Source organism: Hordeum vulgare, chromosome 2H (genome assembly GCF_904849725.1).
Source record: "Hordeum vulgare subsp. vulgare chromosome 2H, MorexV3_pseudomolecules_assembly, whole genome shotgun sequence".
Lineage (NCBI taxonomy): Eukaryota > Viridiplantae > Streptophyta > Magnoliopsida > Poales > Poaceae > Hordeum > Hordeum vulgare.
This window is the reverse complement of record NC_058519.1, coordinates 660,642,978-660,715,066: the sequence shown is the minus strand read 5'-3', so window position 1 is coordinate 660,715,066 and position 72,089 is coordinate 660,642,978. Positions and strand designations below refer to the sequence as shown.

The 72,089-nt window shown below is 47.1% G+C and overlaps 1 pseudogene; it reads left to right on the top strand.

Annotated features, from left to right (window-relative positions):
• The first annotated feature begins 30,453 nt into the window (after positions 1 to 30,453).
• Positions 30,454 to 59,396, top strand: LOC123428965 (annotated as a pseudogene).
• The last annotated feature ends 12,693 nt before the right edge of the window (positions 59,397 to 72,089 follow it).

Here is a 72,089-nt window from a genome sequence, read left to right as displayed (position 1 = left end):
CTGATGGACCTCGGCATCCCTGCCAGGCTTCAGGCGGTGTGCCTGGTGTTGGAGGCGCATGCGGGGGCGAGGGCTTTGGCCAGCTCTGCCCGACGGCTGCCTCGCATGGCATGGGTCGTGGGTGGCACATTTCAGTCGTTGTGACTCCTGCTCGATGGGGTTGCGGCCTCGACGTGGTGGTGGCTCCGGCGCTGGTCGGATGGCTCGGTCCGGTGTATTTGGGTGGCTATGGGCGGCCTGGGGTAGGGGTGTCGCGGTAGCTAAGGCTCAGTGGCGGCGGCTGCTGATCAGCGGCGGGGTGCGGATGGTGATTGTTCATCCCTTCTCCTAGGTTCGGGCCAGCGACGCGGATTGCTCGCGGTGTGGAGATGGCCGGGACTAGGGGCTCGTGCTTGGTCGGATCAATGCAAATGATATGTGATTATCTAGTTGTCAGATCAAATGTTTATACATTCAAAACTTATGTGATATTTTGGAAGCTTAATTAAATATATTTTTCGTGGTTTTGATTATTTTCAAGAATCTAGCATATTCGGCATACTGTCGTGTAGTAAACTTGGTGACAAATAGAAAAAGAGCTTAAAAACAAAACAAAAAATTCCAAGATTTGTCATAGTGGTTGTGAGTTATGTACGTTGTTAATTTGCTGAATTTGTACTGAATGAGAAATTGATATGTTCACATCTTACTAAAAGTGTAAAACATGCTCTTCATTCCAGTAGTGGCATCATTCAAGGCAATTTTTTAATAGGATACAACTTCAGAATTTAATTACAGGTACTATGAACCCATCGATGGTAACGATCGTCGGCCAAAAATGTTGCACATGTGTGTTGACAATTCCTAGACGAAGGGATCAAATCACATATATATATATATATATATCCATTATCCAACTAAAATGCGACACCGGTAATATATATACTCTGCTAATGTCAAGGCGTATGTATTTTACAGAGCTGGTAGTTGAAGCACTGTTTACATACTCCTACTCTATGCTGCACATTTTGACTGTTCTTTTGAGAAGTGAAGTACTTCACATAGACAAAGGACAAATTCACTGTTCCGATCCACGTGACGTAAAGAATTCACAGAACGAACTTGCTTCGAAAAGATTTTACGTTTTGACCCTTTTAAAAACGTCACAAATCGTGACGTTGCTGCTGCACATAGAAACACTAGTCTAGCTCGCGTTGCCGCCCACATAGAAAGCCATTAGCTTTGGCGTTGTTATCCACGGGGCAAACGCCATGTACTTTCATCATGGATTTACCTACAGATTGCATACCTCCACGCTCCAGCTCCCTACGCCAACGACCTACCTCTACTACGACGCATCCAGTGCGCACACACACGCACACCTGCATGCACACCCGCACGTCACGGCGCCCAGCACAGCCAGTGCACGCACATACACTGGTTTCCACTGCCACACCCGCCGGAGCAAAGCTAGCTAGCTCCCCCATGGGGCTGATGCATACCTATCGGCCAGTGTATAGCTAGCTCGTGTGGCTGATGGATACGCATCTGCCGGAGCAAAGCTGGTTAGCCAGAGATAACACATGATATGAATCGATCTATGGAATAATTGCATAACATGTGCAAATCTAGCTGGAGCTCTCCTAGACCTGTACATGCTGATCGATCCTCCTCCATGGTCTGCATCTCTGCTAGGAGGACGGTGGCTGCAGTGGTGGCCGGTTTAGAGGAGCTATAGGAGAAACACAGATTGATTGCCATGTAGGAGAAACACATTGGTGGCCGGTTTTTGGTACCAGGCAGAAACGCCAAGCTGCATGGCGTTGCAGCCTGCACAGAAACGTCAAAGTCCCTGGCGTTTTTCATGTGGTCTGCAATGTCGTACTAGACTGGCGTCTGTATTTGAAGCAGAAACGTCATCATGGACTGACGTTTCTAATTGTCGCAGCAACGTCACGGGTTCTGACGTTTTTAAAAGGGTCAGATCGTAAAATATTTTCAGGCGGAGTTTATTCTGTATATTCTATTCATCACATGGGTCAGAACAGTGATTTTGTCCATAGACAAACAGCTAGCCGTATGAACCGTACATTATCCATGAACAAAAACGCATGACTATATCACACATTAGCTATACTGCCAGACAAGGTAAATTCTCTTTTCTTTCGTGAAAAAACAAGGTAAATACGGTAGTAAGTGACTTTGGACTAACAAAAATCTGTGACAGTTTTAAATACAAGCTATTTAAACATTACAAAATTCCCCAGAAGTTCAGAGAACAAGTCTAGACTAGGGAGACTGGAACAACTGTTTTACTGGGTGGTGGTAACTAGCTAGAAGGGTGACTATTTGTAGCTTGCAAAATAAACAGTCCATCTGCTTAGTGCAGTTACTTGTACATGACAATATACAAGCCAGTCTATTAACTTCGTGGTCAACGGCCGAGCAGGCGCGTTACTCTGTGGTATTTTAGTAGTACCCTTTCTTCTTCTTTTCTTTTTGCATGGTCTTTTAGTACTAGTGTTGAGTGGCTGAACAAGAGGCACCACCATTCCATCCTTTGGGTTTGCAACACGCTGCTTGCAATCTGGACCTAGAAACCATTCAGCAGCCGCTCCCCCAAGCAAGCCTCCTAACTGCATTTGAATCGCTCCAAGTAAGCTAATTAAGCATTTCATTCGTTGCCAGTCAATTGAACTTAACTACGAGACCTACATGTGCCCAGTTGTCAACGTGGTGCCTTAACAGAATGCCAATCAACTGCCAAACAGAACTTACATACTATGAGATCTGCACATGATACTAATGCAGCAAACAAACGGCAAGAATAAAGACAAACATCAAAACAAAATTAACGAGTGAAACATGTAACTTAACACGTACCAGATTTACGAAGACATCAAATGCCATAAGCACCAGAGTTTCCTTTGCGTCTCTCAAATGCGCTCGATGCCTCCACGTATAAACAATTTGTGCACCAGTCTGCAGATAAGGCATGAAGATAAAGGTCGATGAAACAGTGAGATCTAATTAGGGAAAAATTATCAGCGAGACGAAACGACTGTATGCAGCAACCAATGGAATTTACCAATCCACAGATAGCATCAGATGCACCAATAGAAGGTGAAGGGCTAAAATAGTAACTCATTAGCGAACCTGTCACATTTGCAAGAAGGAAGGGTAAATCATGAATATTATTATTAAATAGTACCAATCAAGTAACAATTATCAAAAACTGGTGAAGGGCAAATTAACACCTGATACCGCCGAAGTTCAATAAATAGCGAGAAACCTTCTAGGGCCAGCAAATTGTTCCACTTTTGGCCCAACATCACTCAATGACAGACTATTCAACTGTGTCATCACAATAGCAGAAAATTAGCGGCTGCCACCCCATAGGGTATAATTAATTGTAATATCAACCCAAGAAGCAGGGTCACGTACAACAATGTGAACAATGCCCCCATGAAGTAGAGAGGACGTAGCCAGACGCCAGATTTGCCCTATTCTTATCAGCTTGTTGATCTACCACATGGTGAAATCATTGTCTTGCTACTTCAGTGGACACAGAATATATACAAAGAAAGTACTACTGTAATTTAATTTTTCAACCGAGAGAACATACCTTAGCTCCCAATAAAGTAAGCAATCTGTTCGTCGCCATATCTGCGCCGTAAACACTTACAGAGCAAGTAAAAAAGGAAGTCATCATCAATGAACTCATGCACAAATAAAACAAGGTATATAAAATTATAAATAGATGGAAATCATGCAGTGTGCTTATTAGTTAGCATTGTGAGACTTTACTCACAGGAGATTGACAACGATGAAAGAGTTAAGGAGTAAATCTATGATTGATCAGAGTGTACAGCGGTTTACATATATGGAGATCCTCGTTAACCAACTCATGTACTCACGCACGCACTAACGAAGATCCTATATTTCAGGAGGTTGACTCGGGAGGTTACAACACACACGTTACATACACAGACTACATGTACAACTCAACACCCCCCTCAGATGGAACGGCGCCTTGCAAGACGTTCAAGCTGGAGCGGAAGTCGAAAAATACTTGGGACGATAGTCCTTTTGTGAAGATATCCGCAAACTGAGAGCTGCTGGGTACATGAAGGACACTTGCTTCACCGAGGGCCACACGGTCTTGAACAAAATGTAAATCAATCTCCACATGCTTGGTTCGTTGATGCTGCACCGGGTTGGATGACAAATACATGGCGCTGATATTGTCACAATAAACAATAGTGGCACGGGAGGGAGGCCGATGCAACTCATGTAGTAATTGTCGTAGCCAGCATGACTCAGCAACACAATTGGCAACAACCCGGTATTCTGCCTCGGTGCTGGAGCGAGAGACAGTGTGCTGCTGTTTGGACGACCAAGAAATGAGGTTGGATCCAAGAAACACACAAAATCCAGAAGTAGACTTGCGAGTGTCCGGACAGCCCGCCCAATCAACATCGGAATAAGCAACAAGATCATGGGTGGTGGACTTGAAGAAACGAAGACCATAATGAGAAGTGCCCTTGAGATAGCGTAAAATACGTTTGAGCAACTCATAGTGGCCCTCACGAGGGTCATGCATAAACAGACACACTTGTTGCACGGCATATGCAATGTCTGGGCGGGTGAGTGTGAGGTATTGTAGCGCACCAGCAAGGCTGCGATACAAAGGAGGGTCATGCATGGGTGGCCCGGAACTGGAGGACAGTTTGGCATGTGTGTCTACGGGGGTGGATATGGGGTTGCAATTCAACATGTGAGCACGGTCAAGAATCTCAAGGGTGTATTGTTGCTGGGACAAGAAGAGTTGATCATGAGAGCGTGTCACATTAATGCCCAAAAAATGATGGATGTCACCAAGATCACTCATGGAAAACCCGGCTTTGAGAGAAGAAATAATGGAATCAAGGAGGGTGGACGTGTTGGCGGTGAGGATGATGTCATCAACATAAAGCAAAAGGTAAGTCGTGGAAGAGCCATGGTGAAGAATGAACAAAGAAGAATCACATTTGGATGCAACAAAACCCAGTGTCATGATGAATGACTTGAATCGAAGAAACCATGTGCGAGACACCTGTTTGAGACCATAAAGAGACTTGTTTAAGCGACAAACAAAATCCGGACGAGCAGAATCAACAAAACTGGATGGTTGAGCACAAAACACAGTCTCATCAAGGGTCCCATGAAGAAAGGCGTTCTTGACATCCAACTGATGGATCGGCCAAGAGTGTGAAGTTGCAAGACTGAGCACCACGCGAATGGTCGCCGGTTTGACAACCGGACTGAATGTCTCACCATAATCAACACCCTCACGTTGTGTGAAGCCACGAACCACCCAGCGAGCCTTGTAACGAGCCAACGAGCCATCAGTGTTAAATTTATGGCGAAAGATCCACTTGCCCGTGACCACGTGCACACCTGCAGGACGAGGAACCAAAGACCAAGTGTCATTCTGCAACAATGCATTAAATTCGTCAAGCATAGCGTTGTACCAGTGTGGATCCTTTATAGCCACTTTATATGAGGATGGAATGGGCGAAATGGAAGTGGAAAGTGTGAAGGCAGAATCCTTTTTACGCATAAAATAACCAGATTTGCTACGTGTACGCATTTGGTGTGCATTATCGGGTGGATCTACCGGGATGGAGTGGGGTGGCAGGGGAGGCTGACTTGGCGCGCATGTAGTGGTGGAGGGAGCATGCATGGGTGAGCTGGACGTGCTTGGCGTGCAGGGAGCATGCATGGGCGTGCTGGACGTGCTTGGTGTGCAGGGAGCATGCATGGGCGGGCTTGCATGGGTGGGTCTGGGATTGGAGTTATGTACATGTGGGTGGTTGTTGGATGCATGCGTATTGGGAGTTGTGGGAGGCCTTGAAGGTGCGTGCTGGGCGCTAGGCGTGGTGATGGGCGACTGGTTTGTGGAGGTCGACTGGTTGGACCTGTCATTCTGCAACAATGCGTTAAATTCGTCAAGCATAGCGTTGTACCAGTGTGGATCCTTTATAGCCACTTTATATGAGGATGGAATGGGCGAAATGGAAGTGGAAAGTGTGAAGGCAGAATCCTTTTTACGCATAAAATAACCAGATTTGCTACGTGTACGCATTTGGTGTGCATTATCGGGTGGATCTACCGGGATGGAGTGGGGTGGCAGGGGAGGCTGACTTGGCGCGCATGTAGTGGTGGAGGGAGCATGCATGGCCGTGCTGGACGTGCTTGGCGTGCAGGGAGCATGCATGGGCGTGCTGGACGTGCTTGGTGTGCAGGGAGCATGCATGGGCGGGCTTGCATGGGTGGGTCTGGGATTGGAGTTATGTACATGTGGGTGGTTGTTGGATGCATGCGTATTGGGAGTTGTGGGAGACCTTGAAGGTGTGTGCTGGGCGCTAGGCGTGGTGATGGGCGACTGGTTTGTGGAGGTCGACTGGTTGGACCTGTCATTCTGCAACAATGCGTTAAATTCGTCAAGCATAGCGTTGTACCAGTGTGGATCCTTTATAGCCACTTTATATGAGGATGGAATGGGCGAAATGGAAGTGGAAAGTGTGAAGGCAGAATCCTTTTTACGCATAAAAGAACCAGATTTGCTACGTGTACGCCTTTGGTGTGCATTATCGGGTGGATCTACCGGGATGGAGTGGGGTGGCAGGGGAGGCTGACCTTGCGCGCATGTAGTGGTGGAGGGAGCATGCATGGGCGTGCTGGAACATGCTTGGCGTGCAGGGAGCATGCATGGGCGTGCTGGAACATGCTTGGCGTGCAGGGAGCATGCATGGGCGTGTTGGACGTGCTTGGTGTGCAGGGAGCATGCATGGGCGTGCTTGCATGGGTGGGTCTGGGATTGGAGTTATGTACATGTGGGTGGTTGTTGGATGCATGCGTATTGGGAGTTGTGGGAGGCCTTGAAGGTGTGTGCTGGGCGCTAGGCGTGGTGATGGGCGACCGGTTTGTGGAGGTCGACTGGTTGGACCGGTACGAGGTGTGCGGCCGTGGATTGTTGATGTAGATAGGGGTGAACGGTGCGGCACGAGGTGGATCCAGTGCAGCTGGGTGTTCTGGAGGCTCGGTTGTTGCAGCAGCGTAAGGAAAAGATTTTTCGTCGAAGTTGACATGGCGTGAGATGATCACTTTGCGTGTGGCAAGGTCAAGGCACCGGTAGCCCTTATGCTTGAGCGGATAACCGAGGAAAATGCAGCGAGCGGAACGAGGCGCAAGTTTATTTGGCATGGTAGCATATGTATTTGGAAAACAAAGACAACCAAACACACGGAGGTGATCGTAGGAGGGATGAACGCCGAAAAGTAAGTAGTGGGGAGTGAGAAAGTTAATCGGACTAGAGGGGCGTTGGTTTAAGAGATGTGTGGCAATGTGGAGGGCCTCAACCCAAAATTGGGGTGGCAAGTTGGCATGGAGGAGTAAGGTGCGCACAATGTCATTTGTGGAGCGAATGAGACGTTCTGCCTTGCCATTTTGTGGAGAGGTATGAGGGCAAGAGAGACGAAATACAATGCCATTGGCGGAGAAAAATTCACGGAGAGAGTGATTTATGAACTCGCCACCATTGTCACTTTGCATGCACTTAATGATCGTGTTGAATTGGGTGTGAACATACGTGAAAAACCGTTCGAGAACCGTGGAGGTGTCGGATTTTAGGCGAAGAGGGAAGGACCACGAGTAGTGAGAGTAATCATCCAACACAATCAAATAATATTCGTAACCGGAAAAACTTGCATGAGGGGAAGTCCACAAATCACAATGAATGAGCTGAAAAGGTGAGGTGGTAAAAGTATTGGAAGAGGAAAATGGGTGTCGTGTGTGACGACCTAATTGGCAGGCATTACATGAAGAGACGTGTCGTTTATTACAATAGCGAATAAAATCCTTAGAAAGGTGAGAGAGAGTGCCGGGCCCAGGGTGGCCGAGCCGTTGGTGTCATAAGTCCGTATCCACGGTGATGGAGAAGGCTGCTGGGGTAGATGAAGGAGTGCCGGTGAACGGATAAAGATCGCCCCTGCTAGTGGAGATCATGAGGATTTTCCGAGTGACTAGGTCCTTCACAACAAAACCAAATGGTGAGAATTCAACAGTGACCCAATTATCAGTAGTGAATTTACGTACGGAAATTAGGCTAGTAATGATAGAGGGAGAGACAAGCACGTCATTAAGTGAAAAATTATGGGGTGATAGAGATGTGGATGTTGGGGAACGTCGCATGGGAAACAAAATTTTTCCTACGCGCACGAAGACCTATCATGGTGATGTCCATCTACGAGAGGGGATGAGTGATCTACGTACCCTTGTAGATCGTATAGCAGAAGCGTTAGAGAACGCGGTTGATGTAGTGGAACGTCCTCACGTCCCTCGATCCGCCCCGCGAACAATCCTGCGATCAGTCCCACGATCTAGTACCGAATGGACGGCACCTCCGCGTTCAGCACACGTACAGCTCGACGATGATCTCGGCCTTCTTGATCCAGCAAGAGAGACGGAGAGGTAGAAGAGTTCTCCGGCAGCGTGACGGCGCTCCGGAGGTTGGTGATGATCTTGTCTCAGCAGGGCTCCGCCCGAGCTCCGCAGAAACACGATCTAGAGGAAAAACTATGGAGGTATGTGGTCGGGCAGCCGTGAGAAAGTCGTCTCAAATCTGCCCTAAAAGCCCCATATATATAGGAGGAGGGAGGGGGACCTTGCCTTGTGGTCCAAGGGATCCCCAAGGGGTCGGCCGAGCCAGGGGGGAGGACTCTCCCCCCCCCCCCAAACCGAGTCCTACTTGGTTTGGTGGGAGGGAGTCCTTCCCCCTTCCCACTTCTTCCTTTTTTTTTCTTTCCTTTGATTTTTTCTCTCTTGGCGCATAGGGGATTGGTGGGCTGTCCCACCAGCCCACTAAGGGCTGGTGTGACCCCCCCCCCCAAATGCCTATGGGCTTCCCCGGAGTGGGTTGCCCCCCTCCGGTGAACTCCCGGAACCCATTCGTCATTCCCGGTACATTCCCGGTAACTCCGAAAACCTTCCGGTAATCAAATGAGGTCATCCTATATATCAATCTTCGTTTCCGGACTATTCCGGAAACCCTCGTGACGTCCGTGATCTCATCCGGGACTCCGAACAACATTCGGTAACCAACCATATAACTCAAATACGCATAAAACAACGTCGAACCTTAAGTGTGCAGACCCTGCGGGTTCGAGAACTATGTAGACATGACCCGAGAGACTCCTAGGTCAATATCCAACAGCGGGACCTGGATGCCCATATTGGATCCTACATATTCTACGAAGATCTTATCGTTTGAACCTCAGTGCCAAGGATTCGTATAATCCCGTATGTCATTCCCTTTGTCCTTCGGTATGTTACTTGCCCGAGATTCGATCGTCAGTATCCGTATACCTATTTCAACCTCGTTTACCGGCAAGTCTCTTTACTCGTTCCGTAATACAAGATCCCGCAACTTACACTAAGTTACATTGCTTGCAAGGCTTGTGTGTGATGTTGTATTACCGAGTGGGCCCCGAGATACCTCTCTGTCACACGGAGTGACAAATCCCAGTCTTGATCCATACTAACTCAACTAACACCTTCGGAGATACCTGTAGAGCATCTTTATAGTCACCCAGTTACGTTGCGACGTTTGATACACACAAAGCATTCCTCCGGTGTCAGTGAGTTATATGATCTCATGGTCATAGGAATAAATACTTGACACGCAGAAAACAGTAGCAACAAAATGACACGATCAACATGCTACGTCTATTAGTTTGGGTCTAGTCCATCACGTGATTCTCCCAATGACGTGATCCAGTTATCAAGCAACAACACCTTGTTCATAATCAGAAGACACTGACTATCATCGATCAACTGGCTAGCCAACTAGAGGCATGCTAGGGACGGTGTTTTGTCTATGTATCCACACATGTAAATGAGTCTTCATTCAATACAATTATAGCATGGATAATAAACTATTATCTTGATACATGAATTATAATAATAACTATACATTTATTATTGCCTCTAGGGCATAATTCCAACAGTCTCCCACTTGCACTAGAGTCAATAATCTAGCCCTCACATCACCATGTGAATTACATTGTAATAAATCTAACACCCATACAGTTCTGGTGTCGATCATGTTTTGGCCGTGGAAGAGGCTTAGTCAGCGGGTCTGCTACATTCAGATCCGTGTGCACTTTGCATATATTTACGTCCTCCTCCTCGACGTAGTCGCGGATGAGGTTGAAGCGTCGTTTGATGTGTCTGGCCTTCTTGTGAAACCTTGGTTCCTTTGCTAAGGCAATGGCACTAGTGTTGTCACAGAACAAGGTTATTGGATCCAGTGCACTTGGCACCACTCCAAGATCCGTCATGAACTGCTTCATCCAGACACCCTCCTTAGCCGCCTCCGAGGCAGCCATGTACTCCGCTTCACATGTAGAATCTGCTACGACGCTTTGCTTGGAACTGCACCAGCTTACTGCACCCCCATTAAGAATAAATACGTATCCGGTTTGCGACTTAGAGTCGTCCGGATCTGTGTCAAAGCTTGCATCGACGTAACCTTTTACGGCGAGCTCTTCGTCACCTCCATACACGAGAAACATCTCCTTAGTCCTTTTCAGGTAATTCAGGATATTCTTGACCGCCGTCCAGTGATCCACTCCTGGATTACTCTGGAACCTACCTGCCATACTTATGGCCAGGCTAACATCCGGTCTAGTGCACAACATTGCATACATGATAGAGCCTATGGCTGAAGCATAGGGGACAGAGCGCATATGCTCTCTATCTTCATCAGTTGCTGGGCACTGAGTCTTACTCAATCTCGTACCTTGTAACACTGGCAAGAACCCTTTCTTGGACTGTTCCATTTTGAACCTCTTCAAAACTTTATCAAGGTATGTGCTTTGTGAAAGTCCTATCAGGCGTTTTGATCTATCCCTATAGATCTTAATGCCTAGAATGTAAGCAGCTTCTCCTAGGTCCTTCATAGAGAAACTTTTATTCAAGTAACCTTTTATGCTCTCCAAAAGCTCTACGTTGTTTCCAATCAGTAATATGTCATCCACATATAATATTAGAAACGCCACAGAGCTCCCACTCACTTTCTTGTAAATACAAGATTCTCCAACCACTTGTATAAACCCAAATGCTTTGATCACCTCATCAAAGCGTTTGTTCCAACTCCGAGATGCTTGCACCAGTCCATAAATGGATCGCTGGAGCTTGCACACCTTGTCAGCATTTTTAGGATCGACAAAACCTTCGGGTTGCATCATATACAACTCTTCCTTAAGGAAACCGTTAAGGAACGCCGTTTTGACATCCATCTGCCAGATTTCATAATCGAAAAATGCAGCTATTGCTAACATGATTCTGACGGACTTAAGCATCGCTACGGGAGAGAATGTCTCATCGTAGTCAACTCCTTGAACTTGTGAAAAACCCTTTGCCACAAGTCGATCTTTATAAACGGTCACATTGCCGTCAGCGTCCGTCTTCTTCTTAAAGATCTATTTGTTCTGAATAGCCTTGCGGCCCTCAGGCAGCATCTCCAAAGTCCACACTTTGTTCTCATACATGGATCCTATCTCGGATTTCATGGCTTCTAGCCATTTGTTGGAATCTGGGCCCACCATTGCTTCTTCATAATTTGCAGGTTCATTGTTGTCTAACAACATGATTGATAAGACGGGATTACCGTACCACTCTGGAGCAGCGCGTGATCTCGTCGACCTGCGTGGTTCAACAGAAACTTGAACTGGAGTTTCATGATCATCATCATTAACTTCCTCCTCAACCGGCGTCGCAATGACAGAGGTTTCCCCTTGCCCTGCGCCACCATCCAGAGGGATGAGAGGTTCGACAACCTCGTCAAGTTCTATCTTCCTCCCACTCAATTCTCTCGAGAGAAACTCCTTCTCAAGAAAAGTTCCGTTCTTAGCAACAAACACTTTGCCCTCGGATTTGAGATAGAAGGTGTACCCAACTGTCTCTTTTGGGTAACCTATGAAGACACACTTTTCCGCTTTGGGTTCCAACTTTTCAGGCTGAAGCTTTTTGACATAAGCATCACATCCCCAAACTTTAAGAAACGACAACTTTGGCCTTTTGCCATACCACAGTTCGTATGGTGTCGTCTCAACGGATTTCGATGGTGCCCTATTTAAAGTGAATGCAGCTGTTTCTAATGCATAACCCCAAAACGATAACGGCAAATCAGTAAGAGACATCATAGATCGCACCATCTCTAACAAAGTACGATTACGACGTTCGGACACACCATTACGCTGTGGTGTTCCAGGCGGTGTTAACTGCGAAACAATTCCACATTGTCTTAAGTGAGTACCAAACTCGAAACTCAGATACTCACCCCCACGATCAGACCGTAGGAACTTGATCTTCTTGTTACGATGATTTTCCACTTCACTCTGAAATTGCTTGAACTTTTCAAATGTTTCAGACTTGTGCTTCATCAAGTAGACATAACCATATCTACTTAAATCGTCAGTGAAGGTGAGAAAATAACGATATCCGCCGCGTGCCTCCATGCTCATTGGACCACACACATCCGTATGTATGATTTCCAACAAGTCACTTGCACGCTCCATTGTTCCGAAGAACGGAGTCTTAGTCATCTTGCCCATGAGGCATGGTTCGCACGTGTCAAGTGAATCAAAGTCAAGTGACTCCAAAAGTCCATCAGCATGGAGTTTCTTCATGCGCTTTACACCAATATGACCCAAGCGGCAGTGCCACAAAAATTTGGCGCTATCATTGTTTACTCTAACTCTTTTGGTCTCAATGATATGTATATGCGTATCGCTATCAAGATTCAATATGAACAATCCTCTCACATTCGGTGCATGACCATAAAAGATGTTACTCATAGAAATAGAACAACCATTATTCTCAGACTTAAAAGAGTAACCGTCTCGCAATAAACAAGATCCAGATAAAATGTTCATGCTCAACGCAGGCACTAAATAACAATGATTTAAGTTCATCACTAATCCCGATGGTAGTTGAAGTGACACTGTGCCGACGGCGATTGCATCAACCTTGGAACCGTTTCCTACGCGCATCGTCACTTCGTCTTTCGCCAGCCTTCGTCTATTCCGCAGTTCCTGCTTCGAGTTGCAAATGTGAGCAACAGAACCGGTATCGAATACCCAGGCACTACTACGAGAGCCGGTTAAGTACACATCAATAACATGTATATCAAATATACCTGATTTTTCTTTGCCCGCCTTCTTATCTGCCAGATACTTGGGGCAATTGCGCTTCCAGTCACCCATACCCTTGCAATAGAAGCACTCTGTTTCAGGCTTAGGTCCAGCCTTGGGTTTCTTCGGCGGATTGGCAACAGGCTTGCCGCTCTTCTTCGAATTGCCCTTCTTGCCTTTGCCGTTTCTCTTGAAACTAGTGGTCTTGCTCACCATCAACACTTGATGCTCTTTACGGAGTTCAGACTCTGCGACTTTCAGCATCGCAAACAACTCGCCGGGAGACTTGTTCATCCCTTGCATGTTGTAGTTCAACACAAAGCCTTTATAGCTTGGCGGCAGTGATTGAAGGATTCTGTCACTGATAGCTTCTTGCGGGAGTTCAATCCCCAGTTCAGCTAGACGGTTTGAGTACCCAGACATTTTGAGCACATGTTCACTGACAGACGAGTTTTCCTCCATCTTGCAAGCATAGAATTTATCGGAGGTCTCATACCTCTCGATCCGGGCGTTCTTCTGAAAGATAAACTTCAACTCCTGGAACATCTCAAATGCTCCATGACGCTCAAAGCGACGTTGAAGTCCCGGTTCTAAGCCATACAAGACTGCACATTGAACTATTGAGTAGTCCTCCTTACGTGCTAACCAAGCGTTCTTAACATCCCGATCAGCCGTAGCGGGTGGTTCATCTCCTAGCGCAGCATTAAGGATATAATCCTTCTTTCCAGCTTATAAGATTAGCTTAAGATTACGAGCCCAGTCTACAAAGTTGCTTCCATCATCTTTCAACTTAGCTTTCTCTAGGAACGTATTCAGGATGACACTTGCGTGAGCCATGATCTACAACACAAATATATTCAAAGTGGACTTAGACTATGTTCAAGATAATTAGAGTTCAACTTAATCAAATTATATGCTAAACTCCCACTCAAAAAGTACATCTCTCTAGTCATTTGAGTGGTTCATGATCCACTTACACTATCCCAAGTCCGATCATCACGTGAGTTGAGTATAGTTTCAGTGGTAAGCATCCCTATGCTAATCATATCAACTATATGATTCATGATCGACCTTTCGGTCTCATGTGTTCCGAGGCCATGTCTGCACATGCTAGGCTCGTCAAGCTTAACCCGAGTGTTCCGCGTGCGCAACTGTTTTGCACCCGCTGTATGTGAACGTTGAGTCTATCACACCCGATCATCACGTGGTGTCTCGAAACGACGAACTGTAGCAACGGTGCACAGTCGGGGAGAACACAATTTCGTCTTGAAATTTTAGTGAGAGATCACTTCATAATGCTACCGTCGTTCTAAGCAAAATAAGGTGCAAAAAAAGGATTAACATCACATGCAATTCATAAGTGAGATGATATGGCCATCATCACGTGCTTCTTGATCTCCATCACCAAAGCACCGGCATGATCTTCTTGTCACCGGCGCCACACCATGATCATCCATCAACGTGTTGCCATCGGGGTTGTCGTGCTACTTATGCTATTACTACTAAAGCTACATCCTAGCAAAATAGTAAACGCATCTGCAAGCACAAACGTTAGTGTAAAGACAACCCTATGGCTCATGCCGGTTGTCGTACCATCGACATGCAAGTCGATATTTCTATTACAACATGATCATCTCATACATCCAATATATCACATCACATCGTTGGCCATATCACATCACAATCATACCCTGCAAAAACAAGTTAGACGTCCTCTAATTTTGTTGTTGCATGTTTTACGTGGTGACCAAGGGTATCTAGTAGGATCGCATCTTACTTACGCAAACACCACAACGGAGATATATGAGTTGCTATTTAACCTCATCCAAGGACCTCCTCGGTCAAATCCGATTCAACTAAAGTTGGAGAAACCGTCACTTGCCAGTCATCTTTGAGCAAAGGGGGTTACTCGTAACGATGAAACCAGTCTCTCGTAAGCGTACGAGTAATGTCGGTCCAAGCCGCTTCAATCCAACAATACCGCGGAATCAAGAAATACTAAGGAGGGCAGCAAAACGCACATCACCGCCCACAAAACCTTTTGTGTTCTACTCGAGAAGACATCTACGCATGAACCTAGCTCATGATGCCACTGTTGGGGAACGTCGCATGGGAAACAAAAATTTTCCTACGCGCACGAAGACCTATCATGGTGATGTCCATCTACGAGAGGGGATGAGTGATCTACGTACCCTTGTAGATCGTACAGCGAAAGCGTTAGAGAACGCGGTTGATGTAGTGGAACGTCCTCACGTCCCTCGATCCGCCCCGCGAACAATCCTGCGATCAGTCCCACGATCTAGTACCGAATGGACGGCACCTTCGCGTTCAGCACACGTACAGCTCGACGATAATCTCGGCCTTCTTGATCCAGCAAGAGAGACGGAGAGGTAGAAGAGTTCTCCGGCAGCGTGACGGCGCTCCGGAGGTTGGTGATGATCTTGTCTCAGCAGGGCTCCGCCCGAGCTCCGCAGAAACATGATCTAGAGGAAAAACTATGGAGGTATGTGGTCGGGCAGCAGTGAGAAAGTCGTCTCAAATCTGCCCTAAAAGCCCCATATATATAGGAGGAGGGAGGGGGACCTTGCCTTGGGGTCCAAGGGATCCCCAAGGGGTCGGCCGAGCCAGGGGGGAGGACTCTCCCCCCCCCCAAACTGAGTCTTACTTGGTTTGGTGGGAGGGAGTCCTTCCCCCTTCCCACTTCTTCCTTTTTTTACCAGTGTGGATCCTTTATAGCCACTTTATATGAGGATGGAATGGGCGAAATGGAAGTGGAAAGTGTGAAGGCAGAATCCTTTTTACGCATAAAATAACCAGATTTGCTACGTGTACGCATTTGGTGTGCATTATCGGGTGGATCTACCGGGATGGAGTGGGGTGGCAGGGAAGGCTGACTTGGCGCGCATGTAGTGGTGGAGGGAGCATGCATGGCCGTGCTGGACGTGCTTGGCGTGCAGGGAGCATGCATGGGCGTGCTGGACGTGCTTGGTGTGCAGGGAGCATGCATGGGCGGGCTTGCATGGGTGGGTCTGGGATTGGAGTTATGTACATGTGGGTGGTTGTTGGATGCATGCGTATTGGGAGTTGTGGGAGACCTTGAAGGTGTGTGCTGGGCGCTAGGCGTGGTGATGGGCGACTGGTTTGTGGAGGTCGACTCGTTGGACCTGTCATTCTGCAACAATGCGTTAAATTCGTCAAGCATAGCGTTGTACCAGTGTGGATCCTTTATAGCCACTTTATATGAGGATGGAATGGGCGAAATGGAAGTGGAAAGTGTGAAGGCAGAATCCTTTTTACGCATAAAAGAACCAGATTTGCTACGTGTACGCCTTTGGTGTGCATTATCGGGTGGATCTACCGGGATGGAGTGGGGTGGCAGGGGAGGCTGACCTTGCGCGCATGTAGTGGTGGAGGGAGCATGCATGGGCGTGCTGGAACATGCTTGGCGTGCAGGGAGCATGCATGGGCGTGCTGGAACATGCTTGGCGTGCAGGGAGCATGCATGGGCGTGCTGGAACATGCTTGGCGTGCAGGGAGCATGCATGGGCGTGCTTGCATGGGTGGGTCTGGGATTGGAGTTATGTACATGTGGGTGGTTGTTGGATGCATGCGTATTGGGAGTTGTGGGAGGCCTTGAAGGTGCGTGCTGGGCGCTAGGCGTGGTGATGGGCGACCGGTTTGTGGAGGTCGACTGGTTGGACCGGTACGAGGTGTGCGGCCGTGGATTGTTGATGTAGATAGGGGTGAACGGTGCGGCACGAGGTGGATCCGGTGCAGCTGGGTGTTCTGGAGGCTCGGTTGTTGCAGCAGCGTAAGGAAAAGATTTTTCGTCGAAGTTGACATGGCGTGAGATGATCACTTTGCGTGTGGCAAGGTCAAGGCACCGGTAGCCCTTATGCTTGAGCGGATAACCGAGGAAAATGCAGCGAGCGGAACGAGGCGCAAGTTTATTTGGCATGGTAGCATATGTATTTGGAAAACAAAGACAACCAAACACACGGAGGTGATCGTAGGAGGGATGAACGCCGAAAAGTAAGTAGTGGGGAGTGAGAAAGTTGATCGGACTAGAGGGGCGTCGGTTTAAGAGATGTGTGGCAATGTGGAGGGCCTCAACCCAAAATTGGGGTGGCAAGTTGGCATGGAGGAGTAAGGTGCGCACAATGTCATTTGTGGAGCGAATGAGACGTTCTGCCTTGCCATTTTGTGGAGAGGTATGAGGGCAAGAGAGACGAAATACAATGCCATTGGCGGAGAAAAATTCACGGAGAGAGTGATTTATGAACTCGCCACCATTGTCACTTTGCATGCACTTAATGATCGTGTTGAATTGGGTGTGAACATACGTGAAAAACCGTTCGAGAACCGTGGAGGTGTCGGATTTTAGGCGAAGAGGGAAGGACCACGAGTAGTGAGAGTAATCATCCAACACAATCAAATAATATTCGTAACCGGAAAACTTGCATGAGGGGAAGTCCACAAATCACAATGAATGAGCTGAAAAGGTGAGGTGGTAAAAGTATTGGAAGAGGAAAATGGGTGTCGTGTGTGACGACCTAATTGGCAGGCATTACATGAAGAGACGTGTCGTTTATTACAATAGCGAATAAAATCCTTAGAAAGGTGAGAGAGAGTGCCGGGCCCAGGGTGGCCGAGCCGTTGGTGTCATAAGTCCGTATCCACGGTGATGGAGAAGGCTGCTGGGGTAGATGAAGGAGTGCCGGTGAACGGATAAAGATCGCCCGTGCTAGTGGAGATCATGAGGATTTTCCGAGTGACTAGGTCCTTCACAACAAAACCAAATGGTGAGAATTCAACAGTGACCCAATTATCAGTAGTGAATTTACGTACGGAAATTAGGCTAGTAATGATAGAGGGAGAGACAAGCACGTCATTAAGTGAAAAATTATGGGGTGATAGAGATGTGGATGTTGGGGAACGTCGCATGGGAAACAAAAATTTTCCTACGCGCACGAAGACCTATCATGGTGATGTCCATCTACGAGAGGGGATGAGTGATCTACGTACCCTTGTAGATCGTACAGCAGAAGCGTTAGAGAACGCGGTTGATGTAGTGGAACGTCCTCACGTCCCTCGATCCGCCCCGCGAACAATCCTGCGATCAGTCCCACGATCTAGTACCGAATGGACGGCACCTCCGCGTTCAGCACACGTACAGCTCGACGATGATCTCGGCCTTCTTGATCCAGCAAGAGAGACGGAGAGGTAGAAGAGTTCTCCGGCAGCGTGACGGCGCTCCGGAGGTTGGTGATGATCTTGTCTCAGCAGGGCTCCGCCCGAGCTCCGCAGAAACACGATCTAGAGGAAAAACTATGGAGGTATGTGGTCGGGCAGCCGTGAGAAAGTCGTCTCGAATCTGCCCTAAAAGCCCCATATATATAGGAGGAGGGAGGGGGACCTTGCCTTGGGGTCCAAGGGATCCCCAAGGGGTCGGCCGAGCCAGGGGGGAGGACTCTCCTCCCCCCCCAAACCGAGTCCTACTTGGTTTGGTGGGAGGGAGTCCTTCCCCCTTCCCACTTCTTCCTTTTTTTTTCTTTCCTTTGATTTTTTCTCTCTTGGCGCATAGGGGATTGGTGGGCTGTCCCACCAGCCCACTAAGGGCTGGTGTGACCCCCCCAAATGCCTATGGGCTTCCCCGGAGTGGGTTGCCCCCCTCCGGTGAACTCCCGGAACCCATTCGTCATTCCCGGTACATTCCCGGTAACTCCGAAAACCTTCCGGTAATCAAATGAGGTCATCCTATATATCAATCTTCGTTTCCGGACTATTCCGGAAACCCTCGTGACGTCCGTGATCTCATCCGGGACTCCGAACAACATTTGGTAACCAACCATATAACTCAAATACGCATAAAACAACGTCGAACCTTAAGTGTGCAGACCCTGCGGGTTCGAGAACTATGTAGACATGACCCGAGAGACTCCTCGGTCAATATCCAACAGCGGGACCTGGATGCCCATATTGGATCCTACATATTCTACGAAGATCTTATCGTTTGAACCTCAGTGCCAAGGATTCGTATAATCCCGTATGTCATTCCCTTTGTCCTTCGGTATGTTACTTGCCCGAGATTCGATCGTCAGTATCCGTATACCTATTTCAACCTCGTTTACCGGCAAGTCTCTTTACTCGTTCCGTAATACAAGATCCCGCAACTTACACTAAGTTACATTGCTTGCAAGGCTTGTGTGTGATGTTGTATTACCGAGTGGGCCCCGAGATACCTCTCCGTCACACGGAGTGACAAATCCCAGTCTTGATCCATACTAACTCAACTAACACCTTCGGAGATACCTGTAGAGCATCTTTATAGTCACCCAGTTACGTTGCGACGTTTGATACACACAAAGCATTCCTCCGGTGTCAGTGAGTTATATGATCTCATGGTCATAGGAATAAATACTTGACACGCAGAAAACAGTAGCAACAAAATGACACGATCAACATGCTACGTCTATTAGTTTGGGTCTAGTCCATCACGTGATTCTCCCAATGACGTGATCCAGTTATCAAGCAACAACACCTTGTTCATAATCAGAAGACACTGACTATCATCGATCAACTGGCTAGCCAACTAGAGGCATGCTAGGGACGGTGTTTTGTCTATGTATCCACACATGTAAATGAGTCTTCATTCAATACAATTATAGCATGGATAATAAACTATTATCTTGATACATGAATTATAATAATAACTATACATTTATTATTGCCTCTAGGGCATAATTCCAACAGTGGATCCAGTGGCTGTTATAGGAAGCTTAACACCGTTACCTACGGTAATGCCAGAGGAATTTAACGACTAAGGAGAGAGACAGATGGTGAGGTTACCCGGATTGCTAGTGACATGAGAGGTCGCACCCGAGTCCAGGTACCACTCGGTGCCGCTGTTGGGATGTTGTGTCGCGATGTTGCTGTAGGCAGCGTTGAACATGGCCTGGTGATCCCACGAAGGAGTGACGGGCAGGGGCGGCGCATGAGCGTACATGGGCGGGGAAGAGGAAGAGTGCAGCACCGGGAATGCATGTGTCATGCCACCAGGTCGTGGACCGAGCACCTCGGCAGCGTTGGGTGGCACCCAGGATGGGCGGGACGACGCCACCCCGTAGGGGGCGAAGTAGCCAATCCAAGGGGCTTGCTGTTGGCCGCGTCCATCATCGCCACGGCCGCGCCCACGACCGCGGCCTCGAGAGTTGTTGTAGCCGCCGCGACCGCCACCCTGCTGGCCACCGCCGCGTCCGCCGCCACCGCGTCCGCCCTGTTGGAAGCCACGGTCGCCAGCATAGCCGCCCTGGTGAGAGCGGTCGGGACGGTCACCGCCAGAGCCGCCACCCTGCTGGGCGCAGTCACCGCGAAGATCACCCCCAGTGGAGCTGCTGTCGTGCGCAAGCAGGACGGCGTGGCGCTTCTCCTCGCGTCGGGTCTTGAGATCTTTCTCCTTGAGGTCGAGGCGGGAGAGGGCCACATCAAAGGATGGGAGAGGCACGAGGTCACCGAGGACAGTGCCGATGGTCTCAAAGTCCTGATGGAGGCCTTGGAGCATCTGGATGGTGAGGTCTTTTGTCACGTTCAAGATGCGACCCTATCCTCAATTTGGCACGAAGGCCTCGTCAGGGATAGAAGCGCATCTCGTCGTGTCGCAAGAATGGATATCGTTACAAGTACATGTACTGAAAAGAAGAGATATATAATAGAATTGGCTTACACCCGCCACAAGCTACATCAGAGTCACATCAGTACATTACATAAACATCAAGAGTAAGAGCAGGGTCCGACTACGGACGAAAACAAACGAGAAACAAAGAACGACGTCCATCCTTGCTATCCCAGGCTGCCGGCCTGGAACCCATCCTAGATCGATGAAGAAGAAGAAGAAGAAGCAACTCCAAATGAACAATCAACGCGCTCGCGTCAAGTAACCTTTACCTGTACCTGCAACTGGTGTTGTAGTAATCTGTGAGCCACAAGGGACTCAGCAATCTCATTTCCAAAGGTATCAAAACTAGCAAAGCTTAATGGGTGAGGCATGGTTAAGTGGTGAGGTTGCAGCAGCGGCTAAGCATATATTTAGTGGCTAACTTACGAGTACAAGAAATAAGAGGGGGAAGATCTACGCATAACGGACGTGACTACTGATGATCAAATGAATGATCCTGAACACCTACCTACGTCAGACATAACCCCACCGTGTCCTCGATCGGAGAAGGAACTCACGAAAGAGACAGTCGCGGTTACGCACACAGTTGGCATGTTTTAATTAAGTTACTTCAAGTTATCTAGAATCAGTGTTAAACAAAGTTTCCACGTTGCCACATAACCGCGGGCACGGCTTTCCGAAAGATTTAACCCTGCACGGGTGCTCCAACTAGTCCATCACAAATTACCACAAGCCGCATAGAAATCCTCGATCACGACACTCGCGATCTCCTTCGGATTCCTTAGTGGAAAACCTCAACTCTGAGATTACCCAAAGCATCACCGGAATCCCGATGCACAAGATATCTCGTCAAAGGTAAAACTAATCCAGCAAGGCCGCCCGGCGTGTCGACGATCCCGATAGGAGCCGCGTATCTCGTTCTCAGGACACGACGGATAAGCTACGCGTACGAGTGCCAAACCTCGAGTTTCCTCGCGGTGGCCCCGCACAGTGCTCTGTTTTGGACCACCACCATCAGCACTGGCCCTCCCTGTATTATGTAGAATTACTCCTCGGGAAGCGCTAACTCCCTATGCATTTCAATTTAACAGAATTATTATGTTGGGCAAATGTAGTACCAATGTTTGGCCTTGTCAGACCAGCTTTAATCTAAAACGAATTATCAAGGAGGTCCCCATAACAACCCCGATCGTGTTAGGAGCACTCGATATGGAACATAACACCGGTAGCCGAAACTAAGGGGGCAAAGGTGGAACAAAACACCAGGCTAGAAAGGCCGAGCCTTCCACCTTTTACCAAGTATATAGGTGCATTAAAATAGATAGCATTTAATATGGTGATATGACAAGGAACCCATGTTTTCACATGGAAGCAACTGCACCTGCAACTAACAACGCTAACAACATGGTTAAGCAAGCAGTAACATAGCCAATCAATGGTTTGCTAGGTTGAACAAGGTTGAGGGTTTTCCTGGCATTGTTGAGAGGCTCTTATTTAACAGGTGGTTGGCAACGAGACATAATCGATAGAAGCGATAAAGCTAGCATGGCAATGATAGTAATGGTATCTGGGGAAATGGTCATCTTGCCTGAGATCCCGCTTGGAAGAAGAATGCCTCCGTGAAGCAGACGAACCGACGTAGTCGAACGGGTCCTCACAATCCGGCACGCTGCGGAACTCTATCGAGACGAAGCAAACCGGAAACACAAATCAACACACGGAATTCACCACACGGTGCACAACACAAATGATGCATGAGCAGTTGAATACATGCAAGTCACGGCATGGCAAATCACACAAACAAACACTACACCTTAAGTGAAGTTCAATATGCAACGAGTTGCATATTGACGAAACTCCACGTTTATTTATTTAGTTCTATCCCGATTAGATACACAACAATATTAAATTTGGTTAAACATGGCAAGAGGTGAAGCGCAATTAATCTACCTAACTAGGCATTTTAAATGAGGTCGGAAATGTCATATAGCACCTCCGAGACGACCTCACATGTTAATTTACAATTCTGTCCAGATCTGAACTAACACATTTAATTGGTTGTTAAACAGCAAAACAAATAGGTTCACGTGATTCTACGCGTCGTTACAACCAATTTACACATAGAGATCATCTCCAACGGAGCTACGGATCAAAAGTTACAAGCACCGCAAGATATGATGGCATGAATGCAATATGTGTGCAACGACGGTCACGAGCACTTCAAAACATACAACCAGCAAGAGAAAATGAAACTACACGAGATTCTAAGCAAGTTTCATGTAGGACACGATCAAAACGGAGCTACGGATCAACAACTACGAGCAAAACAAGAAATCACTACAATCTGCCAAAATCAGCCACATAGCACTTTCTACGCCCCACAACTACGAGCTACACAACTCCAATTTAATCAACCCAGGCATGACACGAAAGAGGGCAAGAAGCACTACAACAAACAACTAACAACAACTAGCACGGCAGCAAGGAACACTAGGAAAAGAAGTCACAGAATGGCTTCCCACACACTATTTCAGACTTGGTGAAAATAGCAGTTTTTGAAGCTGCAGTTTTCGATCTGGAGTCATATTTACAGCAGCAAAATCATAATCTACAGGTCTCCAAATGGCATGAAAATTCACAGCATGCTAGAGAAACACAAGGACTACAACTTACTCCATTGGACCAACCTCAAAAAAGATACAGATCACAAGATACAAGCAAGACAAGACAGCAACAACAATATAACAGATTCCAGACTTAGAAATATTTCAGCACCTCCAAATCAGCACTATTTCTAGCAACTTGAGAGCAAGCAAACCACTCCTAAACATGCATTTCTATTGCAGCCAAAAATATCAGGGGCTAGACTAAACACCAAAGAACAACTCCCTAGTTGACAACTTAATCAAACGAAGCACGGAATAAATCCTACGAAATAGACAAGAGGGCAACATGACAAAATATCGCGCCAACTAACTTGCTCAAAATCTAAAACTAATTGCACAGGATTTTTCTACCCCGAAAACATATAAAATATGTGGGGTTGCAACACAAAAATAATGCCACACGTAAATGCAAGAGAACGTCCTAAACACGGAAAATAATCTAGCGGCAAATCCCTACATGTAAAAATACCATCGGCTACTCTAAAATACATGGAAAATGGGTCCCTAGAGCATGAACATTTTATTTATGACATACGAGCAACCTGGACACGCGCGAAAAATAGCTACGGCAATAAACCTATCGAGACAGTACGTCGTACGTACCTCAGGAGGGCGCTTGAAGGAGGAGCCGAGGCAGCGCAGGAGCCCATCCGCCATGGCCATGGCCACCGGCGTGCGGACCTTCAATTAGTACGTGGAGTTTGTGCTATAAGAGCATCTCCAACAGCCGCGCTTTGCGTCGCGCGCAAAAAACTTGTTTGCCACGCGCGCTTCGGCTGGTTTAGCGCGACCGTCAGCGCTGGCTCCAACAGCCGCGCTAAAATGCAGCGCGCGCGCGCCGCTCCAGCAGCGTGCAAAAAATGCAGCCCGCGCGACTCGCCGGGCATTTCACATATATGGCATTTTGGACACAAAATGAGTTTGAAACATTCATCAAAATGCAATGAACAAGTGAAATTTGACATAAACAAGTTGATAAATAAAAGTTCATGCCCACAAGTTCATCCAACCAAGTTCAAAATGCAAACTAAAGTTCAAGACACAAATGAAAGACACATCAATCCTCTTCCTCGTCTTCGTCCTCATCTTCCGAAGACGATTCTTCCGCCTCCGAAGATGAATCTTCCTCCCTCACCTCGTCATGCACCGCATCACGTGAAGCTCCGACAGTGTTGGCAAGATGTTCAACGGCATCTTCATGGGAATGTGTGTGAGGAGGCACATCGAAAGACATTTCGCCCATGGCGGCCGGAGGTGCACCCATGCCTCCCATGATTTGAGACCAATGCGAATTGTTGGAGCCAACACCCATAGTTGACATGTATGCATCATCGTTGAGACTATAAAGTTTTTTAAACAATGCAAATAAGCTATCTATATGATGCATTGAAAAAATAACAAGAAAATAAAAGTTGGAAAAAATTTCTACCTTGGGGGCATTTCGTCAAACATGTGGTGCGCGTCGGCGGCCGGCTCAACGAGTGAGCTCACCGGCGCTTCGGTAGCCGCCGCGCCCGTCAAACGCCCTGCAAGCTTCTTTCCCCTCGCCTTCGAGCTGCCGGAGCCGTCCGCCGCCTTGTTCTTCTTCGCGGATGTCTTGCCCTTCTTCGGCCGCACCGCATTGGGGAGCTTCGAGGGGGCGGCGGCAGCACGGGACGGCGCCGGCGTGACGCCACCCGTCGCCGTGGTCATCCGCGGCGGCAAGAAGAGGCTGCGCGCGAGGCCGATGCTCGGCGGAGCTCCGGCGGTGGCGAGGCCACCGCTCCCCACGCTAGAGTTTCCGGCGGCGGCGGAGGGGGAGGGGTCGCAGCTGTACAGTGGGGTGAGCGGGGTGCCGGCGCGCGCGAGGCGTAGGAGGCGGAGAGGAGAGAGTGCGGCGCGAGCGCTCGAGTGTGGCGCGCACGGAAGCGGGCGCCCCAAATACACCGGGCGAGATAGCGAATCCGACCGCACACACAACTCCTTATAGCGCGCGAGCGGTTATTGCGCACCCGCTGGAGCCACCCGCTGGGTTGCGCGCATGCTAAAATGACCTAAGTTTCGGCGCGACGTTTATTTAGCACGGCTGTTGGAGATGCTCTAATGGATTGCGGTGATCGATTACGCACCTTCAATTACACACGTACGTCGTGTTGTAATATAATGGGGGCTGTGGTGATCGATTACAAGGTTCGTGTTGTAATATAATGGGGGCTGTGGTGATCGATTACAAGGTTCAATTAGTATTGACTGGCTATCTCCACCGGGAATTGGTTTCAGAAAAGGGGCAGTGCTGGCCGCCGGTCAGCCGGCCCAAATTTGGCAACCCTCAATTAGCCATCAGATTTCCCTAATTAAGCCCTCTATTAACCGTCAGATTTCCCTCAAAACAAACTGTCCGATCTTATCCTCATCAAGTCCACTAGAAGTTCCTCTCCTCTCGTGTCTCACCCTGGGCGTTTGGCTATCCTAACCCGCTATCCGAATCCGAACCGAACCCAATAACCCGAATTGTCGGGTTAGGATTCGTTCTCAATTCCTAGCTATTCGGTTTTTGGGTTAGGGTTCAGGTTCTAGTCTGAAAAACCCGAAATATTCATATTATCCGAATTATTTATTCTAGACAAATTTCCCTACACTAGTAGAAAACGGACCTTTCGTCCGCAGCTTTAGTCCAGGTCGTATTTGGAACCAGGACTAATGTTAGCATTAGTCCCGGTTCCAACGGCTAGGAGCTGACGGGGACAGGGCAACCTCTAGTCCCGATTCAATTGGTACTTCTAGTCTCGGTTGGTGCCATCAATCGGGACTAAAGGGGTTGTGACAGGGTTGCGTCAGGCTGGGCCCCTACGAGCCCCTTTAGTCCTGGTTGGTAGTACCAACCGGGACTAGAGGTGAACATTTAGTCCTGGTTTGTATAAAATATTTTCAATAGTACCAACTGGGACTAGAGTCGGTGGATGATGTATTGTATTTGATGTGATATGCTACTGAAATAAAATATATATTTTATTTGTAATCTTTTATACTGTTATACTTATTTTTAATGGGCCTATCCTGAGATATGCGTGTTTCTAGCAAAAAATGCTTCTACCCAAACAAATCAGACATTTTCAATAGTAAAATAGGTATTGGGTCAAGCCCATGTAGGCTAGATTGGTGAACAGGGATCTAAAATTTATGATGATTCCATTTGGTCACTAGCAATGCCACGTCAGCTTGGCCAAGTTAGATCCTACGTGGCTCACACAAATGGATAATGAACAAACCAAAATTTTGGTCGATAGAGACCTATGACCAAAATTTTAGAAAGGCCAAGTTTGTTCATTCTTGACGGCCAACTGTTGACGTTGTAAATTTGCTCAAAAAAAGTCAATAAATGGCAACAATGACGAATCAATGACCAATATAGGGAGTCATAATTGACCTTATTTCTTGTAGTGTGTGTTTTATTTTTGTATATTTGCTTGATGAGGTGTCATACTTGCATGTTGAGAAAAATAGGTTAGTGGGTGCTAGCTAAATTCAAATGAGATGATTGATGTACAAATGATAACTAGAAAGTAAAACATAAAACGATAATAAAAATTTCTCATAGGAATTTGTTTTGACATCGACAATGCTCGGCCCGCATACTTGTCGTCGAATGGTCGGCGAGAGCCTGCTTGATAGGCGCCATGTCCGGGACTAGGCTCCGTCGGGCTGGCACTGGGAGGTGCTACCTTCCGGGGCGCGCACCGTGGTGAGGAACCCGGGTCTCATCGTGGACCTAGAGCTTCTTTGGTGGTGGTCGCGTGGGCCACTATCGGTGCGGAGGGATCCGCATGGGTTTAGTTCGCTAAATAGGCCACGGGGAAACACTCAGCCCTCGGATATGCAGGTTGAAGCCGAGACTGGCCCGCTTGAAGTTTGGAGATCGGATGTATCATGTTAAAGCACGATCGAAGCACATATTAATTTTAAGAACTATTTTCCAATTGGCACCAAGAAAGTTGATTTAGTTCGAACGGAAAGTTTTTGCTAAAGTTTTTCGGTATTGCGGAGCTTATGGCGCCTTTAACCTATTTTTATGTTTTCCTTTCAGGAGGCGGGACACCCTCTTGTTCCAGGTGTTCTGTGTGGTGGGTCTGTTCGAAAAATATTTTCGGGCCCGTACTTCGACGTCTTCCGTGTCGAGCTGCACCTCGATGTTGTCAAAACAAACTCAATGGATGAAATACTTCCCAGGTAGATACGACCCTATGGTCGGCCATGTTGCCCAACCCAAGTCTCGGGGACTACTAGTTATACAGCTCGTCGGAGAATAAATTATATCAACCGGAAAAATCCACAAAAAGCAGCCCCCGGTCAAGGTGGTGTATCACCTCAGAAGCAGACTGGCATAAAGCTCGGATGTGAGTGGCTAACTCCATAGAGGACGTTTCCGGTATTAAGCACGGTTGAACTCCTTTAAATTTTTAAATACCGAGGTAATCTATGACACCTCGGATGCCGACCATCATCGGAGCTCGGCTGCAAAAAAGACACCTCGGATGCATTCCGGCATTGGAGCTCGAATGCAAGGAGACACCTCGGATGCAGTTCATCATTGGAGCTTGGTTGCAATGAGACACCTCGGATGCAGTTCGGCGTTGGATCTTAGATGCAAGGGGACACCACCGCATGGGAAAAACTTTGAACCCGAGGTGTTGCATAAAAAATAACACGACATTGATAAAGACGGAGAACTTAAAGGGGCTCTGTCGGTGTCAAAATCGGCAGATCTCGGGTAGGGGATACCGAACTATGGACCCTGGATCGATGGGTTGCACGAGAAGGGGGAGACAATATTTACCCAGGTTCGGGCCCTCTTGATGAGGTAAAGCCCTGTACCCTGCTCGATTATATTAATGTGGATGATGGTTACAGAGTTGATCTACCTCGAAATCGTATAAGCGAACCCCTAGTTGATTCAACCTGTCCACGCGGATGAGAACCTCTGGTTTATATAGATACCAGAGTCCCTAGGGTTTACATGCCACCGACCATAGCCAGGGATAGATGAGCCGACCTAATCCTTCTAAACTTGGAGTACACATCAGTCTTTGGAATATTCCTTCATGAGTACGAGGTCGTCAATAACACAGCCCACCGAGTCGGCCCACAAGAGACGAGCCGACTTTCCGAGGACCCCTTAATCCCGAACTCCCTCGGGCTCCTCGGATACCCGATGTGTGAACTTTTCGGATTCACCTCGGCGATCCTCAAGATCAAAGATGGGAAGATTTTTTGAACCAGTTTTTAAGACCGACGACCGAAGACAAAGAACTATTCGGAAGAACCGAGGAGCATCCCCAACTTGAAGACCGGTTTAGGGGACTACTGACGGTGTCCTGGACTAGGAGGTACTCACCACGTCGTCCCCCGACAAGTGGGCCGGGCCGAGGACCCTCATGGCGGTGCACTAATGGGCCACTTCAGATAGCCCATGACATATACGAGGAAGATTCCACAAGACTTGGTGATGAAAACAGGGACTCCTCTCCACCGACGTAGCCAACTAGACTCATGTTATCCTAGGCCTTCGGTGTATTATATAAGCCGAGGTCATGTTAGTCAATAGATAATTATCAAACATCGACGGAACCACCATCTAGGGTTTAGTTCATGTGATCTCGTGGTAGATCAACTCTGTAATTGCCATATACACACATCAATATAATCAAGCAGGACATAGGGTTTTACCTCCTCGAGAGGGTCCGAACCTGGGTAAAAATGTCACTCTATTCATCATGTTCCCCATTGATCCAAGATCCACAGCTCGAGACCCCCTACCCTACATCCATCGGTTTTGACACCGACACTCCTCCCAAGCTCCAGTGGTGACACACGCAGGCAGTGGACGGTGTGACAGGGCTTCCATGGTGGCACTGCGGTTGTGGATGCTCGCCGGATCTGGGTGGTCAGACGTAAAGCTTTAAAGGCAATCTGAACGATGCACGTATTGTCGGTTGGATGCTCATGGGACAGATCCAGGTGAAAACCTAGTCTCCGTCCGGTGGCCGGAGCCAGGGATGGTGATGCTCATGTGGGCCTGCCCATATCCCGAAACAATAAATCGTTCGATGTGTGCATTTCTACCGGAAGCACTCTGTGTCACGCTCAACTAGGTAGGAAATGATGTCTCGCAATAAGAATAATGCTAGACCTACAAAGACTTACAAAGGTTTACTTAACCTTCCAAAAAAAATTATTCTCTCCGTCCTGATTTTCAGTGGGGGTGGGGCCCCTCATCCCCCAATTATCAATCAGAATCCTACACATCAGTTTGTACGTAAAATCTTTAAGTAAGTCTTTGTACAGCAATGCTACACGTACATAAGTTTACATAGGTTTTACAAATAGGTGGATTTTGATTGAAGATTAAGGGAAATGAAGGCCCCACCTCCCTTGAAAATAAGGGAGGAATGGTTAGTTAGAAAAAAAAAATCCTAGTCAACGTGTAACCTTATGTAACTTTTTATATGTCTAGCATTTTTGGTCTTTGTAGATGTAGCATTACTCGGCAATAAGTTGGGGGAGTCACACGTAGGTTTTAGACCGTTGGGCCGTGCCGTACTGTGTTCCTCCGTTCCACTTTTTCATTCGTTTCAAGTTGATCCCCTTCTTTTTCATTCGTTTCTTGTTCCTCAAGTTGATACCCTTCTCCCCCAGTCCCAAACCCGTTGCCCTCCAACGGCCCCTACTCCGCTCCGTCAGATCCGCCACGACGTCGCCCCCTCCTTCTCCGGCCGGCATGCTCCTATCCAAATCCAATCAATTCGAGACCTAAACCAGGTCCCGTCAGATGCAGTCCTAACCTTGTACGAATCATAGCCTTCCACTCTCCACACAATATCGAAACGAAGGGCACCTACACCTGATCTACGACACTCCCATGGCGGCACGGCTGCTGCTCCGCTCCCTCAGGCGGGGATCCTCGTCTCCGGCCACCCACCTCGCCAGAGGCCTCCTCCACCGCTCGCCATCACCGTCACCGGTACTGTTTCTCTCCTTTTCAGATTTCTCTATGCTGTTTTTGCAACGGTTACGTGAACGTGGTAGCTTTTGTAAATTAGTCATTTAACTTTCGAGCTAGCTCTTTCACTTCTTCAATTTAATTTGTTGCTGTGCCGCTTGGTTTAATCGATCTGGACGTGAATTTTACACACGCTCCATATATAGGGCGTGCTGCGGAGATGGTTCTTCCAAGGATCGCAATCAGCGCAGTCTAAACCGCCCCGCCGCCTCCGTCTCGGGGCGGTAGCCAATGCGGTCTCTGCATCCTTTGTCTGCGCTTCTGCTGCCCCCTTTTTCAACCAGAAATCGCTGGCCACGCTCCATGGAAGCAACATGGAGAAGAGGCAGTGGACTGATGATATTATCGCTGCTAATCTCCTGTGAGTCTCTCACAATGCTGAACTTAATTAAGCACCATGCATGCAACATCTCATCCCTTCTACTGTATTTAGCTTATTGCTGTGTTTCTTTGACTTCTTTTTTATTTTTCACGTGCTTGGTTGGATTGAAGGGTTTATGTGGCAGATATAGCGTTGAAAAGAAAGCTTACCATGTGGGGCGCTAAGGTTTGTTCTTCCGCTGGTCTAGAATTCTTTTCCAGTGTGTGTGTATATGTTTTGTCGAAGTATTGTCCATCTAATTAATGCTTCCTGAATGCAACAATTATTTGGCACGAAGGTGAACAGCCTAATCAGCAAAGGGCAAATCTGGCGCCTGGCCACACCAGCTCTTCTTCATGGACCGCTTTATCACATTACTGTACACACGGTTCTCTTGTTTTTGTTAATAATACAATTATTCTAGACAGAATGGCAACTGCGATAACTTCTGATTATTCGTCGTGATGATACAGTTAAATACTCTCTCTTTGGCTAGCATTGGGCCTAAGGTGGAAGAGGTTGTTGGCCCTAGAAGATTTCTAGCCATTTATTTCACTTCGGCAATATCAGGTACTACATGTTTCATTGTCTTTCACCTGTTTTTTTTATATATAACCCATAATATTTTGGACCTTACCATGTCATCCCTAGCTGTTTTTGTATTCATTATTTCTTGAAATTGTACCAGGTTCACTAATGAGTTACTGGTTTAGCTCCGCGCATGGTATTGGTGCATCCGGTGCTATTTGTGGGCTGGTATGTCCATCAGTCCATTTATTGTCTCATACAGTGTGGAAATATTTCTGTTCACCACAATAAGTACAAAAATCATGTGTTCTTGACCCTGTATTGCTTCATAATTCAGAACACGACATTATCATGAACTAGCCACGCTCCTTACTACCTTGGTATTTTTGCTTTGTTTTATGTATTCTTAAACCACCCCCTTTGTAGATGTTAATCATGTTGCTCATGTAGGATTAGGAAAGAAAGCCAAACCGAGTCCTAGTAGTATTAGGATTCCTAGTCCTAGTCTATTTCCATAGTCCCTTGTGGACGTGTATAAAAGACACCCTAGGGATGTTGATTGTAACACCAGAGAAAAAAGAGCAAAGCAATAAAACAAGGCACGTCAAGAGCCTTTGGCTATAAATCGATTTGGTGCAAAGTTTCTTGTTCTGCTACCTAGAGTTGATCGAAATCAACTAGAGTAGCTCCGGCAAGACGCGTATTATACGCTGTGTGGCTACGGTCGATCCATCAACCTGGGTGGCTGCTTGCTTGCTTGTTTGCATAGCCAGCTTTGTGCGCGTGTGTAGCTCCCGGGTGATTTGATCCAGCGATTCGAAGCCAACATTTGGTATCTAGAGCCTCGACGATCTACGATCTACGATGACGGACAGCGACGCTGAGTCGGTCAAGTCCGACAGCGGCGGTGCCAAGGCGAACAAGAACGGCGACAAGGTGAAGAAGGGCGTCAAGTCAGCAACCAATGGTGGAGGAACGAGCGGCCCTAACGTCCAGGCGCATCGCAACATCCCCATCCAGTACCCGATGCTCACCGACGCCAACTACGGCGTGTGGGCGGTGAAGATGAAGATTATTCTTCGATCCCTTCGAGTGTGGGAGGCCATCACGGACGACGACGTCGACGAGGAGCGCGACGAAGGTGCCATGGCCGCCATAGCCCAGTCTGTGCCGGATTCCGTGCTGATGACACTGGCGGAGTTTGAGACGGCAAGAGAGGCGTGGAACGCACTCAAGGAGATGAGGATCGGAGAAGATCGCGTCACCAAGGCTCGGGCACAAGTGTTGAAGCGCCAATTTCACAAGTTGCAGATGGAGGAAACTGAATCGGTGAATGACTACGCCATGCGTCTTACTACTTTGGTGGGAGAGATCCGCGCGCTTGGTGCAAAGCTCGATGAGACCGAGATCGTGGAGAAATTTTTCAGTTCTGTCACTGATAAATTCACGTACATCATCGGCATGCTCGAGCAGCTTTACGACATCGACGACATGACCATAACGGAGGCGATCGGACGATTGCGGACATGGGAAGAGAATGCTCGTGGCTGTCGGAAAGGCAAAGGAGGAGGTAGTGACCAACTCATGTACTCGCGCACAGACTGGGAGGCCCCAAGTAGCAAAGGAAGGCGTGACGGTGGCGAAGGCTCAAGCAACACGAAGGGCGATGGACAAACCGGAAAAGGCAAAGGAAAAGGCAAACCACAAGGTCGTGGTAAGGCGGGCCAATCTAAAGAGCAGAACCACGGAACTTGGACTTGTCCGAGGTCAAGTGCTATAACTGCAATAAGATGGGTCACTTTGCGAAGGATTGTCCAAAGCCTAACAAGCGGGAGATCAAGGCAAATTTGGCAAAGCAGGAAGACGAAGGTCCAGGTCTTCTGATGGCCGAAGTTTGTGATCTCGCTGAAACGGTGGTTGTAAAACCAAGCCGGAAGGTGCTACTTCATGAGGAAAAAGTGACACCAAAGTTATCCGGTGATCAGAACGTGTCGTGGTATCTCGACACGGGTGCCAGTAACCACATGACGGGGTGCAAGGAGAAATTCCTCGAGCTGGAATACGATGTTGAAGGCTCGGTCAAGTTCGGTGATGGTTCAGCTGTGGAGATTTGCGGGCAAGGATCTGTCCTCTTTGAGGGTCTCACAGGCGAACATCGCATACTCACCGGAGTGTACTACATCCCACGGCTGCGCAACAACATCATCTCTATTGGGAAGCTTGACGAGAATGGATGCAAGGTGAATATAGAGAGCGGAGTGATGACGATCTTCGACAACCTCCGAAACGTGCTAGCTCGTGTTAATCGCACACGGAATAGGCTCTATATCCTCAACCTTGATCAATCTCAACCGGAGTGTTGGCTTGCCAAGAGTGATGATGATTCGTGGTTATGGCATGCTAGATTTGGACACGTTAACTTCTATGCCTTGAAGAAGATGTCAAAGATGCAGATGGTATCCGGGATGCCAGTTATCGACCATGTTGATCGAGTATGTGACGGGTGCTTGGTTGGAAAACAGCACCGCAGGCCATTCCCTGCTCAGTCTACCTATCGTGCAAGTGATGCACTCGAGCTGCTCCATGGTGATCTATGTGGCCCTATCACCCCGGCAACTCACGCTGGAAAGAAGTATTTCTTCCTTGTGGTAGACGACTACTCGAGATATATGTGGGTCATTCTCCTACGATCTAAAGATGAGGCGTTTGAAGCGTTCAAGAAATTGAAGGCTGCAACAGAGATGGAACACAAGCTGAAGGTTCGCGCTCTACGGACAGATCGCGGCGGAGAGTTTACGTCGAATGAGTTCAACGACTACTGCGAGAAGATTGGCATAAAGAGGTTCCTCGCGGCACCTTACACGCCGCAGCAGAATGGGGTCGTTGAAAGGCGCAACCGAACCGTCGTTGACATGGCAAGGAGTTTACTCAAGAGCAAGAACCTGCCAGGGACCTTTTGGGGAGAAGCTGTCTCGACGGCGGTCTATCTTCTCAACCGGGCTCCAACGAAGGCGGTGATCGGCAAGACTCCGTATGAAGCAATTTACGGACGTAAGCCGAATGTGTCTCATCTACGGACATTCGGGTGCGTGGCACATGTGAAGACGGCGGAGCCGCACCTCTCAAAGCTTGCCGATCGTAGCACCAAGATGGTGTTCATCGGATACGAGAGCAGTTCTGGCACCAAGGCATACCGTTTCTACGATCCACAAACCAAGCGTCTACGGATTTCACGCGACGTCGTGTTTGAAGAAAACCAAGCGTGGAATTGGAGCGCCGCAGCCGACGATGCTCGAAACAGTAACATATTTGCAGTTGAATTTCCAACTGATGATGATGCAGGGGAGGATGTCCAGGTGATTGGCAAGACGCCCAACCAAGGTGACCACAACAGTAGTGATCATCATGGTGCCGACACCGACGACGACGCGCATAGGTCGCAAGGAGATAGCGACAACGCCGCGCACGACACAGGCGGAGATCTCGACGACAACATCAACAACGAGGCGCATTAGTGACGACGACAATCAAGATGATGGTCACGGTCACGACGACTACGCCGACGACACGGATGTCGATGACACATCAAGGTCTCAGCCGTCTTCCTCAAGTGCATCAACGCCGACACAATTTGTGTCGCCTCCTTCGCAAGCCACAACGGACTCCTCAGGGCCTCGTCGCTACAAGACCCTCAAGAAAGTCTACAAGTACACAAAGCCAGTTACGCTCGATTACTCCGGACTATGTCTGTTCGGAGTTGAGGAGCCGGCGAACTTCGTAGAGGCGAGAAAAAGTCCTAGCTGGACGCACGCCATGGATGAGGAGATGAAGGCAATTGAGAGCAATGGCACGTGGACTTTGGTAACCCGACCTCCAAACCAAAAGACGATAGGTTTGAAGTGGGTTTACAAGTTAAAGAAGGACACGGAGGGTGCCATTGTGAAGTACAAGGCAAGACTCGTTGCAAAGGGCTACGTTCAACGTTAAGGAGTTGACTATGATGAGGTGTTTGCACCGGTTGCTCGAATCGAGACGGTGAGAGTGCTCCTAGCTTTGGCAGCACAAGAGGATTGGAAGGTTCATCATATGGATGTTAAATCCGCTTTCCTCAACGGCGATCTCACAGAAGAAGTGTACGTGGAACAACCCCTCGGCTACGAGAAGAAAGGCGAAGAAGGGAAAGTTTACAAGCTCAAGAAGGCACTTTACGGGTTGAAGCAAGCGCCAAGAGCTTGGAACTCAAAGTTAGACCGAAGTCTGGTCTCGCTCGGGTTCAAGAGATGTCCCCTCGAGCACGCAGTCTATACAAAGAACTCCAAAGGCTCAAACCTGCTAGTTGGAGTTTATGTCGACGATCTGATTATCACCGGAGATAGCGTACAAGAAATTGAACGTTTCAAGGCGCAAATGAAGAACAAGTTTAGCATGAGTGATCTGGGATTACTCAGCTATTACTTGGGCATCGAAGTGAAGCAAAGCTCCGGAGAGATTTCCCTATGTCAATCGGCTTACGCGGTCAAGTTATTGGACAAGTGTGGCATGTCAGATTGCTACGCGACACAAGTTCCAATGGACCAACGTCACAAGTTGAGCAAGCGTAGCTCAAATCCGCCGGTGGACACCACAATGTATCGAAGCGTTGTGGGTAGCCTAAGATACTTGGTGCATACCCGACCTGACTTGGCTTATTCACTCGGGATCGTGAGTCGTTTCATGGAGAAACCGACAACCGAGCACATGAGCACGGTCAATCAAATCTTGCGCTATGTGAAAGGCACCATTAATCTTGGTTGCACGTACAGAAAGGGAAAGGAAGGATTGATCCTTCGTGGATATTCAGATAGCGACATGGCAGGTGATGTTGATGACCGAAAGAGCACAACGGGCATGGTTTTCTACCTTGGCCCGAATCCGATTAGCTGGAATTCTCAGAAGCAAAAGGTGGTGGCACTGTCTTCATGCGAGGCAGAATACATAGCGGCAAGCACGGCGGCTTGTCAAGCAGTGTGGCTGAGAAGACTCCTAGCTATTCTTGCAAAGCGGGAGGTGCAGAAGGTGTCACTGAAGATCGATAACCAAGCTGCAATCTCGTTGTGCAAAAATCCGGTTCATCACGAAAGGAGCAAGCACATAGATACCCGGTTCCACCATATCCGGGAGTGCATTGAAGAAGGGTTGATCGAGGTTCAACATGTGAACACGAAAGACCAACTTGCCGATATTTTCACCAAGTCCCTCGGTCGACAGAAGTTCATCGAGATGAGGAGGAAAGTCGGAGTGCAAGAAGTGAAGTCAAGCAACAAGATTAAGGAGGTGAATGTAGATGTTAATCATGTTGCTCATGTAGGATTAGGAAAGAAAGCCAAACCGAGTCCTAGTAGTATTAGGATTCCTAGTCCTAGTCTATTTCCATAGTCCCTTGTGGACGTGTATAAAAGACACCCTAGGGATGTTGATTGTAACACCAGAGAAAAAAGAGCAAAGCAATAAAACAAGGCACGTCAAGAGCCTTTGGCTATAAATCGATTCGGTGCAAAGTTTCTTGTTCTGCTACCTAGAGTTGATCGAAATCAACTAGAGTAGCTCCGGCAAGACGCGTATTATACGCTGTGTGGCTACGGTCGATCCATCAACCTGGGTGGCTGCTTGCTTGCTTGTTTGCATAGCCAGCTTTGTGCGCGTGTGTAGCTCCCGGGTGATTTGATCCAGCGATTCGAAGCCAACATTTGGTATCTAGAGCCTCGACGATCTACGATCTACGATGACGGACAGCGACGCTGAGTCGGTCAAGTCCGACAGCGGCGGTGCCAAGGCGAACAAGAACGGCGACAAGGTGAAGAAGGGCGTCAAGTCAGCAACCAATGGTGGAGGAACGAGCGGCCCTAACGTCCAGGCGCATCGCAACATCCCCATCCAGTACCCGATGCTCACCGACGCCAACTACGGCGTGTGGGCGGTGAAGATGAAGATTATTCTTCGATCCCTTCGAGTGTGGGAGGCCATCACGGACGACGACGTCGACGAGGAGCGCGACGAAGGTGCCATGGCCGCCATAGCCCAGTCTGTGCCGGATTCCGTGCTGATGACACTGGCGGAGTTTGAGACGGCAAGAGAGGCGTGGAACGCACTCAAGGAGATGAGGATCGGAGAAGATCGCGTCACCAAGGCTCGGGCACAAGTGTTGAAGCGCCAATTTCACAAGTTGCAGATGGAGGAAACTGAATCGGTGAATGACTACGCCATGCGTCTTACTACTTTGGTGGGAGAGATCCGCGCGCTTGGTGCAAAGCTCGATGAGACCGAGATCGTGGAGAAATTTTTCAGTTCTGTCACTGATAAATTCACGTACATCATCGGCATGCTCGAGCAGCTTTACGACATCGACGACATGACCATAACGGAGGCGATCGGACGATTGCGGACATGGGAAGAGAATGCTCGTGGCTGTCGGAAAGGCAAAGGAGGAGGTAGTGACCAACTCATGTACTCGCGCACAGACTGGGAGGCCCCAAGTAGCAAAGGAAGGCGTGACGGTGGCGAAGGCTCAAGCAACACGAAGGGCGATGGACAAACCGGAAAAGGCAAAGGAAAAGGCAAACCACAAGGTCGTGGTAAGGCGGGCCAATCTAAAGAGCAGAACCACGGAACTTGGACTTGTCCGAGGTCAAGTGCTATAACTGCAATAAGATGGGTCACTTTGCGAAGGATTGTCCAAAGCCTAACAAGCGGGAGATCAAGGCAAATTTGGCAAAGCAGGAAGACGAAGGTCCAGGTCTTCTGATGGCCGAAGTTTGTGATCTCGCTGAAACGGTGGTTGTAAAACCAAGCCGGAAGGTGCTACTTCATGAGGAAAAAGTGACACCAAAGTTATCCGGTGATCAGAACGTGTCGTGGTATCTCGACACGGGTGCCAGTAACCACATGACGGGGTGCAAGGAGAAATTCCTCGAGCTGGAATACGATGTTGAAGGCTCGGTCAAGTTCGGTGATGGTTCAGCTGTGGAGATTTGCGGGCAAGGATCTGTCCTCTTTGAGGGTCTCACAGGCGAACATCGCATACTCACCGGAGTGTACTACATCCCACGGCTGCGCAACAACATCATCTCTATTGGGAAGCTTGACGAGAATGGATGCAAGGTGAATATAGAGAGCGGAGTGATGACGATCTTCGACAACCTCCGAAACGTGCTAGCTCGTGTTAATCGCACACGGAATAGGCTCTATATCCTCAACCTTGATCAATCTCAACCGGAGTGTTGGCTTGCCAAGAGTGATGATGATTCGTGGTTATGGCATGCTAGATTTGGACACGTTAACTTCTATGCCTTGAAGAAGATGTCAAAGATGCAGATGGTATCCGGGATGCCAGTTATCGACCATGTTGATCGAGTATGTGACGGGTGCTTGGTTGGAAAACAGCACCGCAGGCCATTCCCTGCTCAGTCTACCTATCGTGCAAGTGATGCACTCGAGCTGCTCCATGGTGATCTATGTGGCCCTATCACCCCGGCAACTCACGCTGGAAAGAAGTATTTCTTCCTTGTGGTAGACGACTACTCGAGATATATGTGGGTCATTCTCCTACGATCTAAAGATGAGGCGTTTGAAGCGTTCAAGAAATTGAAGGCTGCAACAGAGATGGAACAAAAGCTGAAGGTTCGCGCTCTACGGACAGATCGCGGCGGAGAGTTTACGTCGAATGAGTTCAACGACTACTGCGAGAAGATTGGCATAAAGAGGTTCCTCGCGGCACCTTACACGCCGCAGCAGAATGGGGTCGTTGAAAGGCGCAACCGAACCGTCGTTGACATGGCAAGGAGTTTACTCAAGAGCAAGAACCTGCCAGGGACCTTTTGGGGAGAAGCTGTCTCGACGGCGGTCTATCTTCTCAACCGGGCTCCAACGAAGGCGGTGATCGGCAAGACTCCGTATGAAGCAATTTACGGACGTAAGCCGAATGTGTCTCATCTACGGACATTCGGGTGCGTGGCACATGTGAAGACGGCGGAGCCGCACCTCTCAAAGCTTGCCGATCGTAGCACCAAGATGGTGTTCATCGGATACGAGAGCAGTTCTGGCACCAAGGCATACCGTTTCTACGATCCACAAACCAAGCGTCTACGGATTTCACGCGACGTCGTGTTTGAAGAAAACCAAGCGTGGAATTGGAGCGCCGCAGCCGACGATGCTCGAAACAGTAACATATTTGCAGTTGAATTTCCAACTGATGATGATGCAGGGGAGGATGTCCAGGTGATTGGCAAGACGCCCAACCAAGGTGACCACAACAGTAGTGATCATCATGGTGCCGACACCGACGACGACGCGCATAGGTCGCAAGGAGATAGCGACAACGCCGCGCACGACACAGGCGGAGATCTCGACGACAACATCAACAACGAGGCGCATTAGTGACGACGACAATCAAGATGATGGTCACGGTCACGACGACTACGCCGACGACACGGATGTCGATGACACATCAAGGTCTCAGCCGTCTTCCTCAAGTGCATCAACGCCGACACAATTTGTGTCGCCTCCTTCGCAAGCCACAACGGACTCCTCAGGGCCTCGTCGCTACAAGACCCTCAAGAAAGTCTACAAGTACACAAAGCCAGTTACGCTCGATTACTCCGGACTATGTCTGTTCGGAGTTGAGGAGCCGGCGAACTTCGTAGAGGCGAGAAAAAGTCCTAGCTGGACGCACGCCATGGATGAGGAGATGAAGGCAATTGAGAGCAATGGCACGTGGACTTTGGTAACCCGACCTCCAAACCAAAAGACGATAGGTTTGAAGTGGGTTTACAAGTTAAAGAAGGACACGGAGGGTGCCATTGTGAAGTACAAGGCAAGACTCGTTGCAAAGGGCTACGTTCAACGTCAAGGAGTTGACTATGATGAGGTGTTTGCACCGGTTGCTCGAATCGAGACGGTGAGAGTGCTCCTAGCTTTGGCAGCACAAGAGGATTGGAAGGTTCATCATATGGATGTTAAATCCGCTTTCCTCAACGGCGATCTCACAGAAGAAGTGTACGTGGAACAACCCCTCGGCTACGAGAAGAAAGGCGAAGAAGGGAAAGTTTACAAGCTCAAGAAGGCACTTTACGGGTTGAAGCAAGCGCCAAGAGCTTGGAACTCAAAGTTAGACCGAAGTCTGGTCTCGCTCGGGTTCAAGAGATGTCCCCTCGAGCACGCAGTCTATACAAAGAACTCCAAAGGCTCAAACCTGCTAGTTGGAGTTTATGTCGACGATCTGATTATCACCGGAGATAGCGTACAAGAAATTGAACGTTTCAAGGCGCAAATGAAGAACAAGTTTAGCATGAGTGATCTGGGATTACTCAGCTATTACTTGGGCATCGAAGTGAAGCAAAGCTCCGGAGAGATTTCCCTATGTCAATCGGCTTACGCGGTCAAGTTATTGGACAAGTGTGGCATGTCAGATTGCTACGCGACACAAGTTCCAATGGACCAACGTCACAAGTTGAGCAAGCGTAGCTCAAATCCGCCGGTGGACACCACAATGTATCGAAGCGTTGTGGGTAGCCTAAGATACTTGGTGCATACCCGACCTGACTTGGCTTATTCACTCGGGATCGTGAGTCGTTTCATGGAGAAACCGACAACCGAGCACATGAGCACGGTCAATCAAATCTTGCGCTATGTGAAAGGCACCATTAATCTTGGTTGCACGTACAGAAAGGGAAAGGAAGGATTGATCCTTCGTGGATATTCAGATAGCGACATGGCAGGTGATGTTGATGACCGAAAGAGCACAACGGGCATGGTTTTCTACCTTGGCCCGAATCCGATTAGCTGGAATTCTCAGAAGCAAAAGGTGGTGGCACTGTCTTCATGCGAGGCAGAATACATAGCGGCAAGCACGGCGGCTTGTCAAGCAGTGTGGCTGAGAAGACTCCTAGCTATTCTTGCAAAGCGGGAGGTGCAGAAGGTGTCACTGAAGATCGATAACCAAGCTGCAATCTCGTTGTGCAAAAATCCGGTTCATCACGAAAGGAGCAAGCACATAGATACCCGGTTCCACCATATCCGGGAGTGCATTGAAGAAGGGTTGATCGAGGTTCAACATGTGAACACGAAAGACCAACTTGCCGATATTTTCACCAAGTCCCTCGGTCGACAGAAGTTCATCGAGATGAGGAGGAAAGTCGGAGTGCAAGAAGTGAAGTCAAGCAACAAGATTAAGGAGGTGAATGTAGATGTTAATCATGTTGCTCATGTAGGATTAGGAAAGAAAGCCAAACCGAGTCCTAGTAGTATTAGGATTCCTAGTCCTAGTCTATTTCCATAGTCCCTTGTGGACGTGTATAAAAGACACCCTAGGGATGTTGATTGTAACACCAGAGAAAAAAGAGCAAAGCAATAAAACAAGGCACGTCAAGAGCCTTTGGCTATAAATCGATTCGGTGCAAAGTTTCTTGTTCTGCTACCTAGAGTTGATCGAAATCAACTAGAGTAGCTCCGGCAAGACGCGTATTATACGCTGTGTGGCTACGGTCGATCCATCAACCTGGGTGGCTGCTTGCTTGCTTGTTTGCATAGCCAGCTTTGTGCGCGTGTGTAGCTCCCGGGTGATTTGATCCAGCGATTCGAAGCCAACATTTGGTATCTAGAGCCTCGACGATCTACGATCTACGATGACGGACAGCGACGCTGAGTCGGTCAAGTCCGACAGCGGCGGTGCCAAGGCGAACAAGAACGGCGACAAGGTGAAGAAGGGCGTCAAGTCAGCAACCAATGGTGGAGGAACGAGCGGCCCTAACGTCCAGGCGCATCGCAACATCCCCATCCAGTACCCGATGCTCACCGACGCCAACTACGGCGTGTGGGCGGTGAAGATGAAGATTATTCTTCGATCCCTTCGAGTGTGGGAGGCCATCACGGACGACGACGTCGACGAGGAGCGCGACGAAGGTGCCATGGCCGCCATAGCCCAGTCTGTGCCGGATTCCGTGCTGATGACACTGGCGGAGTTTGAGACGGCAAGAGAGGCGTGGAACGCACTCAAGGAGATGAGGATCGGAGAAGATCGCGTCACCAAGGCTCGGGCACAAGTGTTGAAGCGCCAATTTCACAAGTTGCAGATGGAGGAAACTGAATCGGTGAATGACTACGCCATGCGTCTTACTACTTTGGTGGGAGAGATCCGCGCGCTTGGTGCAAAGCTCGATGAGACCGAGATCGTGGAGAAATTTTTCAGTTCTGTCACTGATAAATTCACGTACATCATCGGCATGCTCGAGCAGCTTTACGACATCGACGACATGACCATAACGGAGGCGATCGGACGATTGCGGACATGGGAAGAGAATGCTCGTGGCTGTCGGAAAGGCAAAGGAGGAGGTAGTGACCAACTCATGTACTCGCGCACAGACTGGGAGGCCCCAAGTAGCAAAGGAAGGCGTGACGGTGGCGAAGGCTCAAGCAACACGAAGGGCGATGGACAAACCGGAAAAGGCAAACCACAAGGTCGTGGTAAGGCGGGCCAATCTAAAGAGCAGAACCACGGAACTTGGACTTGTCCGAGGTCAAGTGCTATAACTGCAATAAGATGGGTCACTTTGCGAAGGATTGTCCAAAGCCTAACAAGCGGGAGATCAAGGCAAATTTGGCAAAGCAGGAAGACGAAGGTCCAGGTCTTCTGATGGCCGAAGTTTGTGATCTCGCTGAAACGGTGGTTGTAAAACCAAGCCGGAAGGTGCTACTTCATGAGGAAAAAGTGACACCAAAGTTATCCGGTGATCAGAACGTGTCGTGGTATCTCGACACGGGTGCCAGTAACCACATGACGGGGTGCAAGGAGAAATTCCTCGAGCTGGAATACGATGTTGAAGGCTCGGTCAAGTTCGGTGATGGTTCAGCTGTGGAGATTTGCGGGCAAGGATCTGTCCTCTTTGAGGGTCTCACAGGCGAACATCGCATACTCACCGGAGTGTACTACATCCCACGGCTGCGCAACAACATCATCTCTATTGGGAAGCTTGACGAGAATGGATGCAAGGTGAATATAGAGAGCGGAGTGATGACGATCTTCGACAACCTCCGAAACGTGCTAGCTCGTGTTAATCGCACACGGAATAGGCTCTATATCCTCAACCTTGATCAATCTCAACCGGAGTGTTGGCTTGCCAAGAGTGATGATGATTCGTGGTTATGGCATGCTAGATTTGGACACGTTAACTTCTACGCCTTGAAGAAGATGTCAAAGATGCAGATGGTATCCGGGATGCCAGTTATCGACCATGTTGATCGAGTATGTGACGGGTGCTTGGTTGGAAAACAGCACCGCAGGCCATTCCCTGCTCAGTCTACCTATCGTGCAAGTGATGCACTCGAGCTGCTCCATGGTGATCTATGTGGCCCTATCACCCCGGCAACTCACGCTGGAAAGAAGTATTTCTTCCTTGTGGTAGACGACTACTCGAGATATATGTGGGTCATTCTCCTACGATCTAAAGATGAGGCGTTTGAAGCGTTCAAGAAATTGAAGGCTGCAACAGAGATGGAACACAAGCTGAAGGTTCGCGCTCTACGGACAGATCGCGGCGGAGAGTTTACGTCGAATGAGTTCAACGACTACTGCGAGAAGATTGGCATAAAGAGGTTCCTCGCGGCACCTTACACGCCGCAGCAGAATGGGGTCGTTGAAAGGCGCAACCGAACCGTCGTTGACATGGCAAGGAGTTTACTCAAGAGCAAGAACCTGCCAGGGACCTTTTGGGGAGAAGCTGTCTCGACGGCGGTCTATCTTCTCAACCGGGCTCCAACGAAGGCGGTGATCGGCAAGACTCCGTATGAAGCAATTTACGGACGTAAGCCGAATGTGTCTCATCTACGGACATTCGGGTGCGTGGCACATGTGAAGACGGCGGAGCCGCACCTCTCAAAGCTTGCCGATCGTAGCACCAAGATGGTGTTCATCGGATACGAGAGCAGTTCTGGCACCAAGGCATACCGTTTCTACGATCCACAAACCAAGCGTCTACGGATTTCACGCGACGTCGTGTTTGAAGAAAACCAAGCGTGGAATTGGAGCGCCGCAGCCGACGATGCTCGAAACAGTAACATATTTGCAGTTGAATTTCCAACTGATGATGATGCAGGGGAGGATGTCCAGGTGATTGGCAAGACGCCCAACCAAGGTGACCACAACAGTAGTGATCATCATGGTGCCGACACCGACGACGACGCGCATAGGTCGCAAGGAGATAGCGACAACGCCGCGCACGACACAGGCGGAGATCTCGACGACAACATCAACAACGAGGCGCATTAGTGACGACGACAATCAAGATGATGGTCACGGTCACGACGACTACGCCGACGACACGGATGTCGATGACACATCAAGGTCTCAGCCGTCTTCCTCAAGTGCATCAACGCCGACACAATTTGTGTCGCCTCCTTCGCAAGCCACAACGGACTCCTCAGGGCCTCGTCGCTACAAGACCCTCAAGAAAGTCTACAAGTACACAAAGCCAGTTACGCTCGATTACTCCGGACTATGTCTGTTCGGAGTTGAGGAGCCGGCGAACTTCGTAGAGGCGAGAAAAAGTCCTAGCTGGACGCACGCCATGGATGAGGAGATGAAGGCAATTGAGAGCAATGGCACGTGGACTTTGGTAACCCGACCTCCAAACCAAAAGACGATAGGTTTGAAGTGGGTTTACAAGTTAAAGAAGGACACGGAGGGTGCCATTGTGAAGTACAAGGCAAGACTCGTTGCAAAGGGCTACGTTCAACGTCAAGGAGTTGACTATGATGAGGTGTTTGCACCGGTTGCTCGAATCGAGACGGTGAGAGTGCTCCTAGCTTTGGCAGCACAAGAGGATTGGAAGGTTCATCATATGGATGTTAAATCCGCTTTCCTCAACGGCGATCTCACAGAAGAAGTGTACGTGGAACAACCCCTCGGCTACGAGAAGAAAGGCGAAGAAGGGAAAGTTTACAAGCTCAAGAAGGCACTTTACGGGTTGAAGCAAGCGCCAAGAGCTTGGAACTCAAAGTTAGACCGAAGTCTGGTCTCGCTCGGGTTCAAGAGATGTCCCCTCGAGCACGCAGTCTATACAAAGAACTCCAAAGGCTCAAACCTGCTAGTTGGAGTTTATGTCGACGATCTGATTATCACCGGAGATAGCGTACAAGAAATTGAACGTTTCAAGGCGCAAATGAAGAACAAGTTTAGCATGAGTGATCTGGGATTACTCAGCTATTACTTGGGCATCGAAGTGAAGCAAAGCTCCGGAGAGATTTCCCTATGTCAATCGGCTTACGCGGTCAAGTTATTGGACAAGTGTGGCATGTCAGATTGCTACGCGACACAAGTTCCAATGGACCAACGTCACAAGTTGAGCAAGCGTAGCTCAAATCCGCCGGTGGACACCACAATGTATCGAAGCGTTGTGGGTAGCCTAAGATACTTGGTGCATACCCGACCTGACTTGGCTTATTCACTCGGGATCGTGAGTCGTTTCATGGAGAAACCGACAACCGAGCACATGAGCACGGTCAATCAAATCTTGCGCTATGTGAAAGGCACCATTAATCTTGGTTGCACGTACAGAAAGGGAAAGGAAGGATTGATCCTTCGTGGATATTCAGATAGCGACATGGCAGGTGATGTTGATGACCGAAAGAGCACAACGGGCATGGTTTTCTACCTTGGCCCGAATCCGATTAGCTGGAATTCTCAGAAGCAAAAGGTGGTGGCACTGTCTTCATGCGAGGCAGAATACATAGCGGCAAGCACGGCGGCTTGTCAAGCAGTGTGGCTGAGAAGACTCCTAGCTATTCTTGCAAAGCGGGAGGTGCAGAAGGTGTCACTGAAGATCGATAACCAAGCTGCAATCTCGTTGTGCAAAAATCCGGTTCATCACGAAAGGAGCAAGCACATAGATACCCGGTTCCACCATATCCGGGAGTGCATTGAAGAAGGGTTGATCGAGGTTCAACATGTGAACACGAAAGACCAACTTGCCGATATTTTCACCAAGTCCCTCGGTCGACAGAAGTTCATCGAGATGAGGAGGAAAGTCGGAGTGCAAGAAGTGAAGTCAAGCAACAAGATTAAGGAGGTGAATGTAGATGTTAATCATGTTGCTCATGTAGGATTAGGAAAGAAAGCCAAACCGAGTCCTAGTAGTATTAGGATTCCTAGTCCTAGTCTATTTCCATAGTCCCTTGTGGACGTGTATAAAAGACACCCTAGGGATGTTGATTGTAACACCAGAGAAAAAAGAGCAAAGCAATAAAACAAGGCACGTCAAGAGCCTTTGGCTATAAATCGATTCGGTGCAAAGTTTCTTGTTCTGCTACCTAGAGTTGATCGAAATCAACTAGAGTAGCTCCGGCAAGACGCGTATTATACGCTGTGTGGCTACGGTCGATCCATCAACCTGGGTGGCTGCTTGCTTGCTTGTTTGCATAGCCAGCTTTGTGCGCGTGTGTAGCTCCCGGGTGATTTGATCCAGCGATTCGAAGCCAACATTTGGTATCTAGAGCCTCGACGATCTACGATCTACGATGACGGACAGCGACGCTGAGTCGGTCAAGTCCGACAGCGGCGGTGCCAAGGCGAACAAGAACGGCGACAAGGTGAAGAAGGGCGTCAAGTCAGCAACCAATGGTGGAGGAACGAGCGGCCCTAACGTCCAGGCGCATCGCAACATCCCCATCCAGTACCCGATGCTCACCGACGCCAACTACGGCGTGTGGGCGGTGAAGATGAAGATTATTCTTCGATCCCTTCGAGTGTGGGAGGCCATCACGGACGACGACGTCGACGAGGAGCGCGACGAAGGTGCCATGGCCGCCATAGCCCAGTCTGTGCCGGATTCCGTGCTGATGACACTGGCGGAGTTTGAGACGGCAAGAGAGGCGTGGAACGCACTCAAGGAGATGAGGATCGGAGAAGATCGCGTCACCAAGGCTCGGGCACAAGTGTTGAAGCGCCAATTTCACAAGTTGCAGATGGAGGAAACTGAATCGGTGAATGACTACGCCATGCGTCTTACTACTTTGGTGGGAGAGATCCGCGCGCTTGGTGCAAAGCTCGATGAGACCGAGATCGTGGAGAAATTTTTCAGTTCTGTCACTGATAAATTCACGTACATCATCGGCATGCTCGAGCAGCTTTACGACATCGACGACATGACCATAACGGAGGCGATCGGACGATTGCGGACATGGGAAGAGAATGCTCGTGGCTGTCGGAAAGGCAAAGGAGGAGGTAGTGACCAACTCATGTACTCGCGCACAGACTGGGAGGCCCCAAGTAGCAAAGGAAGGCGTGACGGTGGCGAAGGCTCAAGCAACACGAAGGGCGATGGACAAACCGGAAAAGGCAAAGGAAAAGGCAAACCACAAGGTCGTGGTAAGGCGGGCCAATCTAAAGAGCAGAACCACGGAACTTGGACTTGTCCGAGGTCAAGTGCTATAACTGCAATAAGATGGGTCACTTTGCGAAGGATTGTCCAAAGCCTAACAAGCGGGAGATCAAGGCAAATTTGGCAAAGCAGGAAGACGAAGGTCCAGGTCTTCTGATGGCCGAAGTTTGTGATCTCGCTGAAACGGTGGTCGTAAAACCAAGCCGGAAGGTGCTACTTCATGAGGAAAAAGTGACACCAAAGTTATCCGGTGATCAGAACGTGTCGTGGTATCTCGACACGGGTGCCAGTAACCATATGACGGGGTGCAAGGAGAAATTCCTCGAGCTGGAATACGATGTTGAAGGCTCGGTCAAGTTCGGTGATGGTTCAGCTGTGGAGATTTGCGGGCAAGGATCTGTCCTCTTTGAGGGTCTCACAGGCGAACATCGCATACTCACCGGAGTGTACTACATCCCACGGCTGCGCAACAACATCATCTCTATTGGGAAGCTTGACGAGAATGGATGCAAGGTGAATATAGAGAGCGGAGTGATGACGATCTTCGACAACCTCCGAAACGTGCTAGCTCGTGTTAATCGCACACGGAATAGGCTCTATATCCTCAACCTTGATCAATCTCAACCGGAGTGTTGGCTTGCCAAGAGTGATGATGATTCGTGGTTATGGCATGCTAGATTTGGACACGTTAACTTCTACGCCTTGAAGAAGATGTCAAAGATGCAGATGGTATCCGGGATGCCAGTTATCGACCATGTTGATCGAGTATGTGACGGGTGCTTGGTTGGAAAACAGCACCGCAGGCCATTCCCTGCTCAGTCTACCTATCGTGCAAGTGATGCACTCGAGCTGCTCCATGGTGATCTATGTGGCCCTATCACCCCGGCAACTCACGCTGGAAAGAAGTATTTCTTCCTTGTGGTAGACGACTACTCGAGATATATGTGGGTCATTCTCCTACGATCTAAAGATGAGGCGTTTGAAGCGTTCAAGAAATTGAAGGCTGCAACAGAGATGGAACACAAGCTGAAGGTTCGCGCTCTACGGACAGATCGCGGCGGAGAGTTTACGTCGAATGAGTTCAACGACTACTGCGAGAAGATTGGCATAAAGAGGTTCCTCGCGGCACCTTACACGCCGCAGCAGAATGGGGTCGTTAAAAGGCGCAACCGAACCGTCGTTGACATGGCAAGGAGTTTACTCAAGAGCAAGAACCTGCCAGGGACCTTTTGGGGAGAAGCTGTCTCGACGGCGGTCTATCTTCTCAACCGGGCTCCAACGAAGGCGGTGATCGGCAAGACTCCGTATGAAGCAATTTACGGACGTAAGCCGAATGTGTCTCATCTACGGACATTCGGGTGCGTGGCACATGTGAAGACGGCGGAGCCGCACCTCTCAAAGCTTGCCGATCGTAGCACCAAGATGGTGTTCATCGGATACGAGAGCAGTTCTGGCACCAAGGCATACCGTTTCTACGATCCACAAACCAAGCGTCTACGGATTTCACGCGACGTCGTGTTTGAAGAAAACCAAGCGTGGAATTGGAGCGCCGCAGCCGACGATGCTCGAAACAGTAACATATTTGCAGTTGAATTTCCAACTGATGATGATGCAGGGGAGGATGTCCAGGTGATTGGCAAGACGCCCAACCAAGGTGACCACAACAGTAGTGATCATCATGGTGCCGACACCGACGACGACGCGCATAGGTCGCAAGGAGATAGCGACAACGCCGCGCACGACACAGGCGGAGATCTCGACGACAACATCAACAACGAGGCGCATTAGTGACGACGACAATCAAGATGATGGTCACGGTCACGACGACTACGCCGACGACACGGATGTCGATGACACATCAAGGTCTCAGCCGTCTTCCTCAAGTGCATCAACGCCGACACAATTTGTGTCGCCTCCTTCGCAAGCCACAACGGACTCCTCAGGGCCTCGTCGCTACAAGACCCTCAAGAAAGTCTACAAGTACACAAAGCCAGTTACGCTCGATTACTCCGGACTATGTCTGTTCGGAGTTGAGGAGCCGGCGAACTTCGTAGAGGCGAGAAAAAGTCCTAGCTGGACGCACGCCATGGATGAGGAGATGAAGGCAATTGAGAGCAATGGCACGTGGACTTTGGTAACCCGACCTCCAAACCAAAAGACGATAGGTTTGAAGTGGGTTTACAAGTTAAAGAAGGACACGGAGGGTGCCATTGTGAAGTACAAGGCAAGACTCGTTGCAAAGGGCTACGTTCAACGTCAAGGAGTTGACTATGATGAGGTGTTTGCACCGGTTGCTCGAATCGAGACGGTGAGAGTGCTCCTAGCTTTGGCAGCACAAGAGGATTGGAAGGTTCATCATATGGATGTTAAATCCGCTTTCCTCAACGGCGATCTCACAGAAGAAGTGTACGTGGAACAACCCCTCGGCTACGAGAAGAAAGGCGAAGAAGGGAAAGTTTACAAGCTCAAGAAGGCACTTTACGGGTTGAAGCAAGCGCCAAGAGCTTGGAACTCAAAGTTAGACCGAAGTCTGGTCTCGCTCGGGTTCAAAAGATGTCCCCTCGAGCACGCAGTCTATACAAAGAACTCCAAAGGCTCAAACCTGCTAGTTGGAGTTTATGTCGACGATCTGATTATCACCGGAGATAGCGTACAAGAAATTGAACGTTTCAAGGCGCAAATGAAGAACAAGTTTAGCATGAGTGATCTGGGATTACTCAGCTATTACTTGGGCATCGAAGTGAAGCAAAGCTCCGGAGAGATTTCCCTATGTCAATCGGCTTACGCGGTCAAGTTATTGGACAAGTGTGGCATGTCAGATTGCTACGCGACACAAGTTCCAATGGACCAACGTCACAAGTTGAGCAAGCGTAGCTCAAATCCGCCGGTGGACACCACAATGTATCGAAGCGTTGTGGGTAGCCTAAGATACTTGGTGCATACCCGACCTGACTTGGCTTATTCACTCGGGATCGTGAGTCGTTTCATGGAGAAACCGACAACCGAGCACATGAGCACGGTCAATCAAATCTTGCGCTATGTGAAAGGCACCATTAATCTTGGTTGCACGTACAGAAAGGGAAAGGAAGGATTGATCCTTCGTGGATATTCAGATAGCGACATGGCAGGTGATGTTGATGACCGAAAGAGCACAACGGGCATGGTTTTCTACCTTGGCCCGAATCCGATTAGCTGGAATTCTCAGAAGCAAAAGGTGGTGGCACTGTCTTCATGCGAGGCAGAATACATAGCGACAAGCACGGCGGCTTGTCAAGCAGTGTGGCTGAGAAGACTCCTAGCTATTCTTGCAAAGCGGGAGGTGCAGAAGGTGTCACTGAAGATCGATAACCAAGCTGCAATCTCGTTGTGCAAAAATCCGGTTCATCACGAAAGGAGCAACCACATAGATACCCGGTTCCACCATATCCGGGAGTGCATTGAAGAAGGGTTGATCGAGGTTCAACATGTGAACACGAAAGACCAACTTGCCGATATTTTCACCAAGTCCCTCGGTCGACAGAAGTTCATCGAGATGAGGAGGAAAGTCGGAGTGCAAGAAGTGAAGTCAAGCAACAAGATTAAGGAGGTGAATGTAGATGTTAATCATGTTGCTCATGTAGGATTAGGAAAGAAAGCCAAACCGAGTCCTAGTAGTATTAGGATTCCTAGTCCTAGTCTATTTCCATAGTCCCTTGTGGACATGTATAAAAGACACCCTAGGGATGTTGATTGTAACACCAGAGAAAAAAGAGCAAAGCAATAAAACAAGGCACGTCAAGAGCCTTTGGCTATAAATCGATTCGGTGCAAAGTTTCTTGTTCTGCTACCTAGAGTTGATCGAAATCAACTAGAGTAGCTCCGGCAAGACGCGTATTATACGCTGTGTGGCTACGGTCGATCCATCAACCTGGGTGGCTGCTTGCTTGCTTGTTTGCATAGCCAGCTTTGTACGCGTGTGTAGCTCCCGGGTGATTTGATCCAGCGATTCGAAGCCAACACCCTTATATATGTAGACACCTAATGAAGATTGTAACTTTTAACCGGACCATGAATTTCCGAAAACATCACTGTGCACAGCCAGAGCATAGAGGCTTCACCAAGAGGCATCTACTCTGAATGCAAAATTTGTCTTCCTCTTATGAAAAGTCCGGTAGCAGCGATATATAATAATATAAGATCTGAATAGCCCACTATAGCGGAAGCTCCGCTATAGCTTCGATATAGGTTCTGAACGGCTTTCCCACTAAGCAATGCACTTTTAACACCAAATTTAAAATGACACTAATAGCTCGCTGTTTCCCAAAGTAGCGCTAAATTTGGAGTCATTTAGTGTTTCTAAGCTACTGCTGGGCCAAAACATTATGTAACTTTTGAACGTGTTGCAACGGTTCAAATTTGTGCCTTATCTTTCCCAAGTGTGGAGCTTCCCAACCAGTCTTCCTAGAACCTAACCCTGGATCCATTTTCAATGGCAAATGTACTGGCCAAAGTGGGACAAAACGTGTCAATTCACATTGAGTTAGCTAGCCAAAAGTTCGAGCATCGCTGTTTCTAGTGAGAGCCGCCTGCGACCTAAGTATTGGTTCCGCATCACTAGTTATGCATCACATCTTTGGTCCAAGAGCATAAAAGCGACTTGCATAGAATAGATTCATTCTTAATTTCGAATCTTTGTATCCCTCACATGGTTTTATGGTTTAGTCACTTCTAGTCAGTTTTATCTGATGTATTTGTGCATTAAAATAATTCTTGCATCTCACTAATTCATCAACCAACCTCAATCTTTATATTCAGGTTGGTGCACAGGCTGTTTATCTGTGGAGGCACCAAGATCTTTTTGGAAACGCAAAGGAAAATTTAGATAATATTAAATTTGTAATTTTATTAAATCTGGTAATCATTCATATTTGTATTTGTGTTTTTCCATCTTCTTGCTGCGTACCATATGCATGTACAAGTCTCATGTGTTCTGTTTAACAGGGCATCGGCCTTCTTTGTCGCCGCCTCGACAATTGGGCACATGTAGGTCTCGCGTACAATTTTGTAGAGTTCATCAATCTTAGCAACATATGAAATGCTTGATTGGCTAGCTTACTTGGATTTATTCACATTCATGCAGCTGGGAGGATTGCTTGGGGGAGCAGCGATCGAATGGTTCTACGGTCCAGATTGGAAAGGGCGTCCGTTGTTTGGCCAATGAGTAGCCCAAGACCACAATAACACTCATGGCTTGCACATAAATTTAACGGGCCGGTCCTTTATTGTTGTGAAGCGTGCAAATACCTTCTCGAACTAAGGCCATCTTTAGTCGTCACCTAAAAAATAGAAGAGTAAACCTCCGAGCTAGCTATAGTGGAGTAAATTTCCTCCATTAAGTTTTGGCCTATCCTAGCCGAACTCCTAAATTGAGTGGACTAAATTGTTATTTTTGATAAAGTCTTACAATTCTAGTTTACTTAATACATTGCTACTATATATTAGCACACGTATAAGAACCAAACATAATAAGTTCTACACAATTCATGAATAATACAGATTCAAAGTTTACAAACCAAATTATTCAAATTCAAACACACCGAGTGGTTTAATATCTCATAATCTTAGCATGGCCTTCCACTCTATCAAAATTGAGTAGTAAGCATAGATCACGTTACGATTCATGAGACATACAATTTGAATGATTGAACGCGTGCATGACCAATTGATCGTACAAATGCATTGTTAATTGATCATCCAAAGGGATTGTGAATCTTCATCTGAGTCAATGTTAGCCTAGTGTGGGATCTGAGATAGATTGGCTTTGATAGCTATGGTAAAGATAAATTTCATATAGATTCGCTTTGATAGCTATGGGAAAGATAACTATGGCGAAGGTGGCGCCTGGTGGCATCGTCGAGAGAAATGTACAAAACCGAGGTGTTTGCTACGACATACGGCTAGGCAAGGCAGGTCTAACGAAGGGCCCTCGTGATCGGGTGTATGCATGTTCTTATTGACTGGACGATGGATGGATACTCTCAGTTACGTATGAGTGAGATAAGCCGGAACGGCCACGTATGGAGGTATCAATAGTAGTTGCTTATTTGTCATAGCGGCCTTGTCCGGGGGCGACTATTCATCATCACGGAACAATATGTAGCCCATTGGCATGTTCATTGTCACTAGTATGTCGTTGGTTGCTTTACATGCAAATATATGTTAGCTTTTGTAAAATGGGGATTAGGTCCGGGTAGATAGAGAAATGACTGCATGCAACTTCCCAGACCCTCTCGCCACATACAAAAAGGCAAACATTTTTTTTATTTGGGATATTTTAGATGATTGACATTTCCTCAACCTAAAGATTGTTTTGCAAATTTTACATATTTGAATTTCTGGCGACAATACCTTTAGAACAAGACCAATCATGAATGTATTCTAAAATATTTTAAATTTCATGGTCTCAACCAAATTTTAGTAAATCCCAATGTGTGTGAAATGTACTGAAATTGAATGAAATAATTGACTATGTGTTAAATAGTTTTTAAAAATATTGACAAACAGCTTATAGTTTTAAAAAGACAACACATACATTTCAGACACACCTAAGTCATTTGAATCATTTTTAGTGCTTACTTATGAAACTGATTAAAATATAACACAAATTCAAGCTTTTGAAAGAAATTTCAATTAGTTCACTCGTATTTCGGTTAAAATAAAAAATAAGCACTTAAATTGATAGAGAGAAAACTAAAAATGTGTGCGACATCTTTCTGACATCAATAAAAATAGAACCAAATTATTAATATCTCATAATATGTCACACACATTTCAGATATTTCGTTAAATTTTGGAAAATGTTAGGCGCATAGTTGATATTGCAATAAAATTCATCATTTGCAAAAATGACTATAATTTATAAATATTCAGAATAATTTCATATATTTAGTTGATTGAAATAGTGACATTTATGTCGAAGTAGATTTAATTAAGTTGTTTCAAAAATATAGTGAAAACTGAAAAATGTGCTAAATATATTATAAATTCGAGTGTACTGTTTTAAATATATGTTAAATATTTTCTAAAAGTGATTTAAATTATTTCATCCAATTTTTGAAAACATTTTGTGCATAATTAGTTCTTTCACTCAGTTTTCAAGAATTTTGTTGTTTCAATCTTTTCAGCAAAATATAAATATGCATTAAAAATATATAGTTCGCTGTAATAACTGTAAGTATTTGTCAAATGGTTTTTTTTAATTGAATTGTAAATGAAATAACTTAATGTCAGAAAATATTTCACATACATTTTAATGGTTTCACTCGATTTCTGAAAAAAAATATTTAACTTACATCAACGAATGTAAAAAAAATAATCAGTTTTTTAGGATTTACTCCTGCTAAGAAGACCTCTTCTCACATTTCACTTATTTCAATTTAATATCACAAAGTAATTGAAGTTTGAATGTAAACATATGCATTTACCAAAATATCAACTATTCAGTCATATTCGGATCAATTAGAAATCATTTAGCACATATTTCAATTAATTCACTCGACTTCGAACAGAATAATATTTTACTACCTCCATCCAAAAAAATGGAACCAAAGGAGTACATATTTCAGTTGATTGGAAAAATCGTTTGTTTTAAATCGGCTGATGTTTCGCTCGCGTAAACCGCGTCGCGAGCCGTGCAATCGAAACCAATTGTGCGGCGGATGTCTCACGCGTGTGCAACACCTCTCCCCCTACCACTGCTCCAAGCCAAATCACGACTGGTCTTGTTGCCGTAGACAAGGAAACTTGCGTGTCGCCGATTTGCAACGACGTTGTTGCCTCTGCTTTAGTCGGGGCTTCGGGTGCTGCAGCGAGGGGCATGTCAGTGTTGAGTTGTTGGGGCCACCTGTGTTACGGTGCAGCACCACAGGGGTCGCCGGTGTTGCTATGCCGTGTCGACAAGGGTAGCTGGTGTTTCTATGCAGAGTCGTCGGGGCCACCAGGACTGCAATACGGCGTCATCGGGATTGTCGGTATTGCAATGCAGCATCGCCCGGGCTGCATTGGAGCTCCACCGGGTCATTGAAGCTGCTATGGGGATGGAACGGACTACGTCTCAGGCTGCAATGAAGCTTCCTCTGAGCTGCATTGGAGCTTTCTTCAGTGCCGTCGCACTCGGCGTTGCCATGGAGCAGCCCTCGACGGCTCCCGGTGCTGCGATGCAGCAGTCGGCGACGGCTCCGTCCACCCGCAGCTCTGGTGGTGTTGCAACACAACACGCCCGTGGCGGCCACCGGAGTTGAGGGAGATGCTCCAGTTCGTGTCTTGGTGAGTGCAACCGTGGCAGAGGCTGCAGGGCCTCCTTGTTGTAGCCAAGCACGTCGCTGTCTTGAGAGGAGCCGCGTGGGTGTTAAACTAAACGAGATCAGAGGAGAGAAAATGTGAGCCGCCTTGCTGAGATTGAACGGCCATCAGTGCCAGCAGATGATTTTTCTAAAAATCATGATTGATTTGTAGCAGCCGCTCAGTTAATTTGGAACAACAAAAATATAAACTAGTTTATTTATAACATATAAAGATCGTTCCTGTTCAAAAATGTCGTCCGAAAAGTATTTTTGTAGTGGGGCCTGCTACGCATCTATCGGCGGATGTTTAGTAAACATCCGTCACCTGGAGGGCCGTCCGATCTACGCGCAGCCCTCCGATCCGCTCCGACCAGGCACCCCATAATTTCTGAAACGATGGTTGAGTTGCAGAAACTTTCGCTTTGTTGCAAGAAATAATTTTTGGATCCGTTAATTACCGAAACAACGGCCGAGTTCCAGAAACAATTTGCCTGTTGGTGAATTTTTTTCCTCCATCTTTCTGCAACATAGGTACTTTTGCGGGAGAACTTTTTACAACAAAGGTCATGTTTCAGAAATTTTTGCAACAAAAGTCAAGTTGAAGAATTTTTTTGCAACGTTCATAGACTGCTGGGGCCAGTGACCGGCGGCGCGAGGGGGTGGAGGGAGGGGAGGGCCCCGGCATCGGGGGCAGCGGCGCGACTGGCGGCGGCGTGCGGAAGGCCGCCAGTGTTGGGGCAAGTGGCTGGTGCACGCGGGTGGGGGAGGATGGAGGCAGGGGAGGGCCGGCGGCGCCGCCTACCACCGCCATCGCGTCGCTGCCGGCGAGCGGCGCCCCTCCAAGATCTGTCGGTTTTCCCTAGCTTTGCGCCACGTGTCGATCGAAGGAGATGGCGGATGTCCTCCGTTCGATGTGCCGGTTGAGGGATAGACATTTCCTTTGTGTAGGGCATCGATCTGCACAACAGGTCTATTCGGAGTTTCAGACCATGACACAGTCTCTTTTCCTGTTAGAATTTGAATTTTGAGGAGTCGTTAATTTCCCTATATCGGACTGAGAAACAGTCGACGTCAGTCCGAACCTTTATCTGAATCATAATTAAGCCCGGCCGGCATCCGCATAAATCACCATGATCGATCGAGTCCATGACTTTATCTGAATCATAAGAAGGCAAGGCGAGACCGAAACGCAATCTCCATCGAAACAGGAGAAGCTAGAAAGGCCCGCTACCATCGAAAAGATCTTGCGCCCATGGCGTCGCGGCTGCTGCTCCGGCTCCGCTCCTTGGGACGTCCTCCTCCTTGTCCGGCGCATCCCCACCTCGCCGGCGGTCTCCACCACCGCTCGCCCCCGGTACGTGCAGTTTCCCAAATTGCTTTGGTAAATTATTAGTACGTACTGTACTACATACTCGGTGTAACCTGGATTGTATCTTACAATGCACACATACATAGGGTGTGTTGCATCATCTTCTTCATGTCGTCTTGCCGCCGAGAGTAGCAGCCAACAGCAGCCGGTGGTTTGGAGGGGGATCGCATGGGCATTCATCGACGTCCAAGTCGAAGCCACTCCGCCGCCTCATCGTGGGGAAAGTGCTCTCCGTCGCGTCCTTCTCCGCCGCCGGCCTTCTCACCAGCAACAAGTCAGAGCAGGAATCATCTCCCACCGGGCCAAATGACCACGGAAGCAACAAGGGCAAGAGGAAGTGCACCGATGCTCTTCTCGCCGTTAATTTTCTGTACGTGAGCAGAAGCATGCATGGTTTCCTTCCTAATAAGTTTAAATTCATACTACATTTGTTGATTTTTCTTCTCCTTTCTGCGTGCTTGCGTCGTCAAAGGGTTCACGTTGCAGATGTCACATCAAACAGAACGCTTAATATGTTGGGTGCTAAGGTTTGTACATTCTATCCTTCAACATGTATGCCACTGCATCTTTTTTTCTCGAAAAAGATGCACTTATATTCATCTCATTCGAGTCTATCTATCTATATTTCGTGGACCAATTGTCCGTCTAATATAATGCGCTGTGTGCAACGATGGTTTACCATGAACGGATCAAAGGAAAACAAGCTGATCAGCCGAGGGCAGATATGGCGTCTGCTTACATCGTCTGTCCTTCATGCGGATTTCAACCACCTCGCTGTAAGTATGTGTGTTGGGTCATTACGTACGTACGATTTGCTCCACGGAATCAATGGCAATTCATAACTTGCTAGGTATCGTCCTGATGATGCATGCAGAATAATTGTACCGCTTTACATAGGATTGGGCCTAGGTTGGAAGAGGCCACTGGCCCTAGAAGGTTCCTGGCTATTTATTGCACTTCAGCGTTGTCAGGTCAGGTGTTTCTTAGTGTTTTCCATAATCTGTATTCAGCTTATTTTTTTGGATCTTCTTGTTATTTCAGTACTCGCTTCCTTACAATTTGCAAGGTCCGCTCGATGGTATTCAAAGTATATAACTGATTGTTCATGCTTGGAATTGTTGTGATATATAGGTTCACTGATGAGCTACTGGTTTTGCCCCAACCCTTCTGTTGGTGCGTCCGATGCTATTTTAGGATTGGTACTACGTCCATTTATTTTGCTCAACATTCTACTAGTACTACATCAAATGCTATTTAAGATGCATTGATTTTACTACACCTCGGTTGCCGTTGATCCATCCTCAACATTCTGTCTTGATTATCAGGTTGGTGCGGAAGCCGTTTACGTGTGGAGGCACCGGAAGCACTTGGAAAAGGCAAACGAAATTCTAGCCGAAATCGCGTTTGTGGTTTTCTGCAATCTGGTAAATTTGTTTTTCTCATCTTTGTTTGCCCTTGTTTTCGTCGAGAAAATTGCTGCATTGATTCCATATATGCGGGTGCAAATCGATCTCACGCGTTTCATTTGACAGTTCATTGCCCTGATCTTAAAGCATCGCACTCGCACCGACGACTGGGCACATGTAGGTCTCCTAACTGATTTTCTATGCAGTATATATATTCCATCTGTGACAAATGAAACACTCATAAGCTTATACTACTTGGATTGGTTCATCCGCAGTTAGGAGGCTTTCTTGGGGGAGCGGCTGTCGAATGGTTCGCCGGTCCACATTGGAAGAAGCATGTTGGGCCGGATGGAAAGGAGGTGTTCCAACTTCGAAGATAAGGCGCCTCTTGTTCGGATAATGAACAGGTAGAAGACCTCAGGTGACGACTCGGCTAGTACACAGAATTAGCAGCCCCTGCATATATTACTGAATTAAGCAGATGGAGTGCTGTTTCCAAAATGCACACATTTCCCAGTAAAATACTTGTTATTGTCTCCCGAGTCTTGTTGTTTCCAAAATGCATACTTGTTGTTTCCAAAATGCATATATGTATACTGAATTAAGTGGACTTCTTGTGACAACACTTGGAGCCTGCTAAGTGCTAACATATTCATCAGGAGTACATGCCTTGTTTCATGGTTAAAAAACATCATGAAATATTCCATAAAATTAGGACGTTGATATATGCCATACATTTGGCCTACGCATTTCCCAGACCAAACGATAGTTCGGTACGAGAGATCCGTGGCGCCAACCCATGGCGCTAACGTCTCCCAAACGATTTCGTTCGCCGACGCGTGGCGCCAACGTCTCCCATTCATTAGGCCTTTTCCATGCAAATACAAAAAAAAGGACAAAAAGCCCACCAATAGCGAATTAAAGCCCAGTTTTTGTTCTGCTACAAAAGAGATGCCATCAACTTTCCCTGAAAAAATCAACAGTAAAAGCAGAAACAATGCCATGGAAAAATCCAAAAAAATGCCATTCGAGTTTGACAAAATAATCTATGATTTTCCATCATGTTATTTTAGAATGGCAAGGTTTACAAAACGTGTTTTGTTCTTAAGAAAAACATGGGAAAACTGCCATTGCAAAAAATTCAAATGTCATGGCAGAAAAAAATGTTTCAGAAAATGACATGAACTAAAATGTTCTATAGATCATGATCTATAGACTAGAAAAAAAATATGACATGGTCCATACACCTATAAATTCCATATTATATTCGCCATGGGCCATGGCATTTTTGTTGAAAAATGTTCTACATATATCATGATCCATAGACTAAAAAAATTATATACCGTTATTTCATGGCATGATCCATATAATAAAAATGTAGACTAAAAAATGTCATGATCCATACACTATAATTTCCATGGGGCATTGTCTATATTTGCCATGGTCTCGTGCGAAACAAATTTTCCATATTTAAAAAGGGAATAAATTTGCCATGGTGCATATAGTAAAAATCACGATGGTCCGGAAACTATATTTGCCATGCTCCATGAAAGTAAATTGCCATGGTTCCACAATAAAAGGTATTTTTTGCCGTGATCCAAAGGAAAAGGGAAATTTTCCATAATCCAAAAACTACATTTGCCATGCTCAAGCAACTTAATTTGCCATGGTCCAATAAAAAACAATGATGGTATTAAACGAGAGAGATGAGGAGTAAAAACTAATGTTGCCATGTGCCATGGCAATTTTGTTGGAAATGTTCTAGATATCATGATACGAGAACTACAAAATGCCATGATCCATACAACATAATTACCATGATACTACACTAAATTTACCATCATATGTGTCATTATCTTAACGTTTTGCTTATTTATTATTACCTCTGTTCCAAATTACTTGTCTTGAAATAAATTAGGTACAGATGTGTCTAATAAATAAACGTATCTAGATACATCTGTGTATAGACAAATCTGAGTCAAGTATTTTGGTATGAAGTATGATATACCCCTTCCATTTTTAAATATAAGATTTTTTTTAGATTTTAATATGGACTATATGCGAAGGAAAATGAATGAATCACACTCTAAAATACATATATACATATGTGTACGTAGTCTTTATTAAAATCTCTAAAACGTTTATATTTAAAAACGGAGGGCGTATATGTTTAAAAATAGGAAAATGCTTAAAAACAACCGACTAATCTAGCGATTGCGTAAACCGCCTCCTCCTTCGTACACTTGTCCAAGTGAAGAGTTCCATCAGCATAGCTTTCTTTCTTTTTCCTTTACTCGTCGCACATCGGTTGCATCTTTTCAGCATCTTCCTCACGTCCTCCTTGTTGCCTCTCCTCTCTCTCTCTCCCTCCCTCTCCCTCTCTATCTATCTATCTCTCTCGGCGTCGTCGGTGTTTTGCGTTGTAGCGGGATGTAGTAGGGGGTGGCTGGAGGCAGGTGCTGCAACACAGCATGCAAGAGGAGGTGGGCAGCGAGCTACTACTCACTTTTCCAATGCAACACGCGGTGGTCGCCGACATCGGGCACTGCTCGATGCCAGTGTTGTGGGTTGTCATCGAGATACTCATTGCTCTAACGTTGTCGGTGCTGCAATCCAGCATGCAGGGGTCGGCAGCTCATTGCTCACTATTGCTACGTAGCACGCCGCTGGTCGCCGGTGACGAGCGCCGCTCACTGCTGGTGCTGCACCGCAGCATGCAGGGTGAGGCCGACGGCAAGAGTCATTCACTACACAGCATCCATGAGGATGTTGATGGCTAGTGCTGCTAACTATTGCAATGCAGCACGTGGTGGTGGCCGGGTAGGGAGCCGTTCACTGCTGGTGCTGCAACACAGCACGTCAGGGCTGAAATGGCACTTTATCGGGCTACGATGGAGCTTTTGCTGCACTGCCAGCGTTGCAATGGAACTTCGCCTATGCTGTAGTGGAGCTTCCCCGGGCTGCATTTGAGCTTTTTGCCGCACTGCATGCGTTGCAATGGAGCTTCGATACGTCTCCAACATATCTATAATTTTTTATCGTTCCATGCTGCTATATTATCATTCTTGGATGTTTTATGATCATTTTATAGCAACTTTATATCATTTTTGGGACTAACCTATTGAGATAATGCCTAGTGCCAGTTGTTGTTCTTTGCTATTTTTTCTTCACAAAAAATCAATATTAGATGAAGACCAAATGCCACGAAACTTTATGGAGATGTTTTTGGACCAGAGGGAAACTTGGGAGCCAAGAATGACCACGAGACGAGGCCCAGGGGGGCACTAGACACCAGGGCGGGCCCAGGGCCCGTGGCGCGGCCTGGTATCTAGTGGGGCCCTCGGGCACCTCCTCCACTGCCTCTGAGCTCTATAAATACCCCAATATTCATAAAACCCTAGGGGAGTCGACGAAAAATCGTTTCAGCCGCCGCAAGTTCGAGAAGCCACGAAATCCAATCTAGAGCTCGTTCCAGAGAGGAACACGATCACGGAGGGGTTCACCATCCTCATTGGTGCTCTTCCGATGATGTGTGAGAAGTTCATATTATACCTACGGGTCCGTGGGCAGTAGCTAGATGGCTTGCTGTATCATTTTGTTTCTCAATACAATGGTCTCTTGGAGATCCATATGATGTAAATCTTTCTTTTACGGTGTGTTTGTTGGGATCCGATGAATTGTGAGTTTATGATCAGATCTATGAAAACATATTCATGCTTGATTATTATAGCCTCATATTTCTTCTCCGTTATTTGGTTTTTGTCTCACCAACTTGATCTTTTATCTTGCAATGGGAAGAGGTGCTTTGTGATGGGTTCGATCTTGTGGTGCTCAATCTCAGTGACGGAAAGAGAGATGACACACATTTATTGTTGCTATAAAGGATAAAATGATGGGGTCTATTTCTACATTAATAGATCTTGTCTGCATCATGTCATCGTTCTTAAGGCATTACTCCGTTTCTCCATGAACTCAATATACTAGATGCATGTGTGGATAGTGGTCGGTGTGTGGAGTAATAGAAGTACATGCAGGCAGAAGTCGGTCTACTTGTCTTGGGGATGATTGTTCGGGAACGTCGCATGGGAAACAAAAATTTTCCTACGCGCACGAAGACCTATCATGGTGATGTTCATCTACGAGAGGGGATGAGCGATCTACGTACCCTTGTAGATCGTACAGCAGAAGCGATTAGAGATCGCGGTTGATGTAGTGGAACGTCCTCACGTCCCTCGATCCGCCCCGCGAACAATCCCGCGATCAGTCCCACGATCTAGTACCGAACGGACGGCACCTCCGCGTTCAGCACACGTACAGCTCGACGATGATCTCGGCCTTCTTGATCCAGCAAGAGAGACGGAGAGGTAGAAGAGTTCTCCGGCAGCGTGACGGCGCTCCGGAGGTTGGTGATGATCTTGTCTCAGCAGGGCTCCGCCCGAGCTCCGCAGAAACGTGATCTAGAGGAAAAACTATGGAGGTATGTGGTCGGGCAGCCGTGAGAAAGTCGTCTCAAATCAGCCCTAAAACCTCCGTATATATAGGTGGGAGGGAGGGGAGGAGGCAGCCTCAAAACCCAAAGGTTTGGCCGAAATTGGAGGTGGAGGAGTCCTACTCCAATCCTACTTGGAGTAGGATTCCACCTTCCCACTTGGAAACTCTTTCCACCTTGTGTTTTTTCCTTCTCAAACCTTATGGGCCTTAGTGGGAACTTATTCCAGCCCACTAGGGGCTGGTTTATCTCTTCCCATAGCCCATGAGACCCCTTGGGGCGTGACACCCCTCCCGATGGTCCCCGGCACCCCTCCCGGCACTCCCGGTACACTACCGATGAGCCCGAAACTTTTCCGGTAATGCCCGGAAACTTTCCGGTAACCAAATGAGGTCATCCTATATATCAATCTTCGTCTCCGGACCATTCCGGAAACCCTCGTGACGTCCGTGATCCCATCCGGGACTCCGAACAACATTCGGTAACCAACCATATAACTCAAATACGCATAAAACATCGTCGAACCTTAAGTGTGCAGACCCTGCGGGTTCGAGAACTATGTAGACATGACCCGAGAGACTCCTCGGTCAATATCCAATAGCGGGACATGGATGCCCATATTGGATCCTACATATTCTACGAAGATCTTATCGTTTGAACCTCAGTGCCAAGGATTCGTATAATCCCGTATGTCATTCCCTTTGTCCTTCGGTATGTTACTTGCCCGAGATTCGATCGTCAGTATCCGTATACCTATTTCAAACTCGTTTACCGGCAAGTCTCTTTACTCGTTCCGTAATACAAGATCCCGCAACTTACACTAAGTTACATTGCTTGCAAGGCTTATGTGTGATGTTGTATTACCGAGTGGGCCCCGAGATACCTCTCCGTCACACGGAGTGACAAATCCCAGTCTTGATCCATACTAACTCAACTAACACCTTCGGAGATACCTGTAGAGCATCTTTATAGTCACCCAGTTACGTTGCGACGTTTGATACACACAAAGCATTCCTCCGGTGTCAGTGAGTTATATGATCTCATGGTCATAGGAATAAATACTTGACACGCAGAAAACAGTAGCAACAAAATGACACGATCAACATGCTACGTCTATTAGTTTGGGTCTAGTCCATCACATGATTCTCCTAATGATGTGATCCCGTTATCAAGTGACAACACTTGCCTATGGCCAGGAAACCTTGACCATCTTTGATCAACGAGCTAGTCAACTAGAGGCTTACTAGGGACAGTGTTTTGTCTATGTATCCACACAAGTATTGTGTTTCCAATCAATACAATTATAGCATGGATAATAAACGATTATCATGAACTAAGAAATATAATAATAACTAATTTATTATTGCCTCTAGGGCATATTTCCAACAGTCTCCCACTTGCACTAGAGTCAATAATCTAGTTCACATCACCATGTGATTCCAACGAATCCAACACCCATATAGTTATGGGGTCTGATCACGTCTTGCTCGTGAGAGAGGTTTTAGTCAACGGTTCTGAAACTTTCAGATCCGTGCGTTCTTTACAAATCTTTATGTCATCTTATAGATGCTGCTACTACGTGCTATTCGGAAATACTCCAAATATCTACTCTACTATACGAATCCGTTTCACTACTCATAGTTATTCGGATTAGTGTCAAAGCTTGCATCGACGTAACCCTTTACGACGAACTCTTTAACCACCTCCATAATCGAGAAAAATTCCTTAGTCCATTAGTTACTAAGGAAAAATTTCGACCGCTGCTAGTGATTCAATCATGGATCACTCTCTGTACCTCTCAACATACTTTGAGTCAAGGCACACTTCAGGTGCGGTACACAGTATGGCATACTTTAGATTCCACGGCTAAGGCATAGAAGACGACCTTCGTCTATTCTCTTTATTCTGCCGTGGTCGGTTTTGAGTCTTACTCAAATTGACACCTCACAACGCAACCAAGAACTCCTTCTTTGCTGGTCTATTTTGAACTCTTTCAAAAACTTGTCAAGGCATGCATCTTGTTGAAACTTCTATTAAGCGCTTTCGATCTATCTCCATAGATCTTTGATGCTCAACGTTCAAGTAGCGTAATCCAGGTACTCCTTTGAAAACTTCTTTCAAACAACCTTGTATGCTTTACAGAAATTCTACATTACTTCTGATCCACAATATGTCAACCACATATACCTATCAGAAATTCTATAGTGCTCCCACTCACTTCTTTGGAAATACAAGTTTCTCATAAACCTTGTACAAACCCAAAATCTTTGATCATCTCATCAAAGTGTATATTCCAACTCCGAGATGCTTGCACCAGTCCATTGAAGGATCACTGGAGCTTGCATACTTGTTAGTATCTTTAGGATCGTCAAAACCTTCTGGTTGTATCACATACAATGTTTGCTCAAGGAAACCGTCGAGAAAACAATGTTTTGACATCCTACGTGCAATATTTCATAAATAATGCATCAACAACTAACATAATTCCAACAGACCTTTAGCATCGCTACGAGTGAGAAAGTCTCATCATAGTCAACTGTTTGATCTTGTCGAAAACATCTTTGCGACAAGTCGAGCTTTTCTTAATAGTGACTTATCACCATCATCGTCTGTCTTCTTTTAAAGATCCATCTTTACTCAATAGTCTTATGACCATCAAGTAGTTCTTTCAAAGTCTACACTTTGTTTTATACATGGATCCTCTCTCGGATTTCATGGCTTCCAGCCATTTGTCAGAATCTGGGCCCACCATCACTTTCTCCATAACTCGTAGGTTCACTGTTGCTCAACAACATGACCTCCAAGACAGGGTTACCGTACCACTCTGTAGTAGTATGCGACCTTGTCAACCTACGAGGCTTGTAGTAACTTGATCCGATGCTTGATGATCACCATCATCTGCTTCCACTTCAATTGGTGTAGGCGCCACAGGAACAACTTCCTGCACCCTGCTACACACTGGTTGAAGTGATGGTTCAATAACCTCATCAAGTTCTACTACCCTCCCACTCAATTCTTTCGAGAGAAACCTTTCCTCGAGAAAGGATCCGTTTCTAGAAACAAACACTTTGCTTTCGGATCTGAGATAGGAGATGTACCCAACTGTTTTGGATATCCTATGAAGATGCATTTATCCGCTATGGGTTCGAGCTTATCAGACTGAAACTTTTTCACATAAGTGTCGAAGCCCCAAACTTTCAAGAAACGACAGTTTAGATTTCTCTAAACCTCAGTCTATACTGTGTCATCTCAACGGAAATACGCGGTGCCCTATTTAAAGTGAGTGCGGTTGTCTCTAATGCATAACCCATAAACGATAGTGGTAATTCGATAAGAGACATCATAGTATGCACCATACCAAATAGTGCGTGGCTATGACGTTCAGACACATCATCACACTATGATGTTCCAGGTGGCATGAACTGCGAAACAATTTCCACATTGTCTTAACTGCGTACCAAAACTCATAACTCAGATATTCATTTCCATGATCATATCGTAGACAGTTTATCCTCTTGTTACGACGAACTTCACTCTGAAACGGAATTGAACTTTTCAACATTTCAGACTTGTGATTCATTAAGTAAATACTCCTGTATCTACTCAAATCGTCAGTGAAGTAAGAACATAATGATATCCACTACGTGCCTCAGCACCCATTGGACTGCATACATCAAAATGTATCACTTTCAACAAGTTACTATCTTATTTCATCTCAATGAAAACAAGGCCTTGCTCATGTGGTATGATTTGCATGTCACTAGTGATTCGAAATCAGGTGAGTACAAAGATCCATCAGCATGGAGCCTCTTCATGCAATTTATACTAACATGACTTAAGCGGCAGTGCCACAAGTAAGTGGTACTATCATCATCAACTCGTATCTTTTGGCACCAATATCATGAACATGTGTAACACTACGATCGAGATTCAATAAACCATTGAAGGTGATTATTCAAGAAAATAGAGTAACCATTATTCTCTTTAAATGAATAATCGTATTGCAATAAACACGATCCAATCATGTTCATGTTTAACGCAAGCACGAAATAACAATTATTTAGGTTTAACACCAATCCCGATGATAGAGGGAGTGTGCGACGTTTGATCATATCAATCTTGGAAACACTTCCAACACGTATCGTCACCTCGCCTTTAGCTAGTCTCCGTTTATGCCGTAGCTTTCATTTCGCGTCACTAATCACTTAGCAACTGAACCGGTATCCAATACCCTCGTGCTACTAGGAGTACTAGTAAAGTACACATCAACATCATGTATATCAAATACACTTCTTTCGACTTTTGCCAGCCATCTTATCTACCAAGTATCTTGAGTTGCTCCGCCTCAGTGATTGTTCCCCTCATTACGGAAGCACTTAGTCTCGGGTTTGGGTTTAATATTGGGTCTCTTCATTAGTGCAGCAACTGTTTTGCCGTTTCACGAAGTATCCCTTCTAGCCCTTGCCTTTCTTGAAACTTAGTGGTTTTACAAACCATCAACTATTGACGCTCCTTCTTGATTTCTACTTTCGCAGTGTCAAACATCACGAATCGCTCAAGGATCATTGTATCTATCCTCAATATGTTATAGTTCATCACGAAGCTCTCACAGCTTGGTGGCAGTGTCTTTTGGAGAACCATCACCATCTCATCTGGAAGATTAACTCCCACTTGATTCAAGTGATTGTCGTACTCAAACAATCTGAGCACACGCTCATCGATTGAGCTTTTCTCTTTTACTTTGTGGACAAAGAATCTTGTTGGAGGTCTCGTACCTCTTAACAAGGGCACAAGCATGAAATCACAATTTCATCTCTTTAGAACATCACTTATGTTCCGTGACGTTTTACAACGTTTTCGGCGCCTTGCTTCTAAGCCATTAAGTATCTTGCACTGAACTATTGTGTAGTAATCAGAAACGTGTATGTCGGATGTTCACAGCATCCACAGACGACGCTCGAGGTGCAGCACACCGAGTGGTGCATTAAGGACATAAGCCTTCTGTGCAGCAACGAGGACAATCCTCGGTTTTACAGACTCAGTCTGCAAAGTTTGCTACTATCAACTTTCAACTAAATTTTCTCTAGGAACATATAAAAACAGTAGAGCTATAGCGCAAGCTACATCGTAATTCGCAAATACCATTAGACTATGTTCATGACAATTAGTTCAATTAATCATATTACTTAAGAACTCCCACTCAAAAAGTACATCTCTCTAGTCATTTGAGTGGTACATGATCCAAATCCACTATCTCAAGTCCGATCATCACGTGAGTCGAGAATAGTTTCAGTGGTAAGCATCTCTATGCTAATCATATCAACTATACAATTCATGCTCGACCTTTCGGTCTCATGTGTTCCGAGGCCATGTCTGCACATGCTAGGCTCGTCAAGCTTAACCCGAGTGTTCCGCGTGCGCAACTGTTTTGCACCCGTTGTATGTGAACGTTGAGTCTATCACACCCGATCATCACGTGGTGTCTCGAAACGAAGAACTGTAGCAACGGTGCACAGTCGGGGAGAACACAATTTCGTCTTGAAATTTTAGTGAGAGATCACCTCATAATGCTACCGTCGTTCTAAGCAAAATAAGGTGCATAAAAGGATTAACATCACATGCAATTCATAAGTGACATGATATGGCCATCATCACGTGCTTCTTGATCTCCATCACCAAAACACCGGCACGATCTTCTTGTCACCGGCGTCACACCATGATTTCCATCATCATGATCTCCATCAACGTGTCGCCATCGGGGTTGTCGTGCTACTCATGCTATTACTACTAAAGCTACGTCCTAGCAAAATAGTAAACGCATCTGCAAGCACAAACGTTAGTTATAAAGACAACCCTATGGCTCCTGCCGGTTGCCGTACCATCGACGTGCAAGTCGATATTTCTATTACAACATGATCATCTCATACATCCAATATATCACATCACATCGTTGGCCATATCACATCACAAGCATACCCTGCAAAAACAAGTTAGACGTCCTCTAATTTTGTTGTTGCAAGTTTTACGTGGTGACCGGGGGTATCTAGTAGGATCGCATCTTACTTACGCAAACACCACAACGGAGATATATGAGTTGCTATTTAACCTCATCCAAGGACCTCCTTGGTCAAATCCGATTCAACTAAAGTTGGAGAAACCGTCACTTGCCAGTCATCTTTGAGCAAAGGGGGTTACTCGTAACGATGAAACCAGTCTCTCGTAAGCGTACGAGTAATGTCGGTCCAAGCCGCTTCAATCCAACAATACCGCGGAATCAAGAAAAGACTAAGGAGGGCAGCAAAACGCACATCACCGCCCACAAAACCTTTTGTGTTCTACTCGAGAAGACATCTACGCATGAACCTAGCTCATGATGCCACTGTTGGGGAACGTCGCATGGGAAACAAAAAATTTCCTACGCGCACGAAGACCTATCATGGTGATGTTCATCTACGAGAGGGGATGAGCGATCTACGTACCCTTGTAGATCGTACAGCAGAAGCGATTAGAGATCGCGGTTGATGTAGTGGAACGTCCTCACGTCCCTCGATCCGCCCCGCGAACAATCCCGCGATCAGTCCCACGATCTAGTACCGAACGGACGGCACCTCCGCGTTCAGCACACGTACAGCTCGACGATGATCTCGGCCTTCTTGATCCAGCAAGAGAGACGGAGAGGTAGAAGAGTTCTCCGGCAGCGTGACGGCGCTCCGGAGGTTGGTGATGATCTTGTCTCAGCAGGGCTCCGCCCGAGCTCCGCAGAAACGTGATCTAGAGGAAAAACTATGGAGGTATGTGGTCGGGCAGCCGTGAGAAAGTCGTCTCAAATCAGCCCTAAAACCTCCGTATATATAGGTGGGAGGGAGGGGAGGAGGCAGCCTCAAAACCCAAAGGTTTGGCCGAAATTGGAGGTGGAGGAGTCCTACTCCAATCCTACTTGGAGTAGGATTCCACCTTCCCACTTGGAAACTCTTTCCACCTTGTGTTTTTTCCTTCTCAAACCTTATGGGCCTTAGTGGGAACTTATTCCAGCCCACTAGGGGCTGGTTTATCTCTTCCCATAGCCCATGAGACCCCTTGGGGCGTGACACCCCTCCCGATGGTCCCCGGCACCCCTCCCGGCACTCCCGGTACACTACCGATGAGCCCAAAACTTTTCCGGTAATGCCCGGAAACTTTCCGGTAACCAAATGAGGTCATCCTATATATCAATCTTCGTCTCCGGACCATTCCGGAAACCCTCGTGACGTCCGTGATCCCATCCGGGACTCCGAACAACATTCGGTAACCAACCATATAACTCAAATACGCATAAAACATCGTCGAACCTTAAGTGTGCAGACCCTGCGGGTTCGAGAACTATGTAGACATGACCCGAGAGACTCCTCGGTCAATATCCAATAGCGGGACATGGATGCCCATATTGGATCCTACATATTCTACGAAGATCTTATCGTTTGAACCTCAGTGCCAAGGATTCGTATAATCCCGTATGTCATTCCCTTTGTCCTTCGGTATGTTACTTGCCCGAGATTCGATCGTCAGTATCCGTATACCTATTTCAAACTCGTTTACCGGCAAGTCTCTTTACTCGTTCCGTAATACAAGATCCCGCAACTTACACTAAGTTACATTGCTTGCAAGGCTTATGTGTGATGTTGTATTACCGAGTGGGCCCCGAGATACCTCTCCGTCACACGGAGTGACAAATCCCAGTCTTGATCCATACTAACTCAACTAACACCTTCGGAGATACCTGTAGAGCATCTTTATAGTCACCCAGTTACGTTGCGACGTTTGATACACACAAAGCATTCCTCCGGTGTCAGTGAGTTATATGATCTCATGGTCATAGGAATAAATACTTGACACGCAGAAAACAGTAGCAACAAAATGACACGATCAACATGCTACGTCTATTAGTTTGGGTCTAGTCCATCACATGATTCTCCTAATGATGTGATCCCGTTATCAAGTGACAACACTTGCCTATGGCCAGGAAACCTTGACCATCTTTGATCAACGAGCTAGTCAACTAGAGGCTTACTAGGGACAGTGTTTTGTCTATGTATCCACACAAGTATTGTGTTTCCAATCAATACAATTATAGCATGGATAATAAACGATTATCATGAACTAAGAAATATAATAATAACTAATTTATTATTGCCTCTAGGGCATATTTCCAACAATGATGCCTATATAAATGGTCATTGTCTTGACTATCGTCATAATTATTTGCTTTCCTATCAATTGCCCAATAGTATTTTGTCTATCCACTATTTGCTATTTCTCGAGAGAAGCCACTAGTGAAACCTACGGCCCCGAGTCTACTTCACATCATCTCTTTGCAATCTCTACTTTGTTATTTGTGTTTCTATTTTATTTGCTCTTTTATTTTAAAATCTATATTATCAAAAAAAAAATACATTGTTGCGTTCTATTTGCTATCACTCTTATTTGCATCTATCAATATATCCTTACTTTACACACGAGGGATTGATAACCCCTCCATGCGTTGGGTTGCGAGGATTTGCTATTTGTGTGGAGGCGCCGCTTACATAGTCTTGTGGATATTCCTACTAGATTGATACCTTGGTTTCATAACCGAGGGA